This window comes from Ostrinia nubilalis, chromosome 3, assembly GCF_963855985.1.
Source record: "Ostrinia nubilalis chromosome 3, ilOstNubi1.1, whole genome shotgun sequence".
NCBI lineage: Eukaryota > Metazoa > Arthropoda > Insecta > Lepidoptera > Crambidae > Ostrinia > Ostrinia nubilalis.
In genome coordinates, this window is record NC_087090.1 from 14464065 (window position 1) to 14535901 (window position 71837).

Sequence of the window (71837 nt, forward strand, 5' to 3'; positions counted from 1 at the left end):
ATTATGTATGTTTATTATGAGTTATTTTAGTATTGTACGCGCCTTAGCCGCCTCTCACATTTGCAGTCTCACTTACTAGGTGTGCTGGAAGAAATTTCTTTTTAGAAATAATCTTTTTGTACGTGAACAATAAACTATAAATAAATAAATAAGAATGACGTCAATTTCGAAACACCCCCCCCCCCCCTATCTATCATTTACCGTCATCCGCAGACCACCCCCCCCCCCCCCTAATTTAGAATGACGTAATATATGGACGGCCCCTATGTCGTTTGTAAGAGACGAATAGAAGCAATAAGTAGACCCTTAAAAAAATTGCTCACGGTGTTCTGGTGGTTTGTTTACGCGATCTGAGCTTATTAGTTAGAGCAGGGTTTCTCAAACTATGGGTATGGTGGGACCCAGTGGTGGGTCGCGAGGGAACATTGAGTGGGCCCTGCCTGTAGAACGACACACCACCCTACCGATCCAACCACTGGGCAGCGGGCGAAATTTCCTTTAGGTGGGTCCCGAGTTTGGGAACTTGTATGAGATGAGTCGTAACCCAGACAACTTTGGGAACCACTGAGTTAGAGTATTAACTTTGTGAGTTACCCCGAATCAAGAGCTAAGAGGAGCGGAGGCTGTAAATCCATGGTAGTATACCTAATTTAAAAGCAGGTACCTAAGTCTGCTAAGCAGATTTGCGAACAGAATGTTTTTGACGGTCTCTACTACAAATCTTTATTTACTTGTCCCGAAGCAGTGGTAGGGTTAATACTGGGACGTGTAAGTGCTTTTTAAAAGCCTATTTGCAAAAATAAATATGTTTTATGAGTTTTTTACACCTCTACCTAGTCTTCCCCACTACGATTATCGGGTTAGCTTTAGAGACGGGCGTTAAGTCCGCCATATTGGCTGTGATGACGTCATTAAACACCCGGGCTGGATGGATATCGATATGCCTCATTGAGCTTTACTCCATAGAACGGGTCACGCACGCACATATTATTGGCGCTAAGATCTTGAGAAATCGTCGGCCATCTTTAAATATTTACAACTTTTAGAATCAATTATAATTTTAATGTGTAGATTTAATTGGTTCTTTTGTTATGTATTTACTTATCAAAGAGGCGGCTGCGATCAGAGAATAAGTAACTTTACGCATCAACGTAGGTAACTAATGAATGATAGGTAATTAAAATAAACTCAATGGCATATACGAGTAGGTAGGTACTCGTAATGAACGATGAGGAAAATTGTTTCATTAACAGACCGTTAATTTTTAAAATAAGGCCGGGTTCTAAGACTTCACAGCCGAAAGACGTCCTTTGCTGGACAAAGAGCATGCTTCAAGAGTTTTTTTTTTTTTCATATCAAATGTTTCTTCAGGTCCACCAAGCCAAGTAGGGGGATAGTCTGCAGAGGTCTCTAAAGTGCCACATCCTTACTGAAATTCAAGGGAAGCAGGGGGAATATCATTTTCTTCATAAATACTTACTAAAATAAATTACGGATTCCGTGGAGGGTAGTTGAACGGGAAGCATGGTCGATCTGTTTTAATGGTTTCAATTTATTATTTAATGGACTTTAGTGTACAAATTTGGTGTTATTTTGTGTTCTAAAGTGCAGTGAAGTGATAAATTATAAAAAACATTGAAATACTTCGAATTTGAGCGCGCATCGAGTGTCGAGTGGGTTGTCGTATGTACAACCCGCTTTGGACCCGGTGGCGTCTTGAAACCTGCTTACGGGCATACTTAACTCCACGGAATCCATGAAAAATCAATAGAACTGAAACACCCACGTTCTATTGATAACTATGTCAATTTTCACTCGACATTGGCAGAAATAAACCTCCCAGAGAGGTTTGGTTGCCATTAATAAAAAAAAAAAAAAAAAAAAAAAAAAAAGATAAATTACTCTGACACTGGCTGTATGTGCGAACCGCACAAAGCCATCATAGAAAAAAAACTCAGCAGTGGCTAAATGCAATCCGCACGAACCCACAATTTTTTCAAAAATAACTTGCATACAGCACAAAGCCACCACAACTAAAAATAAAACAAAGTAGGTATTGACACAGGTATAATCAAGTCTGCTTCGACGAGTATTGCCAATAACAAAAAAAGAAGAAGAGTATTGTCAACAACAAAAAAATAAGGTAATGACGACAAAAAAAAACAAAATTGTGACAATAAAATCAATTTATTTTGATAAATCAGTTGGTCTGCTTGGCCTCCTTGGCGTTCTGCAGCGCCTGGGTAAGGTAGAGCTTGGCGAGGCTCTGCGAACAGAACTGGCTGATGTGCTGGCTGTAAGTGTTGATCTGCCCCGCCACGATCATCGGGTTCAGTCTTGGCGGCACTGGGAGCGGCTTGAACAGCTTGTTTACATCTGAAAAGTAAGTAATACCATAAGTTTATTATTCTTAACTCTAGAGTGCTCGCGCTATGAGCATTTTGCCGCCCTCGGCAAAAAAATCGAGTTATTTTCTACACGATGCGTTTGTTAAACTCAAGCGTTTCAGTAGCTGCCTCCCCATACTTCACCTCCATGTATTAGAAATTAGAAGAAATTTAGTGCGCAGGTGACCGCAATAGAGAACGATTGTTGAACGTATGTCACGTTTTGCGGCAAATTGCTCACTGCGCGACTACTGACGTAAGTAAAATTTGTGTATCTGGTTTTTAGTGTAGTTGGAAGATTATTAGTTTTCATTATGTATAATGTTGTTTTGACATTAATGACGTCATAACATTGATAATTACTATTAGTGCTTAATTTATTTCATGTCGTTTTCGGTAAAATTCACGTAAAATACAAAAAATGAAAAAACAAGGAAGTGGTCGGATTTCTAAGAAGCTGGTGCACTAAAATTAGTGGAAAATGTATACTAAAGTTATGAAGAAAGTAAACATAGTCATTACAATACTGTAATAGAACAATCAGCGGCAGAATCTGAAGATGATGTGCCAAGGGTGAAATAGTTGTGCAAATTTACTGTGCAACGCACATTAAATGCACATGTGACAGGCCTGTTTTATTGAAGCACATGTCATATGTAAGGAAAACCTTTAAGTGTGCTAATAAGTTTAATATTTGATGATGTATGTAGGTAAAAACAATAGTGTTTCTAAGATTTCTTTAAATATTTCCTAACATTTCCAAAATATATTTTTTTCTTTAAATTTTAACCACAAATCTTTAATAAGCGTTATTTTCTAATAGTGTATGCTTTATTCTATCATTTTTAACTGATTTTCATATTTTTAAACTGTTATTTGACACACAACCGGACTTTATGTTTGGGCGGCAAAATGCTCATACGCGAGCACTCACGTTTCACGGAAAGGCGCGACTACTCTAGGGTTAATAACGAATTGGGTTGTTGACACCAATCAAACGCTAATTATTAAAAGCTACCTAAGTTGATGCCTTGAGCAATTACCAAGTAAAAACATAAAACATCAGGGCTCCTCCGATACGCTGTTTCGGATCTATCTGTCACCGTCGCTCATGCTGGCATCTCGCTTTGCGTGAGAGGGATGGCAACATTCGATGTTTATTTTGATGTTTTTCAGAGTAACCCAGCATGATTCAGTACAGGCATAAAAATTATTCAAGCCTTACCTTCTTCAGGTAGAGGCGGTTCATCCTTAGAGGCCCTGGCTGCGTTCTCCTGTGCTCTCTTGACCATCCAGCGGTGCTTGTCCTGCTGCTGTCTGACCACCAGCTGCTGGTAGCGGTTGAACTTGATAGCTTCCTGGTTCAGTTCATCTACGCGTTCCATTAGGCTCCGAAGTTGACCTGAAAGTGATCAAACCAGTCAAAGATGAGATGGCAGAGAAGAAACCAGTCAAAAATGAGCCAGTGAATGTTCAATATGATTTATTGTAATCTATGGCCAAAGAGCCACTGTCCAGTGCCAAGTTACGAATGACAGGTGATGATTCCGGAATAAACGTCAGATAAGCGTCGCACGCACTTTTACGCACCCTTAATAGGCGATTGTGGTTGGAAGACATTATGAACTAAATTAATACCTACTACTTGAAGACAGGTTGTGTAATTTTAAAACTATGTAGTCATGTTAATATTCACTTTATAACTAAATTAATTTTTATGTATTAAGTGAATGAAAATGCAATCACTAAATTGTACTATTTGAAGCTTTAAAGCAGGGGTCTCCTAACTACGGCCCGCGGGTCATATTCGGCCCGCCAAGGCCATCAATCTGGCCCGCGACAGCTTAAGACTAAGCCTATGTTTTCGTAGGTGGGCAGAAAAATTAAATTGTTATGGCCCTTGCAACTTACCGAAAAAATTATTATGACCCCAAGGCTTCAAAGTTTGGAGACCACTGCTTTAAAGGAACGAATTTTTAAAGGAACGAAACAGGAATATAAGCAACACACAAACCTTCAAGCACTGATGCGGTGCCGAGGTCCAAAAACTTGGATCCCTCTTCGTCTGGGATCATCTCTTGCAACTCTGACATCATAATATTTGTGAGCGGAGAGTTGCGGATCACGATTGGCACTTCGATAAACAAACTCTCATAGCCAATCTTGAGGTTGCGGAGCGCCTCCGGTGTGTAATCGCCTTCTTTATACATGGCAATAGCCTGAAAACAAGATAAAAAAGAATATTAAGCATCAGTTAAAGTAAAATTACCAGGAAATAAAGGCATAGAGTGAAAAAGTAAGGAATTAATGTACTTGGACAGTTAATGTAATATTATTGGCCATCAGTTTTAGGATAAATTATCTTAGTTCATTATTTCGAAGTAAAAATTTATCTACTCTGTAATGGCCTTGTAAAGCCATAAGGATGAACAGATTCATTTTCTCTGTGCTAAAAGACTGTAGAAGAAGATTTGTATTGTGCATAAATATTTATGTTCGATAAAATAGAAAATAAACAAGAAGTAATAGAAGATAAGTCACAAGACAGACCATATACACTAGCTAGGCTACTGTTTGAACACATTGACAGCCTTCAGCAGTCTTTAAAAGCCACTTTTATGCAGTCAGAATATTTAGTTGCAAACTGACTTGACTAAAAATATGTATAACCCACCTGAGGAGTCAGTCTGTAAGCCTTCAGAGTTAAGAAGCCCCTGGCGGACTTCTTTGTGTCGTAAATGACGACGACGCTCTCCTCGATGGAGGTCTGGTAGTGGTACTGTGACTCCAGCAGCGACTGGCTCAAGAAGTTACCCACGTCTGCACTTTGGTACCTGGAATTAATTGACAATAGTGTTATTTACTAAGTGTTACTGGAATGTTATTCATAATTTACCACAAGGGGTTAACATAATCATTAGTAATTAGTATTTTTTTATTATAGCTTTAAAATCTACAATTAATGTAAGTATTTCTCTTGATTGTGGCCCCACTTGGGTAAAAGCTTCCATCATTTTCCATCTTTCCCTATCGCTGGCTATGTGCATTAGTATTTACAAATTACTTATTTCTTTAAATGTCACATAGGATTCTATTACTGAATTAATTGTAACAATGTTTGGATGTTACAATAAAATTCAGCTTTCTTAGTATTTTGCTGGAAGTTAGAAGTCAGATTCAGTAACAAAAAGACACCTATTTATCAATGCATTATTTTATAAATATAAAACTAAATTCTACTTACTTACTCATGCAGAACAAATAGGTGCTTTTAACCAATATCAAGAGCACAAACATTATAACAAGCTTTTGTAATTTCAGAGGACAAAAAATCCATTTTAAACTTACAGTATTTGTAGTTGCATAAAAAACCAATACTAACCATCCAACATGAAAATGATCAACGTTGACTCTACGCAGTCTTCTCATCATGTCCAGCTGATACTCCTCCTCATCCATAGTGTCATCATGCTTCGGGAACGGAAAGCAGTTGGTGATCTCAAGTCGGTTCTCCACGACCAGTCCGAGTAGGGCTCCCTGGGCCACCTCCATGTTGCTGCATGATTCCTCATGGCAGTGCTTCACGATTTTCATCACCGCCTGTAATAATTTGGTAAACTATAATGTTCCACTCCAAAGGCTGTAAAATTTATACTGACTGGAAAAAAAAAAATTCTTTACTTTAAGATATTTCGGATAAAATCAAGGTAGATCTAAATGATGGTTGATGGTGATGGCATCATTTTTTATAGATGCTAACAGATATTGTTGGTGACAACATAACCTATTATTAAACTTACAGCTCATAACATTGGACACGAATTGAAGGATTTTGTTTGGAATCTTCACTGGGCATCGAAATAAATAAGAATAAGGACTAATATTGCGAAAATTAAATAAATACATGACGTGTCGAGCTACTAAACGAGAGGTTAGATTTAGAAGTACCGTTTCAAACGATTTTCTCAAAGTAATTCAATGAAATACTAACCAAACCATCACATTGTACGTAAGTAATAGCGGCTTCAGTCTCAGGAACTCTTCTAGCCGACCCACCAGCACGATTCGCCATTTTTATTGAATTACAAAAACGAGAAAGGAAAGCAAAGAGCATAAAAGAGTAAGAGACGGCACTCCATAGCACAGATTAGAGAGTATCTCCATAGATATTTTTTGAGCTCACGCACACATATGCATTTTAGAGAACGACCCGCAAATCTTTACCAACCGCACAAACTACAGGCGGAGCTACCAACATAATGCCTTATTTTCTGACAGTATTAGTGACGTTCGTAATAACTTATCGATTATCGATACTTTGCTAGGGTTGTAATTGCATATCGATATCTAGTATAGGAACCTTCAATATTTTAATGATTACTATTTTTATTTTATACTATGTGTAAGTAAAACGAAGTTTTGTAACGTAAATTATTTATTTCGAAATAAAATAGGTATATTACAATAAGTATTGAACATGACATAGCAGTTGTAGGCATGAGGAATTATTGAAAATTATAACAAAGTACAGAAATGATAATTTTGTAAACTTTTATTTTCACAACTTTTTCTAAGAAAAAATAGGATTTTTATTTATAAACATCTTTAATTTTCTTATCAGCTGATCGAACCTCAGCCTCAAGATTACTTTTCAATGCTTTGTTGCTGTGCTTTTTTACTTTTGTCAGCAAAATTGTTTTCACTTTTTATGAAGCTGTCATTAATGATTTTACAACTTTTTCTTAGAAAAAGGTAACTTAATATTTTAAACATCTTATCATAAATTTCTTTATTATGTTGTTGACATTTAAACCAACTAAAATTACAATTTGTACTCAACATTAAGAAAATGAATTTTCCAACATTTTCCATATATATCTGGTCGGCAATATGGTCATGATAAAATTGTTTAGCTTCATTTACGGTGGTACATAATTGAATTGTTGGATAAACGAGACTTTTTTTATCATGCCACCATTCGCGAAGAGATATATATGCATACAAATCATTGTCAACAGGAGTTTTCACGCTCAAACACTCTTCACAAATTAAACAAGAACTGTTCTGTAATAGTTTGGCAGCTAAATACCCGCTTACATATACTACTGGTTGGTTTTCAAGGCTACACAAATTTTCAATGGGCTGTTCTAAGTTTTCAGGGTCCGGGATAGACAACACAGGATAAAATTCAGTGTCTGTGGAATCTTGAACATTAATTTTTATTTCTGTTGTTTTTAAATTAGTTTTTAAAATGTCTTTATATTCCAGCATATGTTTATTGTTGTCTGCTTCACAATTAGCACTTCTGCTATGAGGCACTTTCAGCCCAGTAACCATGCTTGTTTTAAGCGCTGCAGTAAAGTGCGTGATAGTGGGATTTCTATTGGTTACACTGTGTTGCCTAATGATTCCAAATAAGTTTTCCAGAGAGTCTTGGTTAAACTGTCTAAGGTTCATATATTTAAACCCTTCATTCTTTAACTTTTCCCAAATATCGTTTAAGGATTTGATAGATATTTGATATCCCTTTACGCATTTAACATTTTTTAGTATCGTGTTTTCTGCTGTTATAAATTTTATGGTTTTTAACTTATCAGTATAAAAGGTCCAAGACTCAATGTGATTACTTGATGTGGAAACATTTTCCCGGATCCCTTTCTTTACGTCATTTAAAGATGATGGACCATTTGTACAATCAAATAGTTTATCTAACTGTTCAATCACAAATGCTGTATCATTGCAATCAGAAACTTCTTTCCATGCCATCATTTTTAAAATAGCTGCCACGGTATTACTCAGAGCATGCGCAGCATACTTCACCCTCATCTTAGTTTTGAATGTTGGATTTACAATGGTACTATTCAGTTTTTTAAAATTTAAAAAATTTCTGTTGTGTTCTTCTGCAACTACCAAATGCCTCCATTGTGCAATTTTTCCATCGAAAGACATATTTCCACTTTTAAAGAAATTGTTTCGTAATGATTTGAACAAGTGAGGGATGTCATAGATTATAAAAATTTTGTCATTATTTACAGAGAAAAAGTTGCTATCTATGCCTTGTCCACAGTTTCTTTTTAACATGTTAAGAGCTCCTATATTTGTAGATCCCTGATCACAAACTGTTGTTAGAACCATAAATCCGATTTCTTTTAATTTTTTGATGATGTCCGATATAATTTTTGCCAGTTTTGCTGTTGATATTGTGCCTTCCACAAAATAGTGCGCAATATATTGTTTGTATTTATGTTTAGCACCCTGTATCATAAACACTAACGCATGGTCTGCAATTTTCTTTTCTCGTCCCATGTTCTCGCCCTCTCCATAATCCACGTAGCCATCCACTTTATCAGCAATTTCGTTATAAATTATCCGTTTCTTTAACGCCATCTCGTCAAATATTAACGAGCAATATTTATTTTCCTTTGGCATACTTGATGCTTTTGCCTCTAACATATCAATTATATTTTTATTTATACCAGGCTCCATTGGTATATTTTTTAAAATCCTTTGGAGCGTTTTAGTGCTTGGTAGCGTAAACAGCTTTTGCATATAGCGGTATGCTTTAGGGGACCGTTTAAATATAGCCAAAGCATATATTTTGTTGGCTAAAGTCCACCTTTTTCCTTGTGACTTTTTTTTGTTATTCTGCACTACATCCTTTACTAATGATGTCAGCACTTCCGAATCTAACTTGTCTAAATTCACTCTTGACTTCGCTATATTCCTTATTGTTTTTTTTGCATTTTGTAACTGTCGCCAAAGCCTCTTCTCTTTAATTGTAAATGTTGATGAAGTGTCTGTAATAAAAACATTTCCATTAGTAAAAAAAACAACATTAAAGCAAATTGAATTGAATATTGGTTAATTAATCAGCAATTTTACTTAGTTTTTTAAATTAGGTATGTTTTATCTTACCTTTCATTTCAATGTTTTTCTTAGGTCTTTTATAACTGTGGACTAATATTTCTGCCTGTGCATCTTGATGGCAAATGTTTTTATCATCTGAAATATTATAAATATGCAAATTAGTTTAAAATTTATTTTGTTGTTTTATGAAACATATTATTTCCAAATCAATCAATCATTATCAAGTTTTAAAAAAATGCAAAGACAGGATAATGATAGCTCTTCTCATAAAATATGAAGCGTGGGCCCACCTTCAATAACAATGACATAATATTAAATTAAAGGCATTTAGAGGTTTTAATGTTCTGCATTCTGGATGCGGTCTGCGGGTATGTCAAGACAATCTGTAAGTGGTCGTGATAAGGCAATCAGTCACGTGTGCTTTGCGTTCTTTGTTCGTATCCGCACGGTCAAATCGCATTAATATAAAATGTACAGAAACCTAGAATGTTGTACATATAAGTTCATTTTGACCTGACTGCAGACTGCAGAACGCATCCAGGGTGGCATTCTTTAGTTTGAGGGAAGGCATATTATTATTTTAGAAGGTAAATAATTAGTTTGTACACTTACCATGAGTAATGGGTTTATAGGTCATATGTTCTGGTGCATTGGAAGTAGAAGGAAGAGGTTCAAAAGTTGTTTTCGCAGAAATAACAGAATCTGGTATATCTGTTACGGTTAATGTGATAAATTGAAAATTATGAATAATCGCCGGTTATTATGAATAATTACCGACAGTCGAGGTAAAAGTGATAAATTAATTACATTTATCAGTGATTATGTAATAATGCAACCTTAATACTAACAAATATCATAAAAGAGAACACCGGCTCGTGTACAGCGCCGGTGTACAGCCACACATTTTGAACGTTTTGATATCATATATTAATATAATTTGGCATAATGACTTTGGACTGTTTCTTGCGTAACATTACTTTGCCATAATGCCCATAACATATTGTTTTGATTTAAAGTGAAAAATAGGTTAGGGTGCGGCGGGGGTGGCCCTTGGGCCACCCCTAATCCGCCTATTTAGTTTTATACACACATAAATGATCTCATATTAATCACTTTTACCAAATCATGCGGTAATTATTCATAATAACCGGCGATTATTCATAATTTTCACATTTATCACATTGATCGTAACATATCCACAGCTCCCAAACATGTTGAATTTAGTTGTTTGGTTGTAGTTGTAAGGGGAACTGAAAGCAGATAATGAAATGTGAATTGGGTAATAAAATGTCATGTTCTTACCCAACTTTAGGGTACAATCAGTCTAGTACATGTCTTGCTCACATTAAAAATTACTAGCTTATAAATATTATTAAACTAGCTGACCTGGCTAATTAATGTAGATTGCCTAAAATTTTTCAAATTGGTCCGGTACTTTTTTTGAAGAATTTGTATTACACAAATTACTAAAGTCCCTCTAACTCAACACACATTCTAAGCTAAATTGTGTTACGAGTGGGTTTACTACAATATTCAAGCTGTGGGGTTCTAACCCGCACTTTAGGCTATCTTGGCTTCGAGTTACGGAGCCGATCAAATACAAACAAACAATTAAATATTTCCTTTTTATATTATTAGTATAATTTTAGATAAACATACCTCGTTCAACTGGATTTGACTTCTTTGGAATGCAATATGAATGATCATAAAGAACTGTAACAAAGTATAGATATAATTAATAATTGAAATTATATATTATTTATTGATAAGCATACAACACATGTTTGTGGTTACAAAGAAAGAACCTTGTTAAATTGCATTCGGTTGGTTTGTTTTGGAAACCAAAGAAAATTAATTAAGACATCTAAATAATTCAGAAAAATTGATAGATAGTAAATTAAATTTTAAAAAAATAATTGAAGTCATCATCATACCTGTCTTGAGGTTTTCTTTATTGGAGTCTTTTACATGAAGAGGAAACTCTGTCAAAACTTCATCTGGCAAGATGGGATTGCTCAATTCCAGTGTTGGAATAGCTGAGTTCTTCAGCCGAGTTCCTTTGGCATTGAAGGATTCAGGAGTGAAGTGCCCACCACAAACAAACTTCAGTTGGTGTAACTTTTCAATAGGTACATATGCTAAGTCTTCTATGCCAGCATTTTTAACCCACATTCGACAACTGAAATAAGAAATACCTATTAGAAAAGAAAAAGAAAGTTAGTTGATGAATAAATTTCAGTTTGTTAAAACTGAAATTTATTCATCAACTAATTTATTTTAGTATTGTTATGCAATTCATTTACAGAGTACGAAACAAAATACTGAAATTAAAAATTGGTTATGGTTATTTACTGTATGATTAAAAATATTAATCCCAGCCTTTAAGTTTACACAATCAGTAAAATTATCTTGTAATAAATGAGTGTTATTAGAAACTTACCGGTCAGAATCCAGAGGAAACCTACTCAAAAGTAAGGGTGATCCACCACGACTTCGCCTCTTATTACAAATAACGCACTTCTTGTTGTTTCTACTCTCCATTATCAGTAGAAGCCTAAAATGAAATAGGTATTAATTAAACAAAGCCTATAATTTCTCTCCAACCAGTGTCAATGCCCTGGTTCATGCATTTACCAGTTTTGAAAGTACATTTACATTTTCATCACATAGGGTTGTTTTTAATGAATAATAGATTTGTAATAGATCTAATATTTCAAGTAAGTAGATAACATACCCATTAAACAGAAAAGTAAATAAGAGTTTAAACTTCTGTAGAAGTTGAAACACAGCTTATTTAAAAGAGTCTCTATCTCACAAAAAACATAACACTGAACAGCAAACTTTATCACGCCCGATACGGAGGAACTTAATCAACTCAACGTAAACGACAGAAAAGTTTATTTACAGTAATATTGCACCAAATCTGAGAAAATAACTTCACACGAATCAATTCGCCGGTTAAAAACTCAAACTCAATTGACAGACATTTTTTTTCATTTGTCAAACTAACAATACTACCAACATAAGGACACTAACAATTATTTTTAGTATGGTGGTATTGATCCGCGGGTTCCCCTGCTGTAGTGAAATCAATCCAAAATGCACTTTATTGCTTAAGGGATAAGGTTGTATATCAATTGCTACATATAGAGACTAGTTTTTGAATGAGAAGTGTCTACCCACTGAAGGAAAGAAACAAGGCGGATGAATGACAGATGAAATTTGTCTTTGACATATAGATTTTTGTTAGTCACAATACGCATTATGCTAAAGACATTTAAGCTATTCAGCCCTCAATAATGGAAGTTGTTAAAATTTAATTGCAAGAAAGTAAAATTTTAACAATATTTTTGTACTGTCTTGTATAGCCTGACCAGGAACATAAAAACCCTGGCATAGAGGCGCGTCAATTGCATTTGATAGTGCAACACTGAGTACAGTCGTACCTATGTTAAATTAATAGGCTAACTTTATGTATCAGGATTCAGGATTACGGGCTAATTTGATATTTTCATAAATTAACAAAAAAAAATTATTATAGGTAACCTGGTTTAAATAAATTAAATGAAACCATCAATCGAGCTAGTAGGATTTATTTTATTATTCATCAATAATCAAATTCAGAACTTGAATATTCAACTGCAATGTCTGCTCATGAATGCTTCAAACTCGGTACTTCTTTCCCAATTCCATAAAATTCAACACTTACAAAGTGACAAAAAACTTTAAAATGGGTAGTTGAAACAAACCACAGCTAATTTTCATAGTGGACTGTACTATACGATAAACATGTCAGTCAATTTGACAACCTTTGTCGGAAACATTATTCAATGAAAATATTGTCCGAACCCTTAGTATTTCTCTTCGACAAATACTTTAACACATTGTGAACCACTTTTCTTTCACGACTATAAAAAGATTTTAGCAATTTAATTCACAAAATCAATTGCGCACATTTAAAATAAAGTTTGTTTACACTTTGACAGCAATAGACTGACACAGACTGACATGCAAGGTGACATGTCAATGAAGTTTTCAGTTACTGTTGCCATTAAAAGAAATTAGTACCATTAGTTTTCCGCAACATGGCGAGGGTTTTTATGTTCCTGGTCAGGCTATATTGATTTTATTGTATTGTATTGTAATTTATAATTTTATAAAAAAATAGAAAGCACTACAACCATAGACAAGTTATTGAGCTATTATCAATCAGCTGTCAAGCTGTCATACCAAAAGAAATGTCAAAAATGATCAGAAATTCTTATCCACAGATTAGAGAGTATGTCTAAAGACAGATAGGAAACGGCCCTAGTATTGGTTAAACGATAAACAAACTGGTACCGAGCTAGATTGTCCAGTAGGTGGCGCTGAATACAATATGGCGTCTGCCGCCCACAGATTAAATATACCTGTCATACTTTTTTATGATCCGTTCCTTTTCATGTATTGCGGTTAAAAATAAAACTATTGAAGTATCAAATGAAACTTTATTGATGAAATATAACATGAAATATTTTGTTTACGAAAATCAATAAGCATTAAAACTATTGGATTTTAAAAGATTACAGTTACTGTTGTGATTACAGTAGGTACATTGTTTTAGTTTTTACATAATGTACTCACGGCTTGACATTTGTATGTAACTCATACAAAATAAGTTGCGTTATGACTTATAGTAAAATAGTTTTTAATGTTCTCCATAAATTCACACGTTCACTCTCACTTTGGTTCTGTCCAATCCAATAGCCACTGTAAGCAGGCCAGATCTACACGTTTCTCACCACCTGTAAAATATATGAAATATTTGTTAATTAAGAGCAAAAAGATGCGCATGTCACCGTAAGACTGTAATCTCCTACATCATCTACATTCTACACTAATATTATAAAGAGTACAGCAGATGAACAAGTGATCTGTCTTATCTACCATACCTATCTTACTGTCTGTTTTGTTTCTAGATTTGCACTACTTTGTTAAATAAAATTAATTTACCTTGTCAAATGTGTACTTGTCAATCAATTACATGTACATTCACAGAATCTGGATTCCACCAATCTGTAATTAAATAATTAACTTTTATTTGATCCTAGTCGAAAAGCGTCAGAGGATAGTGTTAGAATCATTTTGAGGGTGTTTTAAATTTTAAAGGTACTTACCAAATGTTCTTATCAACAGAAGTTAATATTCATCTAATACAAATCTTCCTAATTTAATGCATTTATGTCATGGCATAACTTGCAAATGAAATGAGTTCATCGTTTGTAATCAAGCATTCTTGGTCTGGTTTTATTGCTTATATAGGTTTCTTCTAAACTTATTTGAATAGGAAGTAAAGGTTGGTTCATCTGGATTTTAAGTAACAGTTGACAATAATGATCAGCACCGGTGATTCCATAGCAAGCACTTTTATTGTAATTGCAGCTTAACACCTTATAAGTTCGATATTAACCTGAAACAAATAGGTACTTAGATTCACTGTATAAAACACGTATCATCATTCACTGTGTCCTGCAATCTATGCCTGCAATGTACCTACGTGTATTGTATTTTGGGTCCAAACTCCAAAGTATGTTGTTACTCCATGAAACGATCCATATTTAGTTTCCATTGATTTAAATGGAGTTATGAATGATATTGTAATGAAGATTTAATCCTTTGTGTGGTTCAATACTTGATAAAACATGATGTTGCTGCAAGCTGCAATAATCTTTCTCGAGTGGATATCTTACTTGAGAGAAATTTCTTCTTAAAACAAACATCAATCCAACTGGCAATCCATGCACATGTAGTTCTTATTAATATTGATTGAGAAATTATTGATTTTAGATAAAATTTGTTTAAAGAAAAACACGTTTTTTCGATGAAAATTTTTGACGTTTTTTTTTTTTAATAATGTCACAGTTGTAGACTTGAGACGGAACTAAATTGATTAAAGTGAAAATTACGACTTTGAATTAATATACTTTTAAATAAACATTTCATTTATAGAATGCAAATAGATTCAATAAAATAATTTATAAATAAAAGTTGAAGTTGTAATTCGAAAATGTTTACTAACTTGATTCCAGACACGCAAAAGACCATTGCCATTGTCGCATAAAGGACAACTATAAAAAAAGTCACTTCCTCTCGGAACTGTCAAAAAAATTCACTCTCTATGGAGCTGTCAAACTCTATGGCGTTTCCACCCCGTGTTCTTATCACCGAAGTTATAAATAAATATTTATTTGTTCATTTTCAAATCATAAATCACTTTCTTATAGTCCTTTAGTGCTATCATGTTTGTGTTCACCAAACTAATTAACTGTAACAGTGCCACAAGTAAAACTAAGGTTTATAAACCGTTGAAAGTGCTAGAGGAAGCTCGATTTCAATGATACTCCTACTTCCCGGTAAAAGAAAGAAGTCTTTATCAAATAATGAGTCAACATAAGTTCTGGAAAGGGATCACACCATTGAACATCTCTTCTTCGCAGCAAGTACCTGAAAAAATCGTGAAACTTTGTTCCTTGGGCAGTGACTTCATTGTTCTAGGAAATGACCATGGTCTGTATCACTGCGACATTGAAGAAGATTGTTTAGTATTTAGGAAAATAGGTGGCATTTCCGCTATCGACATATCATATCACGGCGATGTTCTTTACGTAATAGACGTGCATGGACGTATCTACAAGACGAATTCTACTTTCAAAAGTAAAGAAGAGATCGTCGTGAAAGAAGACGCGAAGTGTTGCCCTCACGGCTTCAAAAGTTCCAGTTACAAAGTGAGGTTTAGGAACGTGGTGTCAAGTGATTTTGGGCAACTATTTATCAGCAGCGATGGGCAACTCTGGGGCTGCGGTGTTATGCCCCAAATAGGATTAGATACTAGTAGCATTAAGAAAGTTCTATTTTTCGAAGGCCGGACAGTGTACAGTGCGTCAGTTGGGCAGAATTTTGCAGCAGTGATAGCTAGGAAAAACGTGAAGCGGTCGGGGAACTGTGACACTGAGAGTGATAATGATGATGAGGAGGTGTTTGCGTCAAATTGCTCACAATGCCAGACAATAATAGGCCTAGCTTCCCCTGCGTCTGTGCCGTCCCTCTCAGAAACCTGCCCCTTAGGAGTACAGATCAGCAAGTCCAGTGAGGACTCCAGTAGTACAACAGCCCCTCAAACTGACGTCCATGTTGATGCTCATAGTTTTACTGAAGATTCTAGTCCCTCATCAGAAGAGTCAAAAATTGCAAGGAGTAATGCCACTGAAAAAATCACTGATATTGAACCTGACAGTGTGGAAACCAAGTCACATGATGATGATGATGAAAGCACTGAAAAAGATAATGCAAGTACCCATGAGAGCACAGAGAAAATAAACAATATTTTTATAAACACAGATGCAGCTAGACAGTTCCTTAGCAGGCAGTTGTCATGGGTTTCTGCTGGAGAAGATTATTTAGTGGAATATACTGAAAAACCAACAAGAATCATCAAGGAGAATGTTTCAAATCTAACCAACTTTGTGTATGAAGGTGTGAAGACAGTGGGTGACAAAGTGGCAACCTTATCTAGACACGTCAGTGGCAGTAGTGAAAACAATGAAGTGGTAGAACTACAAAATAGGCACAACAATGAAGAATTCAATTCTCTAATGTATAGCTGCGCTTCAAACTGTAATATGGACGAATTACAGTTCTCTACAAGTACAATAAGCAGTGAAAAGGAGTTTGAGGCAGCCAGAAAGAATGAAAACCTCAAAAACATGTCAAAACTTGGTAAAAATATTTTAGCAACTGAACTGTGGACCTGGGGAGACATATCATATGGACAGTTAGGTATAGGTGACACAGTCAAGAGACTGAAGCCAATGGTTGTTATGAGCTTATCTGGTTTTGGACTTCAGAAAGTTTCTTGTGGTAAGTGGCATTGCTCAGCGCTCACCCTTGATGGCCGCCTATTCCTCTGGGGCTACAACCATTTCCATCAAGTCAGCTTTGAATCTAGAGATGACAAAAGTGGCCCCAAGAAGTTTACTGAAAATTCAGATAGTGATAGAGTGAGAGACATGATTGCTACTGACCATCACACACTTGCTTATACACACAATGAAAACATTTTCTACATGGGAAAACATACTGAAGGTTACACAGAAACCATTGTGAATTTGAACAAGAATGCAGAGAATGAGGAGATTAAAGAAAATGGCAAAGATCTGGCTGTGAAAATAACTGAGCCCCAAGTGTACATAAATAAACCCCAGAATATGTGTTACCATTGGAGAATTTTGTCTTCTGGTAACATCAGTTATTGTTCTCTTGAAGAGTCCATGAAATGTCCAGAATTTCAGGACTTATCTATTGCTCAAAGGTATTTAGAGGAGATGCTGTTAATATATCATTCCCTCATCAAGCCCTTTTTAAAAAAGAGTAAAGTAATTACTTCACATTCCATTATATACGAAACTGTTTGTGATATTTTTAGTGACATTTTGAATACAACTGCCCTGAATGTGCTCTCGATGTGGCAATACGCAGAGAAGCACATCAATGAATGTGATATTTCTTTAATAAAAAATTTAGAAGAGTATATTTATTTGTACAGAAAGTATTATGTAGCTGTAAGCAATTTGATTGTTATCGGAGGTTTTTCTAACATTAACAATATAGTTGATGTTCCAAATAGTATTTATAATTTATTTAGTGATCAACTCCCATCAAACAAGCAGAAAAACAACAAAAAGACTCTGGAAGCCATAGTAGCACTTGCTTTTGTGCAGCCATTAACAAGATTGAGCTCCTACAAGTGTATAGCTCAGTCTCTTTTGAGATATAAATCGCAAAGGAAAAAGGCCGATGCCAAAACTAATATCGACGATCGATTGAACAAAGTAATCTCGTCTTTGGATACTCTGATAGAGGAACAAGAGAAGAAACGGAAAGAAGCGGACTTGACGAAGCTATTTTGGGAGAGCATAGGGAAATCTCTGGAACAGTACAGGACTCCAGAACGTCGTCTAGTCAGGGAATCTAAGTCTCGTCTTCTCAATCTGGTGAACCCTGGCAGGTTTTCGTCGCATTGGTTCATTTTATTCAATGACTTGTTCATTCATGTGGTTGGCAGTACGCCCAACGTCCACCCCTTGGACACACTATGGGTGGAACCTATTCAGAACACAGACTCCGTACAGAATGCTATACAGTTGACAACACCCGAGGAGATTCTCTCTGTTTCCACGAGTACCGAGCAGGAGAAAACGGAATGGATACATGCGTTAAACTTGTCCATAAGGTCTGCTTTGAACAAGGAGTCGAACTTCAAACCGCCGCCGGCTAGGACGGCGAGCTACACCTTTTCGAGCAAAAATGTCTTCTACAAAGATGCGCAGTATAGCGGTCGGTGGTTAGACGGCAAGATACATGGTAGCGGCAAAGTGGAATGGCCTGATGGCAAGCTTTATGTGGGCCAGTTCCAAATGAATTCCTTGTGTGGTCATGGGAAGATGGAAATGCCTAGCCAAGGTAAATAATCTTATTTTCATACGAATTAAGTACGCAGTAGTTACGGACATACGCACATCCAGTTATTAAATAGGTACAACATCTATAATCTTACTAAGTTGCTAGATGCGAGTTCGCAACATTTAAATAAGTATTGGCATGAGCTGTTGATTGTTCTTAAGTACCTATTGTAACTACATGACTATCTTATTTAATTCCTTCATATGAAATTTTACCGATATTGTTTATCGTGACTCGATCGTTTACTTTTAAATGCAATTCAAGAATACCCTGCACTTAATACCTAGTACCTAGATTACAAATATTCCTTGTCATACATAATTAACTTTGTAACGTTAGAAACTTACATACAATAAAAATATTTATCTTTTGACGTCACCTGATTATACGCGCGATCTAACGCGTAGTAGTTTTTTCGCATGAATAAAATTCTTATTCTGTTGAATAACAAAAGGTTTCTACAGACAAACCTTGGCTTAAGTAGGTATTTATTGAAATATGGTTACGTCATTCATATATGAATACCAACCCTGAAACAATATGAATTCCTCAAATATCTTGTTCCAACCTTCGCGTAAACAGAGCAATAGAAAAACATTGGCAAATACCTTCGGCGGCCCCGTAATCTTTAATCACTTTAAAATAAGTATTTTATCGTCATTTCAACACCAGTTTACTGCTTTTGAATTATTTACCTAGAAATGAATTCAGATTTCATCTAATTTAAATTTGAAATCGCACAAATCTTAGGTTCCTATACGAACTTAGATTAATAAAGCATACGAATCAATATACTTATTGATGCTGATTCAGAAGTAAAATGGAGTCCAACTGCTTAAAAAACAGCCGCTAGTCTCTTCCAAAGTCACTGATTCTCATCAGAATTCAGCTACTGATTTTAGTCTTTCTTCGCGTATGTATCTACTTAATGTATCCCATCCATATTACCATATCATATTACCTATTAAAATTCGTCCAAACTGTATTTCCAGGAATCTACGAAGGCCAATGGAAGGACAATCTCCAGAATGGCTACGGTGTGATGCGCTACACAAATGGCGACATATACGAGGGGTATTTCAAAGACGGCCAGCCCCACGGTCACGGGATAAAAAAGCAGGGGGATTTTACGTCATCCTCTGCTACAATTTACACTGGGGAATGGGTGAACGGGGCGAAACAAGGATATGGAGTCATGGACGATATAGGAAAAGGGGAGAAGTATTTGGGCAACTGGAGTGACAATAAGAAGCATGGATGCGGCCTCATTGTGACCTTGGACGGCATATACTATGAAGGTCTCTTCATGCAGGATGTTCTCACGGTTAGTATGTGTGCTAACGCGAAATGTAAGCAATGTATTTTTATACGTTGGGTATAATAATAGCTTTATCAACATATCTGTAATAGAAATTCATTAGCGCGCGTCTGTTACTTTTCTAGTCAAAGTACCATTTCCGTTTTTTTCTCTCGCTCTCATCAAATGGCGATTCTTTGCGATAGAACGAGACATGACCGGAAGTGCATCAGGCTATATTTTTTGTTGTTGCAAAGTCATACCTATTATGATTATTTAATAACTGTTTGTTAGCTTCGTGTGTCGTTACGTCATGGCGTCATCTAAGGAAAAAAAATTAAGATGAAAGTACAGTTAATTATCGTTTGTTGAATTAATAAAGCAGCGGTCATTTGTCTCTTAATTTTATTTATCTAATATTTACTAACTGTTAGTGTATTTGCTTTTACATAGCGATTAAATGTTTATTTTGACTCATTGATGATTACGTAATCAGGGAATTACCGAAACTTCCCGGATAACCGCTTATCCTACTTTACCGGGTATAAGTTATTATTATAAAATACTTCGGTGTATGTCGAAAATCACGTCACTCTACTTCCTTTTGAAATTACAATAACGAAACTGAATTGCGATGGATGTATGCTTTAATTTTTGGAAAATGCCCTCACCTTACTCGTTTCAGCCAAAGGTCGCTATTGCTAGATAACTGATGGGAGGCCTTTCCAAGTCCAAAGATTTCCACGACCGGTCCTGCACTGCCCACACTTACCTACTAGACCTACCTTAAATTCAACATAAATAAAAACACTATTCTAGTTTAACAAACTAATTACTCTAATTTCCTATCATTCCAGGGTCACGGAGTAATGGTCTTCGAAGACGGTACCCACTACGAAGGGGAGTTCCGCTCAGCCGGTGTTTTCTCCGGGAAGGGAATCCTGACCTTCTCTAGCGGGGACAAAATAGAGGGCTCCCTTAGCGGCGCCTGGACTGAAGGCGTCAAGATATCCAACGCGACTATGCACCTGAACGTGTCGAACCCTGCCCTGCCGGCTAATTCTAAACCTAAGTGAGTTTCGTTTAAGGTTGCTTTTATAAGAACAATTGTCCATTTTCTGGGAAGGAAATCCTGACCTTCTCTAACGGGGACAAGATAGAAGGCTCTCTTTATGCCGAGGCCGCACTCATCGCGATAACCCGAAGATTCGAGCTATCGCGATGTGTGTAGCCGAGTATTCGCGTATACTTCGGTCCTATTTTGCATAGTCGCAAGAACTTCGCTCGGTTGTCGCCCGAATGTTAACGCGATGAGTGCGGCCTCGGCCTTAGCGGTGCCTGGACTGAAGGCGTCAAGATATCCAACGCGACTATGCACCTGAACGTGTCGAATCTTGCCCTGCCGGCTAATTCTAAACCTAAGTAAGTTTAGTTTAAGGTAGCTTTTAGAAATTGTCCGTTCTCCGGGAAACCTGACCTTCTCTAGCGGGGACAAGATAGAAGGCTCCCTTAGCGGCGCCTGGACTGAAGGCGTGAAGATATCCAACGCGACTATGCACCTGAACGTGTCGAACCCTGCTCTGCCAGCTAATTCTAAACCTAAGTGAGTTTCGTATAAGGTAGCTTTTAGAATAGGGCTCGCTTAGCGGCGCCTGGACTGAAGGCGGGAAGATATCTATAATGCGACTATGCATCTGAATGTCTCGAATCCTGCTCTGCCGGCTAATTCTAAACCTAAGTGAGTTTCGTTTAAGGTAGCTTTTAGATTAGGGCTCCCTCAGCGACGCCTGGACTGAAGGCGGGAAGATATCTATAATGCGACTATGCATCTGAATGTCTCGAATCCTGCTCTGCCTGCTAATTCTAAACCTAAGTAAGTTTGGCTTAAGGTTTCTTTTAGAAGGGCGATTGTCCGTTCTCTGGGAAGGGAATCTTGACCTTCTCTAGCGGGGATAATATCGAGGACTCCCTTAGCGGTGCTTGGACTGAAGGCGTCAAGATATCCAACTCCACCATGCATTTGAATGTGTCGAATCCTGCTCTGCCGGCTTATTCTAAACCTAAGTAAGTTTAGCTTAAGGTAGCTTTTAGAAGAGCGATTATCCGTTCTCCGGGAAGGGAATCCTAACCTTCTCTAGCGAGGATAAGATTGAGGGCTCACTTAGCGGCGCCTGGACCATAGCTGTAGAGTAGGACGTGTTTTTGTTATGCCACATGCTACGAGATTTCAAAAATGTATACTGTGGCAACTCTGCTATGTCACATGTCACCCGAGCCTCTCCACTACATCGGTACGTGGCATATAACGTCACGCTCACTTAATTGTATAAACTCAGTAAACTCGCATGTACCTATATCTTTGGAAAGGATCCAGTCCGATTTCAATACTTCTTTTGATATAGTCTAACGCCCGTATTCACAAACATTACTATGAGTCTCACAGTGCGCGTAGACGCACACGGTCACACACGAACCAGTCACAGAGCTCTATTCAACGCTGTGCGTTCTATTTGCTGATTCACAAAAGCAATCATCGTTTGTGAATACGGGTGTTAGCTTTGCAAATACATTGACGCCCATTTAAACAACTAATGTCAACATTCTCTACATCTATTCCAGTTCCTTCGGCAAGCTCAGTGTAGCTCCAAACCAAAAATGGAACGCTCTCTTCCGGCAATGCTTCCAATGCCTGGGAGTCTCTGAGACCATCCTGACCCCAACCGGCAACCACTTCGCAAACGGTCCAGCCGGACCTACCATAGACAACGCGAAGATCTGGCAGAATGTAGCTGTAGCTATATCCTGCTCGCATAAAGAGAAGCATAATAGAACCCCATCCAAAAGTAGTAGGAGCAGCGATATTGAAAAGTCGGTGGATTGTTTGGAGGTTATCCCGAAGTTTGGACAGAAAACGCTCAATTTGGACGACTATACGGAACTGAGATTGTATTTGCAAAATGTAAGTATTCAGTTATGTATTATGAAAATATTCATTAACATCTGTAGTCAGTTTTCTTCTGACTTCCAATTCATACACCTTCATTTTGAAAACATTATTTTTATTTAAAACTAGCTGTGCCCGCGACTTCGTCCGCGTGGAATAATGACTTTGGGTAGGCACTTTTAATAATTTAGTCTAATTATTTTACAAAGGCCTATGTTCAGCAGTGGACGTCCTATGGCTGAAATGATGATGATGATGATGATAATTTTACAAATAGCTTTTGCCCGCGACTTCGTCCGTGTAGAAGTCGAAAAAGTTCTCATAGGATTTTTAAATGGTTTTTAACGTTATTATCTAAATGTTTGAATACTATTTGATCGTTTAAACACAGTGAATGATTCAATTACATAAATTTTTAAATATTATAAACAGTTCTGTAAATGTAATATTTAATTACTAAATTATGACTAATGATACGTTTCACGGCTTCGCTCTCATGAATGTTAACGACCGTCAAAAGCACGTCGATAGATGGCGGTCACTAATTTAGACTTTGATTTGCTCGTTTAAACACAGTGAATTATTCAATTACATAAAATATCTTTATTGATTAAATTTTAAATATTATGAACAGTTCTGTAAATGTAATATTTAGTTCCTAACTCAGAATACAGAACAAACCAGAAGGAGTGTTCGATAACATTTCTACGCGGCAACTTGTGTCCAAAATACTTCCCCTCCCGCGCCCCTCTACCCCCTTTAGTGTTACTAGCGCCGTGTGACACCCCCATTTTTGGGGTAAAATTATGTAATTTTTTAAAGAGATGTTAAACAAGTAAAAAATAAGTAAGTGAAATAAGTACACACGGCCAGTGTTAACTATCCATTTCCGTTTTTGCTCTCGCTCTTATCAAATGGTGATTCTTTGCGATAGAACGAGACGACATGACTGGCCATAGGCATAGATAGTACCTACCTACCTATGAATTTAATTTTTACTCCGAAGTAACTAAGTGTAAGATGATTATTTATTTCTATTAAATAGTGTAATATATGTACTATATTTTATGTAGGTATAATATGTTATTTAAAAGTCAATTACAAAAGTCGAATATAAATTTTAGAATGCCAAGTAAAACAAAAAAGAAACTTAAGGCTTGGTATTTCTGCTAAAGTAGGTATTTCGCGCTGTCAAAATCTGCGCGCGCAATACTCCGCCGAAGACTGCGCGCCAAAGAGCTCTCGCGGCTACACAGTATAGAAATACGCAGTTTAGAAATACGCAGTTGGTTAGGTTAGGTTGACTTCCTTCCGTTCAAGCGTCACACTCACAGCACTTTCTAATACAAATCATATCCAAGTGATACAAATTAAAACAACTTTCAAAATTTTTGGGAATATATTTTAGAATCGAATAAATATAGAATATAACTGCCAAAGTAAACACGGTTCAAAGAGGCGTGGCGTCACCCGACCTTCCGGAAGTTCCGCGCCGGCTAAAAGAATTTCAAGATTACGTCACCCGACCTATCGGTAGATCCTCGGGAGCTTGAGCGATTGGAAAAACATTCTATGATCAGTTACTCGTAGTAGCGATTATTTAGAGCTTGGATTATAAATTATAGTTGTTGCAATTCACAAAGTTTTGCATGTGGTTAATTACATTAATCAGTACACGCATCAATTTTGTTCAGTCTTTTTGTTTATTAATAAATAAAAATATCATACTAAAATTGTATACATATTTGTTTGTATTGGTCTGGGTGTTTTCTTTCCATAATTTATGAATAACGTATGTACGGGGCTCTGTATCGAAAATCACTATGAGCAATGAGCATTACACACTGTTACCTGGAGTGCATTACCGCAGCAAAATGTTTATAAATGTTGTGCTTTAGAGAGTCGAGAGTATAGCAGATAATTAGTCCATCGTGAGCAGAAATTTGTCCACAAATAGCAAAATTCGTTCAAATTATAGTTTTAAAGTTATTGGCTAGAAGATTATTTTATCTTGCAGCTTAGACCTTTAGCTACAGACCTTAGACAGTATTTTTGAAACATTCTTACGCATGGTGGAGGAAGGGACGCTCTAGAGCAGTGGTTCTTACCCGGTGGTCCGCGGACCACTGGTGGTCCCTGGAGGCATTCCAAGTGGTCCACGATGTGCACTTGCACACCTTGGTCAAAACCACTTTTAACTGATTTTTGCAGTCAAACTGGTTTTGACCGATTATGAGGTGGTCCCTGACAAGACAGAAATTTGGTAAAATGGTCCCTCATGACTTAAAGGTTAAGAACCACTGCTCTAGAGACTCAAAACTACAAGGATACACATGAACTCCAGTTTTAAATCCGTTGATATCTGCTGCATCTGCCATGTTTTTGGCTATAAGATTCTTCTATCTTACGGCTTAGACCTTTAGCTACAGACCTTAGACAGTATTTTTGTGAAAATTCTTACGCATAGTGGAGGAAGGCACGCTCTAGACACTCAAGTCTACAAGGAGTCATATGAACTCCAGTTTTAAATCCGTTGACATCTGCTGCATCTGCCATCTTTTTGGGTAGAAGATTCTTCCATCTTGCAGCTTAGACCTTTAGCTACAGACCTTAGACAGTATTTTTGAAACATTCTTACGCATGGTGCAGGAAGGGACGCTCTAGAGACTCAAGTCTACAAGGAGTCATATGAACTCCAGTTCTAAATCCGTTAACATCTGATGCAGCTGCCATCTTTTTGGCTATCTTACAGCTTAGACCTTTAGCTACAGACCTTAGACAGTATTTTTTATTATTTATTTGTGTCAGTGTGCTCTTCTAAAGAGTGTAAGACGATTGTATGTAGGTACTATTAAAATGTAATTTTAACTCATTGGTTTTGTCTCATATTTGAGGAATGTACTATGTATCATGAGTAGAGTCTTCGTTTAAAAGGATGCGAACGATTTAAATTTCAATAGGTAGGTACACAGGAAAATAAGGGGACAAAATTGATAATTCTTAATTATCAAAAATTTAAGCTTTCTCCCGTAACACTGATATTATTATACTGTGACTCATCAAAGTCATCATTGTCAAAAATATTGACAAATCGCGAACTGTCACGGCCATAAAACTGACACGCGTCCGTCCTCCGTAAGCGCCACCGCGCGACTGATTGAGATTGTCCAAGCCGTCATGGACGATTTTTTCCACATTTTTTAACATAGTAACTAAATAAGACGCAATATAAAAATTTCATCCGTTAAAAGCCCTCAAGTTATTTCTGAACTTTAGTTTAGTAAAAGATTTAGAATCTCAAATCGCTTATTTTAAAAATAAAACCATAAATAGAAAACGAATAGAGGTAACTTTGGGAATTTATTCTATCGAGTCAACTTCATCAAATCGTGTTTCCATCCGTTAATAGCCCTAGAAAATATCCTCAACTATGCCCAATAAAAATCTTAGCCTTTCATTTTACTGTTTAGTACCTCAAAAATGAAAAATGAAAACCTCATTTTCGCCATTTTCTCTGCTACCCGGCCTTAAGGTTCTTTATTATGTAAACATATCGACAACAAAACATTTGTTTACGGCGCAGTAGTGCTTTTAGTTTAACTTTTCTTGGAGTCAAAAACAGAATCCAAATCAAAAACATCACCAATACTTAAATTTGATTGCGAGGCAACTCTGGCTGTGTATCCTGAAAAAAAATCAGAGTAAGTATGTAAGCAATAATTAATTACTTAAAATTATTATTAAATATACAAATATTGCTGCTGCTGATCTGTTGATACCAATGCCTTACTTTTGAATAAATGGGAAAGTATGAAATTCACGATAGTAATTTATTATCTCCTCATTATTAGGGAGTAATATTATAAATTAATTCAATATATTGAAATCAAATCAAAATCAAAAATATTTATTCAGTTTAGACCACAAGTGGCACTTATAATTTAATTAATCAGGTTGTCATGTCATGGATGAAATTACACTAAAAACTAATTAAAACAAAAAGGATGGGGAAAATATTCCATTATTCTGTGGTAACGCTAACAAAATTAACGCGTGAATTTTTTATAAGTAGACAAATGTAATTCAATATAAAAAAGTAGGGTAAAATATTCCGTTGACCTGTGGCAACACTTACAAAATACAACCGTGATTTTTTTTGAAAATTATTATTTAATTAAAATGAATTGGAAATGTGCTACTTACGGATAAAACATGATCCCATGCACTTTCTTCGTAATTCCAGTAGCATTCTTACATGTTGGAACGGCACAAGACGGCATAATTTAATTATAAAGTGTCAATCTGACGGATATGTAAACAATGCGCGCGCCGGCCATTGACTGATTGCTCTAAAGTCAAAGTAGTGCGATTTGGAGTACTTTATATGAATACACATTTACGCCCGTTGACGGTTTCTGGTTTGTTCCGTATTCTGAGGTTCCTAATTAGGACGAATGATACGTTTCACGGCTTCGCTCTCATGAATGTTTACGACCGTCAAAAGCACGTCGATAGATGGCGTTTTTAAAGATATTTCTCACCTCTTCACTATTTATTGAAATTTAGTTTGTCACATATCGTCATAAATTGTAGCCTATATGTTGGGTTATAAATAATAATACTGTAAAGTTTCAACAAAATCAGTTTATTAGTTTTTGCGTGAAAAAGGAACAAACATCCAGACATCCAGACAAAAAGGTTACAGTGAGCCAACCATAAAAGATAGACATATGCTGTTGCGGACTTTTTTGTAGAACTTTTAAAGGGGAAAATCCTATCATACATAATTTATGCGAAACTTTAACCGTTTACGCAGCGTCAGCTCTCAAACGGAAAAAAATCACTGATTTGAAACATTCTTCATTGGTGCTCCGCTCCTAGTGGTCTTAGCGTGATGATATATAGCCTAAAGCCTTCAGGGATTAACGGACTATCCAACACAAAAAGAATTTTTCAAATTGGTCCAGTAGTTCCTGAGATTAGCGCGTTCAACCAAATAAACAAACTGTGATTAATAAATTGCGCCACTACAAACCGTACCAACAGATGGCGCTGTTACGATCTTACTATGGCAAACTCCACCGCGCATACAATCCTGCATCGCGGTGACGAAGTTTTTTACCCTGCCCAGTATATACACCGTGTTACTTTGCATTCTTGCCATATTCACAGAGATAAAAGTAGGGAACAATACCTATTATTTAAGATAAACAAGAGACTCCCATAAAGAAAGTACACTAAGATTTTAGTAAATTTGGTTTTTCAGTACAAATTGGAATAAACCAATTTTGTCTACAGGTGCAAGTGGAATAAACCTAGTGGGCGTGGCCTAGTTCTTAATAATCTGATGTTTTATGGCTCTGGGTACCAGCCTTTTTATCCAGTCATAATAATTATTTTAAAATACTTTTCAGTTGATTTCAGATTTTCCTTTCTACTTTACGGGCTTAGGACCGTCAATACGTAATAATTATTAGGGTTTTAATTAATTTATAACATTGTACCCTATTTTTACAAATTAATAAATTAAGGATGAAATGAAATCACCTTAATCACAATTAATTATTTATTTATAAGTTCCTACTTACAAAGTTTACGTACTGCGAAGCAAGTGTTCAAATGTCCTCCGTTCTGATGAAAGCACAGTCTAGCACGGCGAAGCGTAGGTTTTTCGCTTTAGTTTTCGCAACACAAACGTTTTGTCTCACAGTTTCACTAAAACAATCCTTTCATGTAACGCGTTTACACTGTTTATCTCTTCTGCGCATACCAGTCGTTTCAAGTCACTCCAAAAATCCATTGGTGTCAGGTCCGAGGATCGTGGTGGCCAAGCTACTGGACCCCTGGTCCAATCCACTGTTCACCAAACGTATTATTCACGCACTTGACGTCCTTATTGTGGGGGAGCACCATCCTGCTGGTAGTAGAGCATTTGGTGTAACGCTAAGGGTACGTCATCAAGATTTTCGTCTAAGACGTCTTTTAGACACTCCAAGCACCATTTTGATTAAATTATTCGTTGTTTGAATACACTTCAGTCATTTTTGTATTATTTATAACGTGATTTGTGATTGATGGATTTCTCAGTTATTTACAAGTGTCAAAAAGACATTTTAAAGACAATAGATTGCAAAAGATATTTAAAAATACAATAAAAAGTAAAAAAGTCTCCATCGCCATCGCCAACAAGTGATGTGCATGCGTTACGATAATTAGTGGTGTGTTTAACAGATTGTCGATAAAATAAAATACTCAAGATAAAAAAAAAATTTTTTCGGTCATTATTTTTTTACGGATTTGTGTTCAGTATCAGTAATATAGTAACCTCTGTAAATATGGCAAGAATGCAAAGTAACACCCTGTATAGACAAACCAAGATTGTGCAAATTAGATGCACTAACACCTTAGCTCTTTATGGTGGTTGAGCGTCTTATTCCACATCTTCAGCTTTATAATATTAGTATAGATATCTTTCCGCCCGTGGCTTCGCCCGCGTGGAATTTTGTCTGTCACAGAAAAACAATATCGCGCGCGTATTTGCTCAACGTTTAGACCTACCCTGGACTGCGACAAACATTTTAAAACCAAAATCAGCTCAATCGGCGCAGCCGTTCTCGAGTTTTAATCAGACTAACGAACATCAATTCATTTTTATTTATACTATAGATATCGCTATTGGCGCCAAATAGAAAATATCCTATTGTTTTTGCATATAAGAGACTACCGTATTTCTGCAGTTGTCACGACTGTCTAGTAAGATTTGTCACTTTCATAGTTTTGTATGAAAGAAGCTACTGTATTTGTGCTCTTCAGTCGACGCCACTGTCAAGTAAGATTTGTCACTCGCTACTGACTATTACAATAATGGCGCTTACTGGTGGGCGAAAGTACGGTAGCCTAGTCTTTCATGACCCCATCTACATTTTTGATTGTCCATATAGACCCCCCATAGATCACAGAAACTAAAGGGAGATGTGAAAAGGGGGCGGGGCCAGTGTCGCAGCAATATGCTCATAAACAAAACACATTGCTGCAGACGTCATAATGTAAACAGTTTACATTGCTTGCGTAGCACCTACTAAAGATTATTCGAAGTTGAGTACTCACACTGCAGTGGATAATGAGCACATATTTTGATTATTTTGTTTGTGTCAATTTCTAATGCGACACTGAGTTTCGAACTCAGCGCATTAGTTGTAGGCCAGTAGAATTAAACACAAAAATGAATCAAATCGGAAATAATTCCTACAAAAGATTTTATTGCTTTAATGGCTTCATTGTTTGCCCATTAAGACTCTCCTAGGTTTTCGACTTCGACGGAGTTGTTCTTAAGTGGTGGGGGCCCCCGAAAGGGGCGCTTTTTCGGTTTTCCGGTTATACCGCGTAAAGGACTTACCCTTAAAGCAATAAAATCTTTTGTAGGAATTATTTCCGATTTAAAATCTAATTCTACTGGCCTATTGGCATCTCTCTATATCTCTCTGATTCCCCCAGTACCCTTAGTATCTGATTACTCCAATTTGTGTCTTATCTCTTTCCCAATAGTAAACATGCTCACAACACTTCACTAATTATACCTTTTTGCCTCACAGGCCTGCGAATCGTCGCACCATCCGTTAGGCCAGCTAGTCCTAAGCCTAACTAACGCATTCAACACCACATACGGAGGCGTCCGCGTTCATCCGCTACTCCTAAGCCACGCGGTCAAAGAACTGAAGAGTATCACCTCGAGGCTATACCAAGTTGTGAGGCTATTGTTCCCGGCGTTACCACCAGAGGGCACTGATGTGGTTCTAGCTTATAGGACGGAGGGAATGGAAGAGGAGGTTTATAGTGAAGACAGCAATCCTATTGATGGGTGAGTTTTGAAGCTAAGATTGTTTCATCGTCATCATTTCAGCCACAGGACGTCCACTGCTGAAGATATGCCTCCCTCAATGATTTCCACATCGCCCGGCATCCAGCGCCTTCCTGCTACCTTTATGAAGTCGTCGGTCCACCTTGCGGGTGGACGTCACACGCTGCATTTTCCGGTACGTAGCCTCCATTTCAAAACCTTGCTGCCCCATCGGCCGTCAGTTTACGTACTATGTGCCCTGCCCATTGCCACTTCAGCTTGCTAATCCGTCGGGCTACGTCAGCGACTTTAGTTAAGATTTGAAGGTCGATTGATATAAAGGACGTTAGTGTGTAAAAGACAACGAATTACGAGCTTGACGCTTGTATACTTTGATCTTTTTCACTTGCCTTCGTACGGATATACATCAAGCATAACACTGTCCCATATTATCTAATTGTAAGTGGTGTTTTGCAACAAATGTACCTAGTCTCATGTGCTCTCGTCAGTACAAAATTTATGAACAAAATCCCGGCATTTAACGTGAATTGTGAAGCAATCACTTTTCTTTCTTGCCTCTCCAACCCGTCTGGCAAGCAGTAGTGAAGTGTAGGTCAAATTCTGTATCCTCTTTGCTTCTGAGAAATTCAAGAGAGCCGTGCTCCAGCTGGAATGAGCTAATGATAATGATGAACTTCTCTTTTGTGTTGTTGTAATGCAAAATGTAACTTGTGCCTATTTAAATAAAGATATTTTTATTCTTTCAGCGAAGTAATATCAGCGGCCTCGCTACTCCAACCAACGTTATTACCCCGAGTTCATCCTGCCCTGTTTGTTCTGTATGCCCTTCATAACAAGAGGGAAGACGATCTTTATTGGCGACGACTGCTCAAGTGGAATAGGCAGCCGGATCTGACCCTTATGGCGTTTTTGGGAATTGACCAGTAAGTACCTTATGTCTAGCAACAAAGAGTTGTTAATTGAATGACTCAATCAATCTGCTATGTCTTTCATAACAAACGGGAAGACGATCGTTTCTAACTATGACTGTTCAAGTGGAACCGATAACCAGATCTCACCCTTATGGCCTTATTGGGAATTGACCAGTAAGTATCATATGTCTATCACTATAGAGTTGCTAATTGAACAGCTTAATCAATCTGCTATGCTCTTCATAACAAGAGGGAAGATGATCTTTATTGGCGACGACTGCTCAAGTGGAACAGGCAGCCGGATCTCACCCTTATGGCGTTTTTGGGAATCGACCAGTAAGTACCTTATGTTTATCATCAAAGAGTTGTTAATTGAATGACTCAATCAACTTGCTACGTTGTTCATAACAAGCGCGAAGACGATCTTTACTGGCGACGACTGGTCAAGTGAAATAGACAGCCGGATCTCACCCTTATGGCGTTTTTGGGAATTGACCAGTAAGTACCTTATGTTTAGCAGCAAAGAGTTGTTAATTGAATGACTCATGCCCATTTTCACCATCGATACCTAATTTTTAAGTGACCCCTATGAAAACAAAATTCCTGATAAGTGTTACCATAGATAGGAGTCACTTTAAAATTAGGATTTAATGGTGAAAACGGGCATCAATCAACTTGCTACGTTCTTCGTAACAAACGCGAAGATGATCTTTATTGGCGACGACTGCTCAAGTGGAATAGGCAGCCGGATCTGACCCTTATGGCGTTTTTGGGAATTGACCAGTAAGTACCTTATGTTTAGCACCAAAGGGTTGTTAATTGAATGGCTCAATCAACTTGCTATGTCCTTCATAACAAACGGGAAGACGATCGTTTCTAACTATGATTGTTCAAGTGGAACCGACAACCAGATCTCACCCTTATGGCCTTATTGGGAATTGACCAGTAAGTACCATATGTCTATCACTATAGAGTTGCTAATTGAACGGCTTAATCAATCTGCTACGTCCTTCATAACATGAGGGAAGACGATCTTTACTGGCGACGACTGCTCAAGTGGAATAGGCAGCCGGATCTCACCCTTATGGCCTTTTTGGGAATCGACCAGTAAGTACCTTATGTCTAGCATCAAAGAGTTGTTAATTGAATGACTCAATCAATCTGCAACGCCCTACATAACAAACGCGAAGATGACCTCTATTGGCGACGTTTGCTCAAGTGGAACAGACAGCCGGATCTCACCCTTATGGCCTTTTTTTGAATCGACCAGTAAGTACCTTATGTCTAGCATCAAAGAGCTGTTAATTAAATGACTCAATCAATCTGCTATGCCTTTCATAATAAGCGCGAAGATGATCTTTACTGGCGACGACTGCTCAAGTGGAATAGGCAGCCGGATCTCACCCTTATGGACTTTTTGGGAATTGACCAGTAAGTACCTTATGTCTAGCACCAAAGAGTTGTTAATTGAATGACTCAATCAACTTGCTACGTTCTTCATAACAAACGCGAAGATGACCTCTATTGGCGACGTTTGCTCAAGTGGAACAGACAGCCGGATCTCACCCTTATGGCGTTTTTGGGAATCGACCAGTAAGTACCTTATGTCTAGCATCAAAGAGTTGTTAATTGAATGACTCGATCAACTTGTTATGCCCTTCATAACAAACGCGAAGATGATCTTTACTGGCGACGACTGCTCAAGTGGAATAGACAACCGGATCTCACCCTTATGGCGTTTTTAACACCATAGCGTAAGACTTTCACCATAGAGTTGTCAATCGAATGTAATGTAAATAAACCAATTAACCGCTCGTTTTTTGGAAACAAAATAATATTATGCGTAATCAAAGGCGCTTTTGAGAACTGACCAGAAAGTTATGTACTATCGGCCACAGTTCCAGCTACCCATTTCTGTTTTTTCTCTCGCTCTCATCAAGTGGTGATTATTTGCGATAGATTGAGATGACATGAGAAGAAAGGTAGCTGGAAGTGTGGCTGGATATACCTTAAGTGTATTCAGAAATAAGAGTGCTATTGAAATGCGTCTTCATAACCTATTTATTCCACCCACCTTTCTGCGGCAGAAATGGCTAGCCCACTACCTCTTTTTTAGTTTTCATTCCCGTTCCTGATTTATTTATTTAACGAGATTTACAGCGTAGATTATTATTATGTACTCTAATACTATGAAAATAAGGTGGCTATTAGAATATAAATTAAACATCGATTGTTCTTTCTTTCCTCGCAGAAAGTTCTGGGTAGGCTACAAAGGCCACAACCCCTCGTCGCCTCCGTACTCGCCCGTCAAAGAGCAGCTGTTCCAAGAAGCTGTGGAGACTCTGCAGCAGCTCAAGACCACCTTCTCGCCCATTGAGAAGCTGCTGGTCATCAGAACTACCTTCCAGAAGATGACCACAGCTGTTCAGCAAGAGCTTGGTAAGTATTTCGTCGTCCTTTCAGCCAAATAACGTACACTGGATGAAGATTTTCTCCAAGGATTTCCACAGCGACCGTTAAAAAAAATGTTCGAGGAACGACCACGGACCTCAAGACGTAATGTGGGCAGGCCTCCCACAAGGTGTCCTGACGATCTGATGAAGGTCGCGGGAAGTACCTGGATACGGGCGGTCGGTCATTATGGAAATCCTTTGGGCAGGACGTTTTACAGCTGTGGACGTCATTCCACATTTTGAAAAAAAATGCGTATTATTTTCCTACTAATCCTACTAATATTATAAATGGGAAAGTTTGGATGTCTGGATGTTTGGATGTTTGTTACTCTTTCACGCAAAAACTTCTGAATGAAATTTTGATGAAACTTTACAGTATTATTGTTTCTAACCCAGAGTAACATATAGGCTATAATTTATGACGATCTGTGACAAACGAAATTTCACGCGGGTGAAGCCGCGGGCAAAAGCTAGTCGTTCATACAGGGTGACTTTGTTATCAGTATCCAAATTTTTTTAATAAGCTCGTTAGAACAATTTGACAATACAACTATTTTTAATTGTGGTATTTTTCGCAAAAAAAAAAATTAAAGTCTAATCCGCGGGTGCCCATATCTTAAGTTTTAAAGGTTATTGCTTATTTTCGCTCACCATTATGTCTATTAAGCTTTGCAGTTAACTGTGTGTACGTATTTTTCCATGAACGAAGCAAATTTTCCACATGAGTCAATTTGGAAACCGCGCGCAGCGGTTTGTTTTCTTTACATAAATCAATTAAGTTACTGATTCTGAGTCGATCCTGAAAATTTGGATACTGATACAAAAATCACCCTGTATTACTAAAAAAAACTTTGTTTCGTAGGTTCAAACTACCTCTGGAGTATGGACGAATTGTTCCCGGTCTTCCATTTCGTAGTGGTGCGCGCGCGCGTCTTACAACTCGGCTCGGAGATACACTTCGTGGAAGATTTCCTCGAGCCCGCCGTGCAGCACGGAGAACTGGGCCTTATGTTCACGACTCTAAAGGTCAGTATCGCGTGCGTAAAGGCAATAATATGGCTTCGAATCTATTGGGACTTTCTGGGAATGTTTTGGGTTACGCGAATCTGGATCTTATGTTTACTACCCTAAAGTTTTTATTATTTTGTGTGAGTTAAAACAAGTGAAATGAGTCTTCCTTAATGGCGCAGTTACACTATGCGCAAATTTGATCGAACGCAAGCGTGAACACGCGTATGAAAGTATGGGCGACGCACGACGAAACGAACTGAACTGCGTGTTTACACAATCTATTCGATCAATTTCGCGCATAGTGTAACTGCGCCATAGCAGTTAAGTAAGACTTACGATTCCTCAAGTCTAATAATAACTGGAAAATAGGCCTTATGACAACATAACTTTACTACCATCTTACAGGGTGGTTGTTAAAAAAGTGTTAGACAAACTTCGTGGGTGTTAAGTATCAGTTTTTATAAATGAAGACGCTTATTCATTATTTGTTGTTCTATTCCAGGCATGCTACTTCCAAATACTTCAAGAGAAGATGTCGATCAACTAGTAGAAAAATAATTATGGCTCGAAACGCAATGATCTCGCAATACGTAATGGTGCGTTGTATTAAGTCTGTTCAATACAATTCAATGAAAATTTCAAGGAATTGGGAATTTTAAAAGCTACTTTATTTAATTGAAAAAAAAGACCTTCTTTTTAATTTCTTCCATTCAGACATTTTGATGTCGAATTCTTATTTTTCCATGTCTTACCTTCATAATATCTTTTTGGTTTTTTATTGGATTTTCATGGAATTTTATGGGACAGGTATTATAGTTATTAGCTTTCGCAATAATTTGCCGATTTACATACGCTAGGTGTTCATTAAATTAGGCGGAAATTACTATACATATATTGTTAGCTTATTACTAGTAACTAAAATGTCTACATTATAGAATGAAAGATAAAGTATATAGGGATGAATTTTCCAAATGTATGGGAAACTATGAGAAATAGAAATTTAATAACTGAAACTTAAAGAAATAGCTTAGTAATATTAAGAGGGTATCTAATGAATTTTAAAATGGAGTCATCACATATTATATTTGAAGTTATTTAATTACTTTCATGACCTATATTTTTTAACCCCATACACAAAATATCAATTAACAACTTATAATAATTTGTTGACATGGAAAATTCACCCTGTATCTATATTATGTTTGAAACAAGTGTAGATTATTTTCTATTCATTTCTTTTTACAGCTACAACGTAGATTTTCATGTGTGTGTTAATAATGAAATTATTATTTTTATCATGGTATTGGTGACCAAAAAATACTTTTTAATGGAATACAAAACAAAAAATGTCTACTAAGTAAAACAACATTTAATTTAATTAAGAACCGTATGAGCTACATATTTTAAAATGTGATAGTTTTTTAGTTAGATGTCTACCTAGACGATAAATTTTTAGTTTTCTCCATGTGACACTCCTATAATAATCGTGGTTTATTTTTTTTATTTTTTTTAATGATATTAAAGTGTCTGATTAGCTATCATGTAGGTACGCAGTGTTTGTTTATCTTTAATCTACAACAAATTAAAAAAAAACAATGGTTATTAGTTGCAAAATTTTAAGTGTAAATAAAGAAATAATAATGAAGTATGTACAGTCACGGAATGAAAAGGTTCGTCAGTTTTCAAATTGATTCCTTCAACGAATCGCGAGCAGATATTACCTTTTGAAACTATTTTACAGAATAATCTCGAGTTAACAGAAAATAATCCTTACTGTTCGTTAGTAAAGTTCAAAATTATTCAGATCAAAGTTGTTTGACAATTTAACTTGTCAAGAAGATTATTATGATTGATAAACTAAAACCTTCTTGTTGGTTCAACCTGCCATTATCTATTAAATAAAAAAAACTACATTTTGTGATATTGCACTGATGGGATAGAAAAATAAACAAGCAAAACCTTATTCGTTAGCAAACTTCATATTTATTTAAATGTTAGCAGCAATGTTTCTTGCACGTGTGGCCTTCTCCCACATTATATTATAGCTACGTTACATCATAAATAAATATATACTATAAATATTAATATATACATTCTTTCAGTCACACATATTTAAACACTTACTTTAATATCTAATATATGTAAACACAATATAAATACGTATATAAATATCGTTCACACACTTCTACTTTCATACATCACTTTGCGAACCATCTTAAATAATATAAATTCCCGTGCCGTTATTGGCCGTGCATCAGCTGGCCGCCCGCCGCTTGTGTAGTGGAAACGAGTCAACGATCAACACGCGTATAAGTATAGCTATCGCACCCGAACGGCGCGAGCGCCGGCCGCGGACGCGTATCGTCAGTCAGAATCACTGCCCAGCGCCAAACGCACGTCGCCGTGCGCCCGGCTTTGCTTCTCGCTACCCGCTCGCGTAAATTGTTTGTGACGCGAACTTGAAAGCTTCCTATTTGTATCTTCCTAACTTTCTTCGCTGTGAACTGTCGCTTCTCCTTCTCTCTGTGCTATACAAATAAGTGTTGGGACTAATTGTTACCGTTGTGTGTAGCAAATAAATGTATGGACTGGAACTGCGGTATTATTCTTCGCACCTACAGCTAAGTACCACTATACACGAACACAACAACAACATCTACATCTCAAACACGGTTATGTTGGCAGGTTTGACTCTTACAGTACCTAGTGCAAGCGAAAACCGACACTAAGGTGACGAACCTTTTCATTCCGCGACTGTACAAGAAATACTTTTTTGTTGTTCATATTTTAAGTTATCTTGTAATACTCGTATCTTGTCTTTAATATTTAATTCTGCGTTACTATGTATTGTTTTGTTTCTAAAGCCCGGTCTGTGAGCACGTAGAATTTTGTCCAATGACCCCAAGCTACCCATCCTTATCACTCGCGCGTAATTATGTTGCTATCGCGCTCGCACACCCACTGCAGGTGCCAGTCGCACAGTCGCGACAGCAATATAATTACGCGCGAGCGATAAGGATGGGTAGCTTGGGGTCATTGGACAAAATTCTACGTGCTCACAGACCGGGCTATAGTTTTATTATTTCATTTGAGCAAGTAAGGATCAGGCAAGACCCTACAGGCCGCTTTATTTGCAAAATTACAGTGCCAAAGCAGTTTTATAATTTAATTTGTTTCGTTTTTATCTATTTACTTAGTCTTATCTTCTACAAAATTGTACGACTGAATTTATTTAGATGTTATTTTTCTATTTAAACGTAAAGAACAAGTTATTATTTTTCTATGTAGAATATCTTAGGTTAAAATTTAATATTCTTGTGTAGGACTTATAATCCTTTATAATATTCTTATGTAGTACATATTTATAAATATTCTCTTATTTCTTGAGCAATAAATTGATCAAATAAAATTTTATAAAAAAAAAAAAAAACCGACTCCAAAAAACCTACACTAAAACGTAGAAAAATAATTACTAATTACCTACTTATTTATTAGGACGAATTATTAATATTTATGTAGGTATACCATGATTGATACTTCTGGAGTCGGTGCCAAGATTATGAAACATGTAAAGTTTGCCTGCACCGACTCCAAAAGTATCAATGATGGTATACCTACATAAATATTAATAATTCGTCCTAATAAATAAGTAGGTAATTAGTAATTATTTTTCTACGTTTTAGTGTAGGTTTTTTGGAGTCGGTTTTATTTTTTTTTTATAAAATTTTACTTATTTCTTGCTTTTTAGTTAACTAATTATTACCTTGATGTTACCACTGAAGGTAGGCAGTACACTGAGACCAAAAAAAATTGGTTCATAATCGGCGAAGATATTGCGTATAAAAAAGTTCATCCCCAATTTTCCACCCTTGGGGGTGAAATATTTTCTTCAAATTCGCATGAAACCACCCTTTTGATAATACCTATTCAACAAAAAAATAATCGTTCAAATTGGTTTATAATCGGCGGAGATATTGCGTATAAAAAAGTTCACCCCCAATTTTCCACCCTTGGGGGTTGTTTTTTTTAATATTAAATTTAAATGGGACCACCCTTGAGGTATTACCTATACGCCGAAAAAAGATTTGTTCAAATCGGTTCATAATTGGCGGAGTTATCGCGTAACAAACATAGAAAAAAAAAAAAAAAAAAAAAACATACGGGTCGAATTGAGAACCTCCTCCTTTTTTGAAGTCGGTTGAAAAGGGAGGTGTTCCAAAATATTTAGCTAAGAAGTCATAAAAATTCGTAATCGTATTAAGCCATATTTTTTTTTTATTATTAAAGTTCATTCAAACATAATAGCATCTCATTATACAACGCTTTAACTATGCGTAAGTAGTGTTAGTTAGTAAACGTTATTTTTATGAAATATTTATTGTAGCTTAAATTATATTAAATTGCGAAATAATACCTATAATATTTTGAACATGACAAATGTTATAAAATGCTTAGATTAAGTTAGAATTATTGTTTTCTTTGTAAACATGAACAAAGCTGTTAAAAATGTTTTCATGTCGTTAAATAGAATTAAAATAAGAAAACTAATCCAAAGGTCAGTAGTACAAATGAGAATCGTCAATGATATGTTGTGACAAACTGTCGATTAATTAGGAAAAGGAAAATTATTGTAACTGGTAACACCTACATTCGAAAAACAATGACTTGGCAATGTTAAACGGATCGTCTGTTATAGTTCTTTAAGTCCCTACCATATCATATAGGTAGAAACTATAAACGTTACATAATTATAATATTTATATCATTCTTGTCAAATTATTATGTATTTGAGGTGTGCGTTTGAATTTTAAAATATTTAAACTTTAATAAAGTTCGCAGAAAACAAATGTGTATTTTTTCAATCTACCTCACTGAAATCCAGGGTAATTATCTTAGATTAACTTAATATGATAAATTAGGTTTTAAAATGAAAGCCATTTTGTTTATTAAGGCTATTTATTTCATTCCTATAAAATAACATACCAAAGGTCTCTTTTGTACAACATCATATCAAAAATGTACACCATAATATAAATTTCGTCTCAGGTAAATGTTACCTAGCTACTCTCGTGATTTTCCCTATTTTCATGGCTATTACACATAAATATATTAATTATAGTCCTCTCACTTGCCTAGTCTCTGATAGGTACAAATGTTCATAATACCGTCCTGTCAAGTAATGCTGTACAAGATATCTACAATGTTACGAGTCCTAATTATTGTATTAATTCATTGTTAAGTGAAATCGAACCTTAAAAATATTGAATCTACAAAAATATGGAACATTGGATGGTCGGAGCGTTAAAAGAATATTGCACATGCGCGGAATACTGTGAAATCAGCAGAAGTGGATTTGCAAGTACTATTATAATAAAAATGCTCTATTTGTCGTTTATTTTTTGCAAACCAGAGCTTGGGGCCTTAGATATAAAGTTGGGCAGTGACAAGGTTGATTAGCTTTAGACATTCGAGAGTATTCTTTATTTACAGGCAAGAATTTCGCTTCCCAATAAAACACATAGAATAGCGTCAAATTAAAGATATGTAGTACAGCACAGGCACAACCTTAACTTCGAAAGGTTAAAATAACTGACTTAACGAGTTTGTTCGGATCACCAACCGTTGGTATTTGTACTTTGTCTCAAAGCAAAATAAGAAGACAATGCAGGAGGAAGAGACAACTGTTACAACAACATCGCCATTTTAAAACAACATGAAATAGAGTTAATTTGATTAACAAATAATGGAACACACAGTTTATTACAATCTGGCATGTAAAATTACTTTACAATTACAATAAAGTTAATTTCGGTCAAGAATAAAATGTAAAGGAAATTCAGTGGGCTATTCAGAAAACGATTTAGACATTTCGTGTTTCAACTGTCTCTCTCATTTTTAGTCGTAACAATAAATTCCACAGCGTGAGCGAGAATTAATTAAGTAAAGTTAAAGTTTTAAGTAGTGTTTTTTATAATCCACCGCGAACGGATTTCAAACTGGCAATTATCGAGATAATAGATCTAGTTGTTTTTATATTGTCTCCCTTCCTCACCCCAGGATGCCGTTTTAAGTGAGAGAGAAGTTTGAGCCGATATATCAAAATGGTTTTACAAAGTAGACCCCTGAACTTTGAATGCAAATAAACAAATTCATAAGTAGACAATAATGTTGCGTTCCATTAAAAGTCACATGATCTCGTCAAAGAGCACCACGGAATAAAATATACTTTCCACATAAAAAATCTCAATAAAAAGGAATATACCAAAGATTTTCATTGCATATAAATCTGTCGCCGATTACCAATCAATACTTTCTATACACCAATGTTAAATTACAATATAAAAATATTTTGCAAATATAATTAATTATACAACGTGTGGTTGAATTAACGCAAACAGAAATTTGTTCAGGTTAGGTTATTTTTTACCTAAAATACATAACATAGCTGTGTCATACTGAGACAAGAAATCACGCTCAGCAAATGCGCTTTCGCCTTTTTGAGATATAAGAATTTAATAAACATAAAAAAATCTTTAACAGTAATTAAGCATAAGCTGCATCAATTAAATATAATAAATACCAGCATTTGCGTTATTTCAATCACACGTTGCAGCACTAATACCCAATCTCGCTAGTTAGATGTTAGACATAAAATAATTTTATTACATTTCATTAATATAAGTAATAAGATATTATTAAAAAATATCAACCAAATTTTATTGCATGCATTTAATTTTAAATAAAATTAACAATATTACATTCTAAATAACACTGTTGGACGATTTTTATAGTCAAACTTTACAATAAAAAGTAGATAAAATTCTAAGTCACACAGGGACATGTTCTAGTAAGCCTAAGTTAAACATTGTTTAAAAAAACGCGTCATTTAAACAACAGAATGCTTACAACTAGAGAAATCAACGTATATATTACTATAACATCCTACCCTACGTGTTAATGCTTACAAATAAATGCTGTCTACAGTGGTCTATAGGTGATAATGATAATAACTGCTTTGCCTAGTAATCCACACTTGCTAGCTTACATGGTCACACGCGTCCCATTATTACATATCTGACAAATATTTTTTTCATAATTTGATATTCACGTTCTTATTTTACGTACTTCCCGGTCTTCATGGTTACTGGCAATCGTAGCGTATTATTAATTATCATCCATCATAAAAATTATCCGATTGGGTCAATTTGTAAATGTAATTTCTAGCAAGGTGGTGAACTATAGAGGTGTTATACCCACAGTCACGTGACTTATAGGGGGCGTGGCCCGTCAAAACGGCGCATGCGCAGAAAACAAACTTAATTATGTTACGACGCGACACGACGCCGTGGAATACACTTTATTTTGTTATACCGGCATTGAATTAGAACAGTACAATTTAGACTGTCGTCATAATTATAAACATGATCCACCTTACTAGAAAAACAGTGAAGCTCAAGTGCGGTTATACTTTTACAGACCTAAGTGGATTACTGGTCGGCGGGAAATCGGGCAATGGTTCTCTCTAAGATACACGTTGATACAACTAGCGATTGCGTATACTAAACCAAATATACGTATAGAGGTACATACATACCTGCGTGTAGCCACTAAATAACAAACTAACATGTACACTAAGAAAATAATGAAACCATATAAGCCAAATGTGTTAAAAATCGAGCTTCCGTCTCTTAAGTTAATAAAAATCTTATTTACACGTGTAATACCAAAACAATAATAGATTGATATTGTTTAAAAATTAATTATAAAAAAACAATAAAACGATTTTTTTGCTAAGCAATTAAAACAATAAATAGATGGCATCGTGCGAGCCAAGGCGAAGAGTACTGTCTGATAAAATGCTTTATGCCGATTCTCAGTACTTGTAATATACCCTTAAACCAATCGTAGGTGTCAAATGTGCGTCAGAAGTGCTATAGGTTCCTTAACAGTCGAAATTTCGAGTTGCTTAATCAACTAATACTGAAAGCACCATTTTATATTACCTAATTAATCAATTCTTATATAAATCCGATAGTTATAATTTTGAATTTTGAGGTTTTCTGAAGATCATGAAGGCGTATTAAGAAAATTGCTTATTATAGGATATAATTGGGGTCAATTTATCATTTTGTCTTAAGGCTAAAACAATTCATAAGTTGAAAATCATAATAAATATCGCCCTTTTTGTAGTTCTCCCTTAAATGGGATCTTGACATCCAAAACTTGTATAATAAAATATTTTAGTTACACATCATCTAGAATAATCCTGTGTAAAATGGCATCAAATACTACAAAACTAGTTTAATACTGAGACGATATCATAAGTTAGATGCAGCGTTTTTATTTCTATCGCAATGAAGCTTACCGTTTAAAACAAAACAAATATTCGTGTAGTAGCGGAATTCAAATGGCAGTCTACAGTAACTACGCGGTTATATTTTAATATAAATAAAAAATGGAAGAGCTAACGATATAATGACGAAACTATAAGGGTTCCTTGTCAGCCTACGGAACCCTAAAACCGGAAAATAATTAAAAAATGTGTCACAGTCGAAATTGATACAGTGATGACGTATAAAATCCGTAAGAATCTATGGCTGTATGAGCATTAGTTTTATATCTGGACATTTCGTAACACGTCAAATCGTACTAAATACTTCCCCAAAACATCAAACTGAAAATGTTTCCATTTTAGGATAGTTAATAACGAAGACAATGATTAAATTTGTGTTAGTAAAACGACATAAATACATAAATTGTTAAGACGGTCTCCTGGGACCGCTTTGGCTTTATTGGAAGTAAGCAACATACATCAGCCATCCTATTTCCAAATACGTAAATTGAGACAAAACTAACTTCAGAACTCGAGTATTTTTATGTTTTTAAAAGTTCAGAAGAACAAAGTGTTGTTGGTACACCATTTGCAAACATTTTCGACTATCACGACATTCTTTTTGACGACACATCAATGTAAACTTTAAGCAGCTGTAATAGAAGCGATTTTGTAACTAAAAATTATATTCTGATGTGCGGTCGACTGTACGACGTCATACTCCTTCTATATGATAGCATTAGTTAATACAATTAGATGCCAAGTCGATCTGATATTGTTCACCCGTTTAATAAAATAATTATTTAAATTACATTAGTAACTCATATGACACTCACGCGATTGACTTCTTATTGTCACGAATGCAATAATGAAAAATATATAATTAATAATCACTGCAGTACATAAAGATGTGTACACACGGCTCCTTACATAGGCATATTATTATACATACAATATATTACTGTGTACAGACCTTACGAGTAGTCTGTTTACACTATTTTCTATTTCATAATGTGATCAAAATACCTTAAGTGTTTTAATATTCCATACAACATTTATTATTATTTATATCTAAATTTTAATCTCATAGTTACAATCGGTAACTTATAATAACAGATGCGTAGAGACGGTTCAGAATAAGATAAATTATATGGCATTTTGTTTTTCATCACATAATACAAAATAGTGTAACGCCGAATAATATGACAGTGCGCGATCTTACTCACCTTAAGTGCTATATTTCACCTGATTTTACTTTTTATATCATAGTTATACAATAATTATATACATTACAATTATTCACAATCGTAGTTATCTAATCAATGTTTCAAGCGTCGTCCTGTTTATAAAAAATATTTACAAATTCGCTTAACTGGACACCTACCTTATTACCAGTCGAATTTGTTTAGAATCCGTGATTATGTTACAAGTCTATCGAGTTATGTTACAGCGCACAGAGAAGCAAGCGTCGGAGCTACGCCGAGCGGCGGCGGTCTATCGAACCGGACAAACTAAACTAAAACGTAGCGACCACGTCGACGAAGTATCCTAACTTACTCGTATTTGATCCCAAGCATGATATAGAAAGAGAAATCGTACCATCGAAGACGTACAAAAGAGGTAAACGGTTAAAAAGTCAAAATTTCACGCAGAGTCGAGGACGCACGCACAAGATTACCGCAAGCCGTCAGCGCTAAATAAAAAAAACATCACATATCCATCAGACGGACCACTTACGCACTAGGAAATACCTAAACTGTAAAATAGGTACAAACAACGTCCTCACTATCCAGAAGGCAAAATTGGCACTTAAGACGAAGTTCGCTCCTTTCTTTATGATCGTTTCGAGGAAGGTCGTCAGCGTCGCGGGCCGCGGCGCGGGCGCGAGCTCCGAGCACGCGCATTCGCAGCGCGGCCGCTCGCGAGCGTGGCGCGGCCGCTCGCGAGCATGGCGTGCGCGCTCGCGAGCGCTGTGCGCGGCCCGCAGCGGCGCGGGGGGCGGGGGCCGCGGCTATGTGGCCGGCGCGCTGTTCTGTGTCGGGTTGTACGGGTGGTTGGAGTTGCGCAACACTGTGTATACACTGTCCACCTTGCTTAGTTTCTCGAAAAACGGTATCAAGTCCAATAGTTCTGAATCTGTCATGTCGTCGAACCATGACGCGACAGGTACCTGCAAATAAAACATGTTATGAGATATGATTTCAAACGATAATATCTTGCAGACTGAAACAAAAGAGTGATGATTCAAATCTGAACCAGATTCAAATCTAACCTTATTATGTGCTGCGAATCAAATTCAACATTTACGTTGCAAAATAGCACATATAACTACTGAAAAAGATGCTAAAGCAGGGTTTCCCAAACCATGGGCCCTGCCTGTAGAACAACACACCACCCTACCGATCCAACCACTGGGCAGCGGGCGAAATTTCCTTTAGGTGGGTCCCAAGTTTGGGAACTTGTATTAGATGAGTCGTAGCCCAGACAACTTTGGGAACCACTGTGCTAATGTGTTTGGCACGATGTGTGATCATCTGTACATGCATACTCTACAAAACAAAATACTAGAAATACTATTAGAAACAGTGACTGTCATGGGTAGGCAGACAGCAGTTATCATCCAAGATACAGGAACAATGACATTAACATCATAAAACCTCATTGTCTCATTATCTACGTGTAACCGTGTTATCTTTTCTTATCATCCGCGCTGACTGGCCAGGACACTTGCCTTGAATGCAATTCCTATTGATACCAAAAACCAATGGCATCAGTCAAATATATTTTAAACAGAACTAAGTCTTTAGTTCACTCATGTTATCATCATTTTGTAGTCATTATTAGTGACTTTTTTAATTTTAATTTGCAGGTTAAAATTTTCAATCTCGTAAAACAAATTTTTACTTACTAGCACAGCGACAGAGTAGACTTTGTTCAACAGAGTAGGTATTGTTATAGTGCTCACCACTATAACAATACCTACTCTGAAAATAATACTTCTAATTTCCGTACCTTGTTTTACTTGTATAGCACAAGGTAGTTATTTCGAGGCCAAGAAAATTGATGTAATCTGGTGCATTCTTAGAAGTGAATACCGTAAAAGCAGTAGTGGCTTAAGTTATTTTAGATCGTGCAAAACTGATTAGCTGTATTTTACTGAATTACAATATAGGTCAGTCAAGAGGGGAGGGACGGATTCATTTCTTTTTTTCTAAAAGAAAAAGTTACAGTCATCAATATTAAATAATGAGGGAAAGACTGAAAAGAGTGAGAACGAAAGGGATAGAGAGACAGCGGGGAACAATAATACACATTGTTCCCCGCTGTACGTTTAGTTAGGTTAGTTCTTGCAGCATTTCCCACGTGGATTAAGCTGTGCATAAGTAAGATAAATATAAAGATAAAAATGTGAAAGCACACGAGTATTTTAACACTGTTTTATCTTTAAATGGAAACTTATAGCAAGTTGTAAATTCTACTAGCGATCCGCTCCGGCTTCTCATGATATTTTTTGCTGAAAACTGCATTAAAATCGGTTGCGTAGTTTCTTTAAACTTTATCTAAGCGTACAGAAAGCCTCCCGATTATGTCTATGTATAGATGTTTAGCTGTAAATGTCCCTAAAAATGTAAGATAAACACTCACAGCATTGTCCGGGTGGAATATGTACGAAGCTGGCGAGTTGTCGACGATGACGACGCGTCGGAGGTCGCGGCCGAGGCTGTTGAGGTCCTTCACGTAGTTGCCGCGGTGGAACACGCAGCTGTCGCGGAACAACCGCGCGCGGAACACGCCCCATCTAGAACAAATTGCGGAAAAAGTCAGTACAACTCCATTAAATAAGAAGCTGTACGGCCAACCTAGGGAGTGTAGGCCAAATCCTCCATTTGCATCTGGTAAATTAGAGAGTCGTTGTTGATACCCTGGGATGAAGATGTATGCGAATTAACGAGTCAGTGCCTCGATAGGCGAATCGATTAGAGTAAAAAGTTCATTGTGTAGAACATTTTGGTTTCCTATAAGCAATCAGCTTGTACTAAACATGCATTAACTGATTCCGATTAGGGCGTCCAGTATTTTCGATGTCGTTCTTCATTAGCTGACATGCTGGTGATGTAGTGCGTGTAGCTTCCATGAAGGTATGTAATAGATAGTTCCCCACACTAGGGTACTTTAGGGCCCCTTGGTGTCTATGTTCGCATCCCAAGGGGTTTTACTAAGGGGTCATTCCATGACAAATGTTACCGAGGGTGAAAATCTAAATATGTTCTTTTCGCATTAAATCTGATGAATTTTGAAAGTAAACATTCCAAATTATAATGTGCAACAAAAAAAATCTGATAGAAACAAGTAATTTTAAGTTATTAGTCTTCAAAGTCTATACTTAAGTCAACTATCTGAATGATCATTTTCTCTCTAATTATTGGTAATACGATTTCGAAAAAACTATCAATCTGTGAACCGTTTTGCCACTATATGATTTGAGGGTATTTATCATAGTATTGGTAGATAGCGTCATAGTCCCAAAAAAATGTATAATTATCAAGTTTTAAGTGTGTTTTCTTGTTACTTCGGCGATGTAACACCCGAAACAAAAAAACAGGTATTTGTTTTATTATTGTACCTTACACATGGATTAGGGTAACAATATTTGGTAAAAGTAAGGTCATGGTAGTAATGATTTCAAATACTAACTAATATCTGAGCATGATACTAATTTAGAATGTTTTTTTCTTGATTAAAAACTGTAACACCCGAAACGTTTCGGGTATTACATTTTTATTTATATGTCGATAATGTGTGTATATTGCTTGGAGAAATCAAAAAGTATTACTGTGAGGGTCCTTCGACCTCCCACTAGCGCTGACATCAGAAAAGGAGTCATAATTCTCTATTTAAGACTTTTTTGAAATGTCGACTTAACACTAAAATTAAGGTATTGCTAAAAAGTCTCGATGTTTGATATTTCCAATAAATATCGTAATTAGAAATTAACGTAATGCTATTTCAAGCCAAAAACAATAGAAAAAGCTATATGCTGAGGAAAAATTAAACTTGAACTTTGTATATTTTAAAAAAAAAGCTGCTTCGTAATTGCAAACCAGAATTCGCTCTGTTTGTGTTTATTTGTTGTACTCCTTATTTTGTAGTACCTAGAGACTAATAAAACACCGATTTTATCGATAAAACGCGTTGAATTTTCGTACTCGTAACACCCGAAACAAAGAAAAAGTTCATAAAAAAATAGTAAAACGTTTTACGTAACAGTGATTGTATGTTACATGATTTGGAAATTTCATACTTTAGAAGTCCTGTAAGTTTTAGGTATGATTCCTTAAGAAAATTCGCTAAATTTCGAGTAAATGCAGCAACAGTCAGAACATAGAGGCAAAATCTCGTAACGCCCGAAACGCACACTTTTTGACTCATATTTTCGTTATCCTACATTCTAAGCTGTACAAACTTTATTATTTAGATAAAACAACTAAAAACGGACAGATTGAGACACTAACATTATTAAAATACTATTTCAAAATACATGAAATTGTTTAAAATGTGTGTACGAACGTAACACCCGAAACGATGGAATGACCCTAAGGTCGATGGGGGTCCAGCAGGTCAGCCACGGGGTCGGCGTACTTGGCGAGCGAGGCGGTAAACAGTACGCACTCGTACAGTTCTCCACAGCGCCGCAGGAACTGTCCACGCGCCGCGGTCTATACTGTAGCCTGTATACTGTCTACACTGTGCTCACCTGTCCAGCAGGTCAGCCACGGGGTCGGCGTACTTGGCGAGCGAGGCGGTGAACAGTACGCACTCGTACAGTTCACCACAGCGCCGCAGGAACTGTCCACGCGCCGCTGTCTATACTGTAGCCTGTATACTGTCTACACTGTGCTCACCTGTCCAAGAGGTCAGCCACGGGGTCGGCGTACTTGGCGAGCGAGGCGGTGAACAGTACGCACTCGTACAGTTCACCACAGCGCCGCAGGAACTGTCCACGCGCCGCTGTCTATACTGTAGCCTGTATACTGTCAACACTGTGCTCACCTGTCCAACAGGTCAGCCACGGGGTCGGCGTACTTGGCGAGCGAGGCGGTGAATAGTACGCACTCGTACAGTTCACCACAGCGCCGCAGGAACTCATCCACGTGCGGCCGTTTCAACACGTACACCTGGTGCACCGCGCCGTCTATCTCTACCGGCACCACGAAGTCTGCGTTGTTTATGGGCTGGAAGAGAGATTTGATGGTTAACAACTTGACTCTACATATAATTATCGCGTCACTAAGGGTACCTCCAAACTTGAAGGCGCCCTAAACTATTTTATTAACGGGTATTTGGCACCACCTTTTGCAGTTGGGCGCCACTGGAGAGTAAAGTCCTGTCAGTTGACTAAGATGTGGAGCCAACAGGTGGGTGATAGAAGAACTATCACATTTGCAACCACCAGGTGAGAGCGCAATCAAGGAAATCGTCATTGAAGTACGTTGACGTTTGTAAGCTGTCAAAATGCGATGCTGTATAATTCTGTATACACGGTGGGGAGAAGCTATTATTTTACGGGACATGTCATAGCAACCTAGGTTTATTAGCAGCTCGAAAATTGCCACAATTCGCAGATTCGGTCCCGGTATCGCTTTAGTGTTCTGCGTTTGCAATTCATCTTGACGAGATGATTAAGTATGCTGCAGTGCTTTCAGAAGCCTAAGCATAGATCTTAGTTACAATAGCTTAACAATAGATCGGGTGGTAAGCTACCCTGGCACAATGCCAGAATCCGTTAAAGCTTGCATACAACGCTATTCGTAACAGCTTATTATGATTTGGAAAAATATGTTACTGCTTGAAACAATATGGTTATTGTTACACTAAAGACTGTTTATTTTCACTTCCTCTTTTATAGCACTCACACAAGGAATGTGCATTCGTAAAGAAAGATTAGGGAAAACTAATCTGTCTTAATTCACCTTCGTGTTCACGTGATATTAATATCACGATATGACTGCAATCAAAAAGTCGTCAACTAATGATGCAAGTAAGTAATTCAAGAACACATACAATGAGGACATTACAGGTAGTAATGGCTTCTGCCTTTGTCCTTCGAGCAAGAATTTAAAACAATACTTGTATTCTGACTATCCAAAAGAAAGTAACATGGAAAACATATTAAAATACAAACATACAATACAGTGCCATAAAGTATTATGAACTATGACAATCGTCGAGTCATAGTTAGTTACTTGAAAGCCTTTTCAACAACTACGAAGCAACATAACAATACTTATGAGGTTGTATGGACGGCAATACATAAGGTGCCACAGTGTATCTTATTTATTTGTAAAAGTTGCGATTTTTTGCAACAAAAAATATGTAATCGTTGTTGCGTTTGTAACTTTGTACTTTACTGCACTATCTTTCCTCCATTATTAAATGCAGTAACAAACAAAAGTACGTTATATTTACGATACATAAACTGATTGTTTACAAACACCAAGTTCCATTTCAATATAATGAATAATATCAATGTCAAGTTGACTCATCGCACGAGAACTAAAACAATTTGAATCGATGAATAACTTAATCATCATCCGATAAATTGTGTTTTCTATCCAATTTTAATTACGCAATTTATAGATCTAATTAGTTGGTCAATGGATTAATTGAATCATGACGTTCAATTGCATATAAATAATAATTAATATTATCCATTTGTTACGTAAAATACGATTTAGTGATATAATAAATCAAAATCGACGACTCGAAACCGTTTTTTGTTCTGTTATGTAGTAAATAATTGCTATACGATCAAAAATAGTATAGGTATTTCTTTGCCCATCAATTTGTAACGGATCACGTAGTTTAGTTAATCATTCTCAAGAGTAGGCAGAGGTTGGGAATTCGATCATCAAAAGGCACAGTAGTCACATAAAAAGTTTATTGGCTGTATTTTGTTTATACCAGATTTTCTTTAGGACATGGAATTCTTCTACTAAAACGATTAGATGTTAGTGGTTTAGTTAGACTACGGTTTGAAGGTACTGGATTCGACGAAATCTCTACAGAATAAATGTTTAGTTAGGATTTCAAATACATAGTATGTTCCCACAGAAATATGATTCCGTTCTTTCTAAGACACATTGAGAGAGTAATATCTACGCAAACAGGACCTTGGACAAATCTAATAAAAAAAACCAGACCCATCAATGAATGACTCTTGCCATTTGTGCCATTTGCCACTAAAAATTATATAAGGTTGCAGTTTTCGCGCAGCAATAACTACCTTATCCAATCCCATTGTGACTCAACTTTGATTGACTAGTCACACAATCGATCCCAACGTCCAAACCAAGGTCGGAGCCTTGACATGCGAGGAGCTGACCAAAAAGGCACAACAATACAGCAATAGAACACATGGTGCACGACACATTGTATGCAGAAACGTGAAATCGTGTAATGATGGTCATTAAATGTATTTTATTACCAACAAGCATTCGCGGTATTCACCTGCGACCGGGGACTCCATTGTTTCATTTATTAGTCACCTTATTAATGCAAAATTGTATATTTATTTTGCTGCATATTAGAAACTTGACTGCGAAATTGCGATGTTAGATTTTCTTGAATTTGTGTCGACTAAACGAATTATGAGCAAGGTTTTTGGGAAATTGGCTGTTGAAACAACCTTTGTCGAGGACGAATTATTCGGCAACTTAATTATGAAGCTGAAATTATAACTTTTAGGAAGAAAGCGGTGATGATATTAAAAAGCTTTTTGTCGCACTTTTAACGAGCCAGAAGATAAAAACAGATTTAATAATGGGCGAAGCAATATAAGCTTAAATGAAAAATATAATTAATAAATCTTCTAAGCACAGTAGTTTGAGCCAAGAATTTTGTACCCAGAAGTGACTATGAAAAACCTAACACCTAATAGAAAGTATTCCATGTACCTTAGAATCAACCTTCAAAAAAATGAATGTAGCAATTTTTGCTTACTACACTTTTACAACCATTGTAAAACTACAGTTATTAAGTAAGCTGAACACGCAAGAAAGCAAAAGGCCTTTATTATTATTTATAAATAGCTTTGATATAAAACTATTTGCGTGCGTGTCAGAGTTCATTTCACAGGCGTGGCTAAAAATAGCGAATCATTTCACCTTTGTAAACTAGATCGCACGTTTCAGTCGGAAGAGAAATCGATTAAGTAGGCTCGCCTGTCACTAGATGCCCTTTAGTATGATGAATTGCTATATCAATAAGTTTAGTTAGAGCATGGCATAAAACCACCAACCTGACTGAGCGAATGGACATCTTTTTTTTGTGAAGGAAATGTGTATCAAACTTGTTGCAGCCCCCGAAGGATGCTATGAGAGAGACCTTGTCATATAGCGACCAGCCCCCTAAAAACTGCGCGTTTAACTCAAGCCACTATTTCGCAAGATTTCGCAAGTATCGCAGTTCGCATAAAAGGAAAATCTGCGGTATCCAAAGATGATGTCACTAGCAATAACCATAGATAAATAGAGTTTATACGGAACATAACTCGACCGATCAGCACAGAATACCTTCTGCATTCGCCTATAGCTATTCAGCTGTTAAGACGAAATAGGTCTAGCTCCTTAAAGTATGCTTCTACAACATAATTTATACGTCCTGTACGAATAAATTTAATGGCAAAAGGGGAGTTCCTTTAACCTAGCGAGCGTCAGAGCGCTATAGCGCCGAGCTGTCTTCTACTATGACGACGTTTACTGTCCGACAGTCCAAGGCACATAAGATTCTACATTTTTGTTCCAAATTACCCCAAATAACAACGACTTAAGATAGTGGATTCCTCGATGCGCCCTGGTTACATGCGCTATGAATGGGTTCCATTTGACGAAGTTATAATCGAGTGATTCTACTGAAACAACCTCCATAGGATACGTACAGATCGTAGGTTGGAAATGCACATGACTCACCGTTTGCTCCAGACGTTAAAACCTACGTTTTTTTTATCGGGAACAGTGTGACTCATTTGGAAAAATATGCCATCGCACAATGAAGCTGTTTTAAAGCAAATGCCACTTGAGACAATAGGATCAACTTCAGGCATGATTTAAATAACTAATAAGGATTGATATTTTGTACAATTAGTCGTCTCATGCAGTCTCAAGAGCATACAGCTTAATGAACTGCCTTATAGGGTTAATTGATTTGTCAAAATGATTCTGCTAAACGATTACATACTTCCAATTCATTTGTGCAAGACTGATGCAAGCGATATTATTAGGCACCAAAACTGAAAGAAAATTAACTGCTAATTTGTATAATTAATTTATTACACGGGGAAACATTTCCCTTGTGTCTTTAATAACTCAACTTGAGTTATTGGCCAAATAATGTTATCCAGAAACAAAATTCAAATTCTGTATTGGTATGTATGTAGGTCCTTTTCAGGGCACTTACACACGTCCCAAATTCCCAATATAGCATGGCCTACTAACACTTCGGGACAACTTAACGGTTGGTGCTGAGAACTGAAGAAGTGGCGAAAGAAAGTCAACTTTGTGAAAAAAAGTTTAGTGATTTTGGTTAACCAATGTCCAGTGTCTTAAGTAGCTCAGATGGTCCGGCATGCAAAAGGTCGTGGATTCGATTCCCGCCTTAGAAAGTTCGATTTTTTCAAGTTAATCATAATTTAGTTTGAGAAGCGACTCCAACCACTAGCTAACCCCTATCATATCAGACAGGGTCGGTATTTTTAGTCGAGCCGCAGTAGTTGCTCTGCGATTTCTAAGGCTTCGACTACTGAGGGGGCGTCTAACCTGTTACCTGCGTCTGTGTTATGAATATTGCCCGTATTATTTTCATATGCAGATAATTTCCGCAAAATAGTGGTATCTTAAAAAAACAAATACATGTAAACAACCAGTCGCATATTTACCAAATCAAAGTAAATAAATAGTAATCAAAATATAATTGCAAAAAAATAATTAAAATACGTTTGCCACTGCCTCAGTCTTGTTAAACCGTTTTAATTAAAATCTCTGCTCTGTCTCTGTGATAAGCTGAAACGATATTATACCTGTTAGAACAACGTAGATAATAACATTAAAACGTTTATGAATAAGAGGGCAATTAATTTACTTCTCATTTTCGTTAAAGGTCAAATTAAAGCCCTAATAACGTGCCTCAGGAAAAAACCCTTAGCACGAACCTAATTCCGTAACAAGGAGCCCCAGTAACACGCAACCCGAGCCGCTGTTTTAGCCTCTATTTTCATATTAATCAAGTTGTTCCCGTTCGTAAACAGAGAGGCCCTTTGGTGTTCGTCCCGGCGCCGCGCCCGCACGCTCTAGTTAATATACTGAAAAGTCGAAACAAGTCTTCAAACCGGAAAAGTATTCTCGCTGAGTTAATAAAAACATTGCCTATTACTCGTATTATGAAACTTTGAACAGTTCGCTTTCCAAAAAACGAACATTCGCTATTTACTAACGCAAAAATAACGTTATACGATCACGTAACGAAAACGATAATTGATTTTATATTACACCGCAATCACTGAAGTAAGTATGACAATACGATAAATGGTTAGTTAGCCAGCATTTGTAAAAATATTGAAAACATAAATCAAGTAACTTGTAAACGCATTTTTCGTCCGCATCCCGACAAGACAGTGGCCGTCCTATCATAATAAAAATTCAATTGTAAAAATTAATTTCAAAGAAATAAGTTGAAACATAATAATTAGGCGATGTTGTAATTAAAGGACCAGCATACAGGAATAGTACCTATTTTAATAGAAACTAAACATGGACGTTAAAAGGGTACGCCGAGATCTCTCGGTACACCTAAGACAAGTTCTCGCATAAAATGTAGATTAGCTGCAATGGCCAACGTCAGTTTTATTCCTAGGTAGGCAGTAACGAACTTCAAACCAGATATTCATAATTAAAACACCGTTTGTAAGCAATGCCTTTGCCTTTTACAGGGCCGTACCGTGAGTGTAGGGGGCCCTGGGCTAATACTACTTAGGGGCTCACCTCGTTCGTTCGTTCGTTCTTTTCAGCCAAATGACGTCCACTGCTGGACAAAGGCCTCTCCCAAGGTTTTCCATAATGAACGGTCCTGCGCTGCCCGCATCCAGGCTCTTCCCGCGACCTTTACCAGATCGTCGGTCCACCTAGTAGGAGGCCTGCCCACGGTACGTCTTCCAGCCCGTGGTTGCCACTCGAGAACTTTCCTGCCCCAACGGCCATCGTCTCTACGAGCTATGTGCCCCGCCCACTGCCACTTGATTTTATCAATTCTGCGAGCTATGTCGGTTACTTTGGTTCTCCTGCGGATCTCCTCATTTCTGATTCGATCACGCAGGGAAACTCCGAGCATAGCCCGCTCCATCACCTACTATACTCTTTCGCATTATCGTCTATTTATTACTTCGACTTGACTTAGCTGGGGGCCCCTTGAATCCCAGGGGTCCTGGGCTGAAGAACAAAAAGCCATATGGTAGATCCGGCCCTGTCTATTTGCCTTTGCACCACTCTCTGGTAAATTGCGGCAACTCAGCTTCATTTTGAAATGCAAAAAGTCCGCAAACGATTGGTATTAGGTACGATTATGATAATTCGCCTTACGTAATTGTTTCATCACTGATTAGCAGAATAGTTCGGCGGGTCTGGCATTCCGCGAAGGTCAAGTTTCGTAAAACTGTGCAGTTTTGCACAATAAACTCTCCTGCCTTAACTTAGGGGCCGTTATCGGTTAATGATAGTCGGTCTTATCAGGTGACAACTTACGACTCGTTGCGGGCATCGCTGATATCGACGATTCGACTTTTTTTAACAAAACGTCATAAGACAATGACTATTTATCGGAAATCAATCATGTGATGATTGTGAAGATTCTTTCCCACATTTAAACGACTCATTATACTTTTAAAAACCATGATACTGTAAAGAACACATAAAATGTGAATGTAGAATAAAATAAAATAGTAAGCCATTGTTATCAATAACTAAGCATAAAAAGGATTAATGACCAACAACAAAAAATCAGAAGAATGATAATAAAGTTATAATCTGTTGCACATTCCAAGGTTATTCAGATAAGATAATAGGTATTTACTGATAAAACTTTACTTCAATTGTCTGAGCATATTGCTCCCAGTATTTGTTAGAAATAATATTATGTGTTTGATAAAATGATAATAACTTAGCTGTATGAGCTGTATCCAATGTAAATAAGTAGAGGGTATAATTAATATCCATTCTTGATTCTTGTATAATTTGAATTATTTTAAGTCAAAAATGTTTATATTAACATGTTGAACACTACAAGGCTCAATAGTGAGCCTTGAACAATAAGTTTACTATTGTGTCATACCTCAATGCTCAGTTGTTAAAATGTGTGCCAAAACATGACAGAAGGTGACAATATCTAACCACAAATCACCACCAAAAATGGTCAGATAACACATATCAATCATTACATTCATGTTCCCATTAAAACCACAGACGGAAAATTATGTAAAAAACCAGTCCAATTAGAAATATTTGCTAACTTTCAATTACAACACTTCCTTGTAGTGGACAGAAACATGTTATTAAAATCAATTTTAGTTAATAAGAGTTGGAATTTTATGTTTTTGCTCACAAGAATCTTTCTACGTAATTGTTGGACGTCTTTTCAACGTACAAGATAATCACATGAAGCAGCTAAGATAATTGCTGAATTGTGCGATTGTGTTTAACTAATGGCATGAGTCACGAGGATATAAGACTAGATAGTCAATTAAGAGTGTATAATTTCTGAGCATTTAGTAATATATGTCTTCATTTCGATAAATCAAAAAAACTTTTTATACAGAATATTCTGTGCGTCAAGTAATAAATAAAGATAAAGAAATAGTAGTTTTAAAATTTCCTACAAATAAAAATTGTTTATGACGACTGATTGCTCTGGTAGTTTGTGTATAGGATTGCTATATTCACTGCAATTGCAGGTTCAAATCCTGTAAAGGACAAAGATTATGGCAAGCTTAACTTCCCCAAATGTCACTAACATCTGTTAGTCTTTAAAATAATGCCCTACAACAAAACAATTGACTTGTGAAGGCACATTGGACAACTAATTTGTTCAATTACTGAACATAAATATCTTACATCATAGAATGAGTTTGTTGAACAAGTTACAAGCTTTTGTCCAATAACTATGAGTAGGTAATTAGTATTTGAGGAAAAGAATGTAGGCCACTTTGTTCTGTGGGTTAATCACCTACACCTCATTAACCTAATAGAAGGTAAACTTTTGTAAATAAGCTTTGTTACTACTAAATACCAATAAGTGGTTCATTGTTAGGGCTATTACTGAATATTAGCAAAAAGGTAAATATGCATTAGGACTAATTGGCTTGCAGGTGTAAATAAACAAATTAATTACATGTTCAATAGTATTATAAGATTGGACAGATTGTTTGGCTTGTATTTACAATAACAATGTAGGTAAATGAATAAGGTTTTTTTTTTATTAACAACTAATATTTCTCATTTCAAGTGCCAAGGGCTCAAGGGTTTTCTCATTTGTAAGGATAATTTTCAAAACATTCATGCATATTAATATCATGTTTAAATAGGTCTTACAATACTTATTAGATAATAGAAAATTGTAAACATACCTTGAAGGAGCTGTGCACTAATGTTTCATCGAGGTCTATGACCATACACTTTTTATGCATATCCTGATGTCTCACTGGTGGCAACAAGGGTCTGGGGGCATGGTCGTGCATAACCAGGAGCGGAGGGGAAGCCCTGCCGTCGATGCTATTCGTGCCATTCCCGCCGGGAGGGCCCTTGCCTCGGCCGCCGCGCCAGCAACACAACAGCGATCGCAGGAAACCACCGCTCCCGCTCGACTTCTTACTCCCCAAAGGAGTAGACCCTGACACTGGTGTCCCATCACCTTCATTATGCTGCCCGCCAGGGGATGACCCTAAAACAACCATCACAACTTTAACACCGACCAAATCACACACGCGGAAGCCCAATTTTCATGTGGGACTGGTCTAAGGAAAGACAAGCTCTCAAGGTTGCTCCTAAGAATGTTATCGCGTTCACACGTTCCAACTGTTTACCTCGAGCTTCGCACACTTGAGACGTAATTCAAAGGATACAATACGTTCAACAGATCACTGATTTATCTTCGATCACGACCAACAAATATTTACGAATCATGTAGAGGTAACACTATACGCTCTAATTTGATGCTAGTAGGTAACAGGTGTAATTCGGTTTAGATTTACCTCTGTCGGATCCATAATTGTTTAATTGTTCGTCATCCCGTGACACCTGAGTTATAATGGACGATGCGTCCATTTAAACATTTGTTTTGGGCCCTAACACAAATGGCAACGACGTTTTTGTAAAATTTTAACACCATAAAACTATTTTTTATCTCCCTTCTATCTTACAAAATGGCAGGCTCTTGGCAAATATGAGCAGCAATGGTGCCAACCTAAAGAATGTAAATAGCGTCTATCGCTTTCTTCTCATTACGATTAGAAAGAGACGGAAGCAATTATTTTGTATTTAGTTGTTGTCAGCGCTGGCAACAGCCAAAAATAGTTAATTTCGTTTAGAAACATGAAATGTTATTATTATAAACAAGAAGACAATTTAATAAGATTAAGAAAAATAAAATAATTTTGGGTTTTTATCAATATCAAGAACCATTTCTCATGTATTTAGAATGAATCGTTTTAATGTATAATAATTTATGCATAATATGAACAATTGAAATATTACTGATTAATAGAATTGTGATATCGATTCAGGCTACAACATTATTCAAAAGTGGAATAAAATTAGGACTTTTTGTACATGTTACCAAATTAACTAATATATCAAACCACTTCCTGTCTGTCCTTTAGCTGACTATTAGTACATTAAAATAATTTCGATAATAAAACATGTTTCAACCATATTTATTTTCTTAAAATCTAGGCTAATAAAAAACGGAAGTTTGGTTGTTCGTTTAATAATTGAATGCGCTTATTCAGAAACTTCTATCCGATTAATTGTTTGTTTGGTGTTAGATAGCTCACAATCACAACAATATCGACGTAGGCTTTAGTATACCACTCGTACGTAATTGCAGACACAACCATTTCTGAATAAATGTAAGAAATAACTGATCCACTAAATAAGGACCAAGAACAAGTGATTTGAAAAGTTATAAAATATTTTTAACATTTCTGCTTTCTTGCTTTGTTAAGAAGAATATTTGAATGAATCGATTAATCAATTGAATATTGGGGTATCTTTCCAATGACCTCAATTATTTAAGCTACACACGTCACTAATTTATCTGTCACTGGCTGTCTGTCTTCGTCTTTCTCTCAATTTTTTTGCTTTGCTCGTCTGCATGAAATGTAATTTTGGTGAATGCTTTGTGATTTTTCTACAAAAACGATAACGTGAAGTGTTCGTTAAATGGTCTGTTACTATTCATCATAGTTTCAAAAAGCTGCTATTTGTAAGACATGTCGCACAGAGATTCGGGACCTATCCCCAATAGATGGTTGAGGTGTCCACGAAAGGCCACTGGGCTGGTCGCTGGGAAGTTCCTGGCATTCAAAACGCCTCTGGGGTCCAATTTCAATGATAAGGTACCTGAAGGAAACCGCTTTACGCCATCAATGCTGTTTGATTACATGAAAACTTTGAAGGTAAGCATTATCTTGTTGTGTTTTGCTTTCGTTAGCTGTTTATGTAGGTTCAAAACCTTGTGAATGCCCCAGTTTTAAATGCAGACTTGTAGAAATACACTGAGCATTAATTTATTTATTAAAGTATGCTGCTCATATACAAAATGATTCTGAAGCCCAGTTGGACCTACGGCATCCAGTTGTGGGGCTCTGCAAGTGCCTCTAACATCATGATAATTCAGAGAGTGCAAAACTACATCCTGAAACAAATATCGAATGCACCATGGTTTATAAGAACAACAGAGCTGCACGAGTTATTGAACGTGCCTATGGTGAAGCAAGAGATAGACACCCATGGAAGCAGCTACAAGCTAAGACTGTCAAAGCACCCGAACCAGTTGGCTGGGCAGCTCACTATCCCAGAAACCATACGGCGGCTTAAGAAGCGGCGGGATATCTTCGACAATTAGTCTGAAAATAAACCAGGGATTAAGAAAAATAAAGGCCTGTTTCCGCTGGGAGCAGTGCTCTAAATGACGAAAAGAATCCACCCCATCTGCTTATAGTTTTTGAGGACTGATCGCATGATTAAACCATAAAACAAAAAAAAAAAAAAAAAAAAAAAAAAAAAATTAAAGTATGCATTTTGAAATATTGTTACAATAATCATGACATTTTTAATGTCCTAATATAGCAATAACTAGCTTTCTGCCCGCGGCTTCGCCCGCGTGGAATTTTGTCTGTCACAGAAAAATTTTTTGTGCGCGTCCCTGTTTCAAAAACCGGGATAAAAACTATCCTATGTCCATTCCCGGGACTCAAACTATGTCCCTGCCAAATTTCATCGAAATCGGTTGCGAGGTTTAAGCGGGAAAGCGTAACAGACAGACAGACAGACAGAGTTACTTTCGCATTTATAATATTAGTTGGGATGCTTAGGATAGAAGGAAGAAAGAAAACTAGGCTACAATGAAGTAATATATTTTGCTTTACGATTTTATACCCAGCAAACTGCTAGTGTGTTATGTAGTATTTTTTGATATTGTACCAGATGAAGATAAATAACACATTAGAGTTGCAATTGAATAACTATTACTTATTGATTACAGTAAATTAATATATAAATAACCATAGTTCTTTATTGCATCATATTGGTTCATACAATAAGATCTTAAATATAATAACAGACCCATAGGCGTAAATAGAGGAGTTCGAGCAAAATGGTCTATAATGTATTTTTTAAAAATCTAATAATTAACAGGTAAAACTAGGGCTATGGGTGGATCTTACGAACACAACCCGATTCTACAACAAGCAAGAAGTGGAAGGTATGGGTTGCAAGTACGTCAAACTGCAGTGCCGTGGACATGGGGAAACGCCGTCACTTGACCAGACCAGGTGCCTGTCTTTTGTAATAGTAACGCTAAAAGGACCTGACTTGTTCTAACCGTAAAAATGTAAGCTTTGAAGTACATTTTGTTTATTTCCTCAGATTGGGATTGTCTTCCTTTCTGACCGAACATTAGTTTAGCCTTTTTACACAAAATCGAAAGCAGCAACTTATTATTCTAAAATTGAACATGTGGGTGCCACACAGTACTTTTAATCGGTTTTATTAAAGAAATCTAAAGAGATTTTATGATGATGGTATTAAAGAAAATTGTTTTTCTTACGCTTATTACAGATTATTCATCCAACTTGTGAGCAGATTCCTTACAAATAATCCTTTAGAGGTTATTGGGGTGCACTGTACTCATGGGTTCAACCGAACTGGTTTTTTGCTGGTATCATACATGGTAGAACAGTTGGATTGCAGCGTGGAGGCTGCTCTGAGTGAGTTCGCTAGACTCCGGTAAGTGCTACTATTTTATGTATGTAACCGATGGAGTTTTGTGAAAGTGTTTGTTACTTACTTATGGTAATATCTTTATTAGGCCTCCTGGAATATACAAACAAGATTACCTAGAAGAATTATACAAACGCTACGATGATGCTGAATTCACACCAGCTGCCCCTGCCAGACCTGATTGGTGCAATGGTATATTTAAACATATTTTTGCTTTAAAATATTGCTTGACTCAATAGCTTGCCTTATGTTTTTCAACCTGAACATTATTTACAGAAGAAGAAGAAATAGACTATGACGATGATGATGACAAACCATGCAATTCACAAAGTAGTGCCCCATCACAAAGTACATCTGGGTAAGTTTTAAATACATTTCTCTGTTCAAAATATTCAAATCTACTAATAGATAAAAATAAGTACTTGTTTTATCGGAAAATCTGCTATTAAGATTTGAATATCCCTCCAGGCACAATAACAAACCCAAGAAGGGCAGACGGGAGACCACTCACAAAAAGTCAACATTCATGCCCGGGGTTCGTGGAGTGGAACCGTTCAATGCTCAGCCTCGGCTCAGTGAAGTCCAGAAGAAAGCCCAAGAGTTCTGCGAGTGGAAAAGCACAGGCTTCCCTGGCTCTCAGCCTGTGTCCATGGACGTTATGAACCTAAAGAAGCTACATCAGAAACCTTATAGGGTGTCGTGGAAAGCAGACGGAGTTAGGTAAACTTCTTTCACACATTTCTCCTTTAAGCGTGTACCCCAACTACACTACTCTTGAAGTTGCCTAAAATTAATCGAAGTAGGTAGATACATATTGTAGATGTGCGCTCTTCAGTGTATAGATATGCCCTTCGAGTTTTGGTTAACTTCGTCGAAGCGTCAATTTAAGGAGTGTAGCTGATGTATAAACTCTTCACATAACATTTAATATTTATTCTTATTTCAAAATGTTTTTTTTTTTTCAGATATATGATGTTAATAGACGGCGAAGGAGAAGTGTACATGTTAGACAGAGATAACTGCGTATTTAAAGTATTTGGCTTAAGGTTCCTACATAGGAAAGATCTCAGGAGGCATCTAAAGAATACTCTACTTGACGGGGTACGTGACTAAACAACCAATATTCATTAAGAGCCATTTTACATTTTCGTGCGAATTTTTAAGATTTCGGAAGCATGAATTACTATCTTAAGCAACACCCAGAGATTATTTATTAACTGCGAAAGATAGGTCAATCCTTGTTGTTGACCATTAATGTAACGGATTTACTAAAACTCTTTTGCTTAATTCGCAGTGCCCCATCTCCCACAACCATTTTACGGAAAAATTGCCGCAGACTCATTTTCAAAGTCCTGTATCTATTATTTATGCTCGTATAATAAACTTAAAAATATATAGTAATCATCGGACATATATTCTTGTAGTCCAATAATCAAACGGATTCTTGAATTTCATTACCATTATTGAGTAAAATCTAAAAATATATAGCAAATTTTTAAGATTTACGTCACATTTTGATCGTAATTTTTGGTTTAAATACACAGCAATAACAGCAATAAAAGTATCCCAGAATAAAGAATATTCATTGGAGAATTGATTTCTACAGTTATTGTTTAAATATTAGTAACCACTTTGTCAAAATATTGATGTGAATCCCAACTAATATTATAAATGCGAAAGTAACTCTGTCTGTCTGTCTGTCTGTTACGCTTTCCCGCTTAAACCTCGCAACCGATTTTGATGAAATTTGGCATAGAGATAGTTTGAGTCCCGGGAAAGAACATAGGATAGTTTTTATCCCGGTTTTTGAAACAGGCACGCGCGCGATAAAGTTTTTCTGTGACAGACAAAATTCCACGCGGGCGAAGCCGCGGGCGGAAAGCTAGTAACAGTATAAATTACAATGCGCAAGCCGACATCGATTAGTATGGCGCGAGCGCCCGTCAAGGCAGGACCTGTGTCATTTTTCCCGCCATGACGTTTACGTGCGTTCGTGTCGTGAAGCGGCGATTTATACGGCGACCAAATATTTTTGATACTATGTCGAGAGGTCCCTGTTTCGAGTCGGCCGTTTGGTGTAGTGGTTCGAAACGGACTAATATGCCGAGAGGTCCCGGGTTCGATTCCCGGCTGAGCAGAAATTGAAATGATGAATTATAATTTCTTTGACGGGTCTGGGTCTATAATAAATAAATTATAAAAAGTATGTAAGTAGTATATCCAATAAGCTGGCTAGCACCCTTAACACAAGCATATTAGTTGCTTACCTACTTTGGGACTAGATGGATGTCCAAAGATTTGTTTATTTATTTATCCGCTTTGAGTTTTGTTTCGTGAAGAAGAAAAAGAAGCGTTGTATCGAGAGAGTTTTGTTGTTAAATCTATACTCATAAAAGAGGAAAGATTTGATTATTTGTTTGTTTGAAGGCAATAGGCTACGAAAAAAAAATCTTTCACAATTAGAATCCTAAATGTTTTCTATGTAGGTTATAAAATATTTTCAAAAACTTTAGTCAAAATCTTCGATAATTTGACGTTTTAATAAATATTTTATTGTTTTCAATACGATTTCTTTACTAGTTTTTAGAAATTCTACGATTTAACTAAAGTGTTTAATATTTTATGCATAATTTATTAACTTCTAAAATATATTCTCTATTGATAGATTACGCTTCGTATTTTATTAAAATTATTACCTGACGAGGTTAAAAAGGTGTAGAATGTTATTTTGGATTTAACTTGCTTCCATAGAAATATAAGGTGTTATTTTTTGTACTGATCATACTTTACCAACGCATCTAATAAAATCATACAAATACAACCCAAGTGTTTTTAAAAAAAAATTCAGGCTAGTTTTTGTTTTTACTTTTCCTAACAAAAAAAAGATATTATTTTTACAACCATCCTGTCTTCACTCACTGCCTCTCTCTCTTTCTTTACTCATTTCATTCATACGAGTACGAACAATGGCCGCGCGCATTCATTCAACGTTCACACACATAAAGGTTAGATTACACTAAACCTACGTTACCAAAAATTATCACTCGTGAGTATGTACGATGTTACGTCATGTTAATAGGTACTACGCGCTGGGAGAAACAAAATCTAGCTACATAAGTAGGTAAATAAGTGTATTTTCATTAGTGTAATAGCGGGGGACTTTTCCAACGAACCGAGGCGAATCATCCGCGTTAAACTAGAAATTTAAAATAGGATAGAAATTGGAATTCAATATCTACGGTTTCGTAATGCCTACGCAATTTATTTAGAGACGTAATAAAAAATTGATAGGTACATACCTATTACTACTTCGCTTCGCTTCAGTGGAAATGCACCCTAATATTGAATATGAATAGGTGTTGTAAATAAAACTCACTGATCAATTTTCCTGGTTTTAATTCCTAAATTATGATTTGCCATCACACTTTAGATTCATTGATTTTACTTATTCACACATTTACCTATTTTGAATGTTGTTATTTAAAGTTCCTAGGTTATTATTACACTAATCACAATACATTTTGAACGTCAAGCCTTTGTTGAATGTTCACGTAAACACTGTCTTGCACTGTCTAATCTAGCCACGATCGAATTGAGGTAATGCTTTCGGGCTGCACACTTGCTTGCTGTTCACTAGACACCACGTCGGATGTTGTATTCACAATTCGCGCACTAACTTTTTTACGGAAAAAGTCCCTTTCGCGTAAACAAGAACTCATCTGTCCAAATCACACTGTAGGTATGTACCTAGGTAGACTTCCGCAATAACCATCGATAGAACTAGGTCGCGGTCGTGGCCCTCTGGCAACAACTCCTTGATAAGGCATTCCGTATTTTTACGCAAAAGCCGCCGTCTGCGGCGCTCGCATCTGGGTACCGCCAGCACTGTGCCGGTGATTGAAATTGAAATCCAGAACTTCGTCCTCGAAGCGCACGGAATCTCGTCAAGTCAGGATACGGCTGCGCTCCCTGAAGCGCTGCGCGGCTCCAAACAAGCAAGGTATGAAGGTTTTCGACTCGTCAATGTTTCTCGTCGGCCAGTTAGTGTGCCCGAAACATAATTTCACCTGCGTTTTGTTATTGATCAAGCGCGGCATTGTAATAAATCACACATACACTGCAATACGTTTGGGCGCATTGGACGGACTGGGACGATTATTTATGTTGTTGCGCTCCCGCATGCCGATCGGCGGCTCGGCGCGGGCTGTGGGCGCGGAGCGACTGGCAGCGATATCAATATGGCCGACTCACGCGGCGCGGCACGTGGCAGTGGTCGTTGCCCTCGGCCGGCTACTACGATAGTGCGTACAAACGAATACTCACCGCGCTCAAAGGATGATTTATTTTTTATTTTTTTCGAAACATTCTTTGTCGTTTTACTCGAAAACTAGCCTGAATTTTTTTTTAAAAACACTTGGGTTGTATTTGTATGATTTTATTAGATGCGTTGGTAAAGTATGATCAGTACAAAAAATAACACCTTATATAGAGAGATTCTAAGTAATGCGCTGAGTTCGAAACTAAGTGTCGCATTATAAATTCACACACACAAAGATATCAAAATATGTACTCATTATCCACTGCGATATCAGTATTCAACGTTCGAATAACCTTTAGTAGTAGGTATGCAAGCAATATAAACTGTTTACATTATGCCGACGCTCCTGTCATCATTGCTTTCACAAGCAATATGTTCTGTTTTTGGGCATATTGTTGCGACACCGGCTCCGCCCCTTTGTCACTACAACAATAACTTTTTTTTTGGGTGATAAAACTGTAGTGGTGTATATTGTTATTCTGGTCGACGCCAGGGATGGATGAGCGCCCGCTGTCGCTGGCGACAGGGTCTTCTGGTTTAGGTCTCAGGAAAAATTAAATCCACTCGTAGAAATTAATAAACTCAGTGTATTCACGAGAATAATTACACACAGCACTAGTGCTCAGTTGAGAGAGACTCTAGAGACGTATTGGAACTGAGTGAACCAACAACGATCTTGCGATAGGAACATCCGACCCGAGTGATAGTTGAACACAGACTGACTAGTACCAGGCCTCTGTCACTCGCCTATGCCGGCCGAGATAATTACCTACAGCGCGCGACAACTCTAAGTTGCAAATCAGTCAGGGCCGCCACGCGCCTGTGTGTACACACGCGTACCTATACACGCTCGGTCGATCATCGTCGCAATCAAGGTTTATTGTTCCAACAGCACTGTTTTTCCTCTTTATAATGGAAAATCGTAATATTTAGAAATAAAAATTAACTGTAGTAATTAATTAAAAATAACAGGAATTACAAACAAATGTGTTACAGAAAATAACTTGTCTACTAGACTTATGTATTATTTATGTCATATGTGGTAACACATCCCACTACGTAATCCACATATTGATTATGAAACCATGTAATATAGAGCGAGGCAATTACAATTTTAGCTAATAAAAACATTAACTTTACTTCACCGTGTCTTGTTTCCGACACTACACCTTTTAAAACGTTTGTCCAATTTCGAATTATCGCAACACTGAAGTTTATTAATAGGTACATTGGAGATGGTACGAAATACAAACACCACTAGATTAACGTTTACCAATCGTAAATACAATAAATGCTTCTTAAAATTAAGTTTTTATTTATTTTACTTTGCTTATACAACCCTGACGCTTGAGCTGCGAGGTAGATAAATTCTGATCACAAAAAAATTGCGCTCTTATGAGCGTAGTATTACGGTGCGATTTCGAATGCACCAGGTTCGTTGGAAATTTTGCATTATTATTATTGCCGTTAAAATGTCGGCATCTGATCAATTGCGATTTCTGTTGCTACTGTTATGTATTCTGTGCTAATACTGCTGTACTGTACTGTAAAGTTTCATCAAAATCTGTTCAGTAGTGTTTGCGTGAAAGAGTAACATACTACATCCTGACATCCACAAAAACTTTCGTATTTATAATATTAGTAAGACTAGTAAAAGTAACATAGTAAGATGAATTATTTTAGTTATTTGTTTAATAACAATAATATTTATTTGTTTATTTCTTAGCTCTGTCTGATAATGGATCTTGAGGAGTTGCAATGGCCACCTCCATTGCAACTCCGTAACAAAACAATAGAACCCTATGGAGTTTGGGCTTGTGTAATTCGCCTTGACGAATATTTCGTCCCTAAATGATATCCAGAGTCCGATGATGGAGCTGTAAAGGGGCAGATTTTTTTCACTATGTTGACTGTCTTTATTTTGTACTTAATATAATATTTTACATTAATATGTAAAATACGAATAGGTATAATTACCTATTCGTGTTTCATTATTAATCGAATTATAAAAATCTTTAAAAGACTAAATAAACTCTATTAAAATTTTAAATTAATTTATCAAGTTTATTAACCGTATTCTACCTTAAAATTAATTACTTATCAAGTCTTAATACGGTCACGGTTCAAGATTTTTTTGTCCATTTCGGCGTTCTTTTTACTCTTTTGACGTTGCGTTGACAGTTTTCAGCTAAATTCGCGCGGAATATTTTTGTGAAATGGCTCTTAACTGACAACACATTTGAATATTTTGAATTAACAGTTTATCTTTTGTTTAGGAAATGGTGATAGACAAAGTTGAAGGTGAAGAAATATACAGATATTTATGCTACGATATAGTAAAGTTTGAAGGGCTAGACGTTGGCAAGATGGCGTTCTTCCCTGTGAGATTAAACTGTATAGAGAACGAAATTGTTAAACCTAGGTAAGTTTTACTTCACTATATTACCATTTCATACACCAATACTATCCATGAAAAGTATTTTATTACTAAAGCAGAGCAGAACAAAATAAACTGTGTAAAATTCCATAGGTAATTTACAGTAGGTTCTTTTAGTCAACCCTTAAAGTTAATCCCATGCGTGCCGTGATAAAATCTTATCGATTATTTTAGATGACAAATGTATGGGCTTATCGCGAAAAATCGATAAAATAGCGTAATATTAAACGCTTATCGCGGCCCATATCCTAGGCCTACATTACTGCTTAATATGCACTGTAAAATATGTTTTTATGACTTGCCTATCATCAATCAATAGATGCTAACTTTTTTTTACAATAACCAACCAAACCCACAGGCATCAAGCCATGAAAGAAGGCATCATAAAGAAAGAAAAGGAGCCCTTCAGTATACGTCTAAAGCAGTTCTGGGAACTTCCTATGGCACACCAGTTGCTTGGGGAGAAGTTCGCGAAGACACTCTCCCATGAGCCCGATGGGCTCATATTTCAACCGTCCAAGGAGGTAAGTTAACCTAAACTACCGTTCGTTTCAGCCGAATGACGTCCACTGCTGGACAAAGGCCTCCCCCAAGGATTTCCACAAAGACCGGTCCTGCGCCGCCCGCATCCAGGCACCTCCCACGACCCTCACCAGATCATCGGTCCACCTAGTAGTGGGGGGCCTACGTCTTTCGGCTCGTGGTCGCCACTTGAGAACTTTTCTGCCCCAGCGGCCGTCAGCTCTGCAAGCTAAGTGTTCCGCCCACTGCCACTTTATTTTAGCGATTCTGCGGGCTGTCAGTCACTTTGGTTCTTCTGCGGATCTCTTCATTTCTGGTTTGATCACGCAGGGAATCTCCTACCGTACCTTAGTAGAAACTATTATTACCTATTTCCTAAAGGATGCATGACCAATACATGTAAAAGAGAACACGATTCGATGGCAAACTTTACCCATACAAGGCCCTTTCTTATCATAACTAACCGAAATTATTTCTAAGAATCATGACAATACGACACTGTGATATTTGTGTGAGGCCTTTGTTCAGCTGTGGACTTTATTTAACTGAAACGAATTTTGATATTATTTCTAAGAATCGTTATTTCTAATTTGCGTTCCCGTTAGTTTTTGTTTTACGGGATATTCCCCGATTGTTTTTATTACTAACAGAAATGCCCGACCCTTAAAATCTTTGTTATTAAATCTAGTTTAGGGGATTCCCTGAACAAACAACCTACTATAAGAGCTAACTTTTTTATTTCAGCCGTATGTCGCCGGAAGATGCGACGAAGTATTGAAATGGAAACCAAGTAACATGAACAGTGTAGATTTTAAGCTGAAAATCGTCACTCAAGGTGGACAGGGGTACGTTTAAAAGTAAAATTAAATAAAAGAATATTTAAAAAGATTACTTATTGATTTTTCAAAAAATAATTAGTTATTTAGGAAATCAAAACAAGATCTTTTTACACTTTGCAGTATGCTGCCTACAAAAGTCGGTCATCTCTATGTAGGCCAGATGGAAACACCTTTCGCCTCGATGAAAGTGACGAAAGACATAAAGCACCTTAACAATAAGATAATAGAGTGCACATTCGAAGACAACAAGTGGGTATACATGAGAGAGCGGACGGATAAGTCGTATCCGAACAGCTATACTACTGCTATGGGTAAGTTCAGAGTGCAACATTTTTTTTCCTCTATGAAAAATGTTTTTAATGTGCCTTTATCAACATTATTCAATTTTAGGCTTATTTTTCCATATCTACGGCGATACTTATAGTCATGCAGTTTCCGGTCTATTTTCCCTTTTGCTCATGCAAGCAACTCTTTAAGAGTGAGCGGGATGTACAAAGGAGGCTGGGCGTTAGGAACAAATCTTACCAAGTGTTCCTTTACTATTATTTTCCTATCGCAATCGGCAGTCTCACACCTATCGACGTTGTAAAGCGCTTAAGCGTTGAGAGAAGAGACTGCAAATAAAAAATAAATAGTTACTAAAGTAAAATTTTGCTATTTCTTCCAGCTGTATGCGAAAGCATCAAGGACCCGGTCACAACAGAGATCTTACTGGACTTCATAGACAACCACAGATTCCACGACGACTCCGACATCATGCCTCCGCCCAAGCGCACGCGCCGATAGCAACGCTCCACCATAGATAATATAATATAATGTAAAATACATTATCCTACTTTTAAGCTCATTGATGTTGTTGAACATATTGCGAGAATCTAAATTAAACTAATTATTAGTTTGAGAATCTAGTTAGGATAGTTAAGTGAAATACAAAACTGACCAAATTCGGATTGTTTTATGAAGCCATTTTACAAGCTTGCCTATGAACTTTTTTTTGTAACTTCATTTGGGCATTTTATCGATTTTTGACGATAGGTCCATACTTTTGTCGTCTAAAATCGTCCATAAGATTTTATCGTGGCGCTCATCATACCCCAACAGTGCAATGTTTGAAAAAATATATGAAAATGTTAAGAAACATAGGCAAATTCTTAAAGGCGAATTAGATAAGCAATTTGGCGAAGTATCTCCATGTTTTCTGACTAATTCTTCTAAGTACCTCTATTTAATTTGAATCTTTTCATCACAACAGTGTACTCTAATGATACTATTGTAAGATGAATCACACTTTTTGTGTTAAATAAAAAGTGCTTGTAAAATTATGTTTATGTTAAGAATTAATTTATTGTCCTTTTTAATCAAATGCACACTGCTCAATTTCAGTGTCAATAATGAAATTCTGTGTTGTCAAAATACTTCAACTTTATTCTACAAAATACCTGTCTGTTCGCCATTTGTGTATATTTTGTTAGAACAACAATTTCTTTACTGAATCTTTTACCACTACCTTCATAATATGAATATCTGTTTTAAATATTTTATTTGGGTACAATGTACTTATTTATTTTTCGCAAATATGTTTGCAGTTGTCAGCAATGGTTTTACAATAAATATACATTTA

The 71837-nt window shown here is 36.7% G+C and overlaps 5 protein-coding genes and 1 long non-coding RNA gene across 7 annotated transcripts; 2 read left to right on the forward strand and 4 right to left on the reverse strand.

Moving 5' to 3' along the window:
- Positions 1 to 2168: 2168 nt before the first annotated feature.
- Positions 2169 to 6514, reverse strand: LOC135088362 (eukaryotic translation initiation factor 3 subunit H). Its single transcript, XM_063983213.1, has 6 exons — positions 6379 to 6514; positions 5770 to 5987; positions 5062 to 5221; positions 4402 to 4606; positions 3613 to 3789; positions 2169 to 2376 (listed from the first exon to the last, which is right to left on the reverse strand). The coding sequence occupies exons 1-6, from the start codon at positions 6499 to 6501 to the stop codon at positions 2201 to 2203; spliced, it is 1059 nt and encodes a 352-aa protein (XP_063839283.1). The 5' UTR covers positions 6502 to 6514; the 3' UTR covers positions 2169 to 2200.
- A 407-nt stretch (positions 6515 to 6921) lies between these two features.
- Positions 6922 to 12435, reverse strand: LOC135088363 (THAP domain-containing protein 5-like). Its single transcript, XM_063983214.1, has 6 exons — positions 11695 to 12435; positions 11189 to 11433; positions 10914 to 10967; positions 9867 to 10504; positions 9303 to 9389; positions 6922 to 9184 (listed from the first exon to the last, which is right to left on the reverse strand). The coding sequence occupies exons 1-4, from the start codon at positions 11793 to 11795 to the stop codon at positions 10431 to 10433; spliced, it is 474 nt and encodes a 157-aa protein (XP_063839284.1). The 5' UTR covers positions 11796 to 12435; the 3' UTR covers positions 6922 to 9184; positions 9303 to 9389; positions 9867 to 10430.
- Positions 12436 to 13727: 1292 nt separating this feature from the next.
- LOC135088023 (uncharacterized) lies at positions 13728 to 15327 on the reverse strand. Of its 2 annotated transcripts, XR_010260943.1 has the most exons (5): positions 15313 to 15327; positions 14791 to 14951; positions 14411 to 14703; positions 14247 to 14309; positions 13728 to 14038 (listed from the first exon to the last, which is right to left on the reverse strand). It is a non-coding gene; the product is annotated as an uncharacterized LOC135088023 (long non-coding RNA). The 2 variants fall into 2 exon arrangements; XR_010260942.1 differs by lacking the exon at positions 15313 to 15327 and having other exon boundaries at positions 14791 to 14955.
- Positions 15328 to 15454: 127 nt separating this feature from the next.
- Positions 15455 to 36242, forward strand: LOC135088022 (alsin). The gene is made up of 9 exons (XM_063982903.1): positions 15455 to 18752; positions 19745 to 20076; positions 20907 to 21121; positions 22669 to 23008; positions 30586 to 30851; positions 31598 to 31774; positions 34014 to 34201; positions 35078 to 35241; positions 35729 to 36242. The coding sequence occupies exons 1-9, from the start codon at positions 15674 to 15676 to the stop codon at positions 35771 to 35773; spliced, it is 4806 nt and encodes a 1601-aa protein (XP_063838973.1). The 5' UTR covers positions 15455 to 15673; the 3' UTR covers positions 35774 to 36242.
- A 3921-nt stretch (positions 36243 to 40163) lies between these two features.
- Positions 40164 to 59042, reverse strand: LOC135088056 (carboxy-terminal domain RNA polymerase II polypeptide A small phosphatase 1). Its single transcript, XM_063982942.1, has 5 exons — positions 58851 to 59042; positions 58227 to 58540; positions 49610 to 49791; positions 47204 to 47357; positions 40164 to 45728 (listed from the first exon to the last, which is right to left on the reverse strand). Exons 1-5 carry the CDS (start codon positions 58921 to 58923, stop codon positions 45570 to 45572), a joined length of 882 nt encoding a protein of 293 aa, XP_063839012.1. The 5' UTR covers positions 58924 to 59042; the 3' UTR covers positions 40164 to 45569.
- A 627-nt stretch (positions 59043 to 59669) lies between these two features.
- LOC135088024 (mRNA-capping enzyme) lies at positions 59670 to 71516 on the forward strand. The gene is made up of 12 exons (XM_063982904.1): positions 59670 to 60275; positions 61516 to 61652; positions 61939 to 62106; positions 62189 to 62292; positions 62377 to 62458; positions 62569 to 62820; positions 63066 to 63201; positions 68695 to 68840; positions 69214 to 69379; positions 70122 to 70222; positions 70337 to 70527; positions 70884 to 71516. Exons 1-12 carry the CDS (start codon positions 60090 to 60092, stop codon positions 71000 to 71002), a joined length of 1788 nt encoding a protein of 595 aa, XP_063838974.1. The 5' UTR covers positions 59670 to 60089; the 3' UTR covers positions 71003 to 71516.
- Positions 71517 to 71837: the final 321 nt, after the last annotated feature.

Coding starts and splice junctions, on each gene's coding strand:
- LOC135088362 (XM_063983213.1), bottom strand. CDS start 6,501: ATGCTCTTTGCTTTCCTTTCTCGTTTTTGTAATTCAATAAAAATGGCG. Junction 5,988..6,378: donor ACGTACAATGTGATGGTTTG/GTTAGTATTTCA, acceptor AAATTATTACAG/GCGGTGATGAAAATCGTGAA. Junction 5,222..5,769: donor GATCATTTTCATGTTGGATG/GTTAGTATTGGT, acceptor AATTAATTCCAG/GTACCAAAGTGCAGACGTGG.
- LOC135088363 (XM_063983214.1), bottom strand. CDS start 11,795: ATGGAGAGTAGAAACAACAAGAAGTGCGTTATTTGTAATAAGAGGCGA. Junction 10,968..11,188: donor TAAAGAAAACCTCAAGACAG/GTATGATGATGA, acceptor ACTTTGTTACAG/TTCTTTATGATCATTCATAT. Junction 10,505..10,913: donor GTCAAATCCAGTTGAACGAG/GTATGTTTATCT, acceptor ATCTGCTTTCAG/TTCCCCTTACAACTACAACC.
- LOC135088022 (XM_063982903.1), top strand. CDS start 15,674: ATGAGTCAACATAAGTTCTGGAAAGGGATCACACCATTGAACATCTCT. Junction 18,753..19,744: donor GATGGAAATGCCTAGCCAAG/GTAAATAATCTT, acceptor CTGTATTTCCAG/GAATCTACGAAGGCCAATGG. Junction 23,009..30,585: donor TGAGATTGTATTTGCAAAAT/GTAAGTATTCAG, acceptor TTTGCCTCACAG/GCCTGCGAATCGTCGCACCA.
- LOC135088024 (XM_063982904.1), top strand. CDS start 60,090: ATGTCGCACAGAGATTCGGGACCTATCCCCAATAGATGGTTGAGGTGT. Junction 61,653..61,938: donor CCGTCACTTGACCAGACCAG/GTGCCTGTCTTT, acceptor CGCTTATTACAG/ATTATTCATCCAACTTGTGA. Junction 70,528..70,883: donor CAGCTATACTACTGCTATGG/GTAAGTTCAGAG, acceptor TATTTCTTCCAG/CTGTATGCGAAAGCATCAAG.
- LOC135088056 (XM_063982942.1), bottom strand. CDS start 58,923: ATGGACGCATCGTCCATTATAACTCAGGTGTCACGGGATGACGAACAA. Junction 49,792..58,226: donor TAGTGCACAGCTCCTTCAAG/GTATGTTTACAA, acceptor TCTCTCTTCCAG/CCCATAAACAACGCAGACTT. Junction 45,729..47,203: donor TATTCCACCCGGACAATGCT/GTGAGTGTTTAT, acceptor TTTTATTTGCAG/GTACCTGTCGCGTCATGGTT.